The sequence below is a fragment of the Sorex fumeus genome, unplaced genomic scaffold, assembly GCF_029834395.1.
Source record: "Sorex fumeus unplaced genomic scaffold, SorFum_2.1 ptg000086l, whole genome shotgun sequence".
Classification (NCBI taxonomy): domain Eukaryota; kingdom Metazoa; phylum Chordata; class Mammalia; order Eulipotyphla; family Soricidae; genus Sorex; species Sorex fumeus.
This window is the reverse complement of record NW_026606143.1, coordinates 27,862,883-27,934,971: the sequence shown is the minus strand read 5'-3', so window position 1 is coordinate 27,934,971 and position 72,089 is coordinate 27,862,883. Positions and strand designations below refer to the sequence as shown.

At 42.1% G+C, this 72,089-nt stretch overlaps 2 protein-coding genes across 2 annotated transcripts in view; both read right to left on the bottom strand.

Moving 5' to 3' along the window:
• The window catches only part of LOC130039279 (acyl-coenzyme A thioesterase 9, mitochondrial-like), a 23,823-nt gene extending 21,026 nt beyond the window's left edge, over nt 1–2,797 (bottom strand). Inside the window, exons 1-2 of the mRNA XM_056131125.1 lie at nt 2,760–2,797; nt 370–540 (exon numbers count right to left, since the gene is read on the bottom strand). Of these exons, the coding sequence (XP_055987100.1) occupies nt 370–540; nt 2,760–2,797 (209 nt within the window). The remainder of the gene's footprint in view (nt 1–369; nt 541–2,759) is intronic.
• A 20,266-nt stretch (nt 2,798–23,063) lies between these two features.
• On the bottom strand, nt 23,064–58,224 carry LOC130039314 (acyl-coenzyme A thioesterase 9, mitochondrial-like). Its single transcript, XM_056131165.1, has 16 exons — nt 58,069–58,224; nt 55,763–55,860; nt 53,765–53,791; nt 52,428–52,473; nt 49,617–49,787; nt 49,077–49,114; nt 44,294–44,377; nt 43,730–43,833; nt 39,731–39,804; nt 31,292–31,359; nt 25,426–25,537; nt 24,992–25,082; nt 24,729–24,814; nt 24,212–24,299; nt 23,912–24,062; nt 23,064–23,453 (listed from the first exon to the last, which is right to left on the bottom strand). The coding sequence occupies exons 1-16, from the start codon at nt 58,086–58,088 to the stop codon at nt 23,365–23,367; spliced, it is 1,347 nt and encodes a 448-aa protein (XP_055987140.1). The 5' UTR covers nt 58,089–58,224; the 3' UTR covers nt 23,064–23,364.
• Between the last annotated feature and the right edge of the window lie 13,865 nt (nt 58,225–72,089).

Here is a 72,089-nt window from a genome sequence, read left to right as displayed (position 1 = left end):
AAGATGTGGATCTAGTGGCCAAATGTGTTGCCCTCCATTACTTTCTGGCACCACACTGTCTGCCCCTATCACCTCAGGTGTGGCCCTAGTGGCTGCCAAATACGATAGGCCCAAGAACCACCATTCCTGAGCACATTGTCCTGTGTGGCCCCACAAAAACAGACAGGATCCCGGTCATATCATGTTTCAACACGCATCCTTCACCAGTGTATATTTCCCACCACCAATGAAATCCAATCATGATCAACATTGTGTGTATTTCACTGTGGTTCAATTGAAAAATAAAAATTAAAAAAAGAATAAAAGCCCCAAAATAAAAACAACAACAAGAAGAAGAACAAACAGGAAACAAAAACAGTTCTGGATTACCTCACAGTATTTTCAACAGTCAGATATTTCTCTCGCAGTTCCGGCTGAGTGCCCAAAGGCAGAAGAACTTCGATGTAACTGTCTTTCATTCTCCTAGGAGACAGTTGTTCCTGCGACTCAGCCAAAAATCTACGGAGCAATTTTCTTTCCTCCATTGCTCTCACATGGTCTCTGAGAAGAAAGCAGGCAAGCTTTGTGAAACACAGGAGCAGGGCTATCCTGAAACTCGGAGGCACAAGTCAGTAAGACACCACTATGGGAAGAAAGAGAAGGTCTGTACCTACTGCATTTCTTCACCCACCCCTTCCCACATGGCACCTAGGGAAACTGAGAACTGGCACAAACTTGCACTTGTATATTTAAAACTACACTGAAAAAAATATATGGAAATACCAAATGAATCGTATATTGACCGTCCTCAAAAACTGTATTCAGGGGCATAAGAGAGAGCGCAAAGAGCTGAGCACTTGCTTTGCATGTAGGAGGTTCGGGTTTGACGGGGTCAATCCCAGCATCACATGGTATCCCTAATACCAAGGAGAGAGTATTCAACCTTCAAGTACTGCTGACTTATGTTTTCCCGAAGAGGAAAAAAATATTCAAAAAGAGAATATTCGAAACCAAATTTAAAATACAGAGATGGACAAAAGAATCTCTAGAGACAGGGTACAGACTGGCACACCCACTAAGTTCCACATTTCTCGTGTGTTCCAGCTAGCCCGGGGGCTCTCCCCTCATGCTTGTGTCTCTCTCTCCCTCTCTTCCCCTCCCTTTCTCTCTCACTTTCCCCTACTCCTTCCTTCCCTTCCTGGATCACTCTTTTTTTCTGCCACCAAATTCAAGAAAGAGGAGAGGAGAGGGAAAAAAGTGCATATCAGAAAGAATTACGGAGGGCAGAACAAAAGAGAAAGAAGAAAACATGAAAAGGAGACAGAAAAGAAAGAGAAAATTAAGACAGAAGAGATGGAGAGAGACAAAGGAATAAGGAACTGAAATTCTGAGTTTCCTTAATTCAGAATTCTTTCTAAGCTTCACTTATGAAGTATTGTTAGGAAGGTTTAGCTAACAACAAAAAGGCAACAGAAAAAAGTTAAATGGCTCCAGGTAAAGCCATAATCTGGAAAATTAGATGAGATAAATGACACAAAATCTTTAATGTCAAGACAGTGAGAAGAAACAAAGGAAGCCTTCTTCCCAATCCCTGAAATGTTTTCAAATATATTTATAGAGAGAGTGTGTTTGTTTTTGTTTGGGGCCATACCCAACAGTGCTCAGGGCTCCCTCCTGGCTCTGCACTCAGGAATCTCTCCTGATGGAGCTAAGAAGACCATACGGAGTGCCGGGGATTGCATGCAAAGCAAGTGGCCTTCCCGATCAACTATTGCTCCTATCCCTCAAATCTATTTTTATTAAAATAAAATTGATATGTACTGTATAGGCTTAAGGTATACATCATGTTGATTTATATATTGAATTTTTTCTTTTAAAATATTTTAATTGTGATTTACAATACTGTTAATGATGGCTTCTCATATGCGCATAATACCAATACCAAATCCATCACCAGAGTGCTCCGTCCCACAAGGACCCTAACACCCTTCCCTTTCAACACCCACCCCCACCCTCGCAACTCAAGTCTATGGATCAGCTATACTGTTGGACTGCTTGCGGCCCTGTTTTTGCCTTACTATGTATCTAAGTCCCATATATGAGAGATCATTCTCCATCCCTTTCATTCTAACTGACTTCACTCAGCATGATATCCTCAAATGATATCCATCCATGTTGCTACAAGTTGCATTTTGTTGAAATTCTTTATATAAACAGTTTCAAAGTCACTATACTATAAACCAACAATAGATTTTTTTAAGTATCTATTGATCACCCAGAGTCTTATGATTTATCTCATTTTAACTTCAAAATTGCCTACACCAAGAGGGTCATTATCATCCTATATTACAACAGGGAAATGCTAAAAGAGAAAGAGTCAGAGGGAGACCAGGTGAATTATGCAGGAACAAGAAAAAGGAAGCAGACTGCATGAAATGGAAACCCATAGTTTTGGGTTCAAGTTTCAAGTTTAATACTTACTGTTCAAGCTCCCTGAGTGTCAGTTTAATCATATGCAAAAAGGCATAGAACATAAGCCATCAGCATACCCAAGTTTCGCTGAGAGTCAGTGAGGATGCACTCTGAAAAATCTAAATTACATACTAAGCATGCTATTTTATGATGATCTATGAACTGATGAATTACTGTACTGTCAATCTTCAAGTTAAAAAAATAAACGCATCCACAAACAGATTCCCCCATCTCTACAACATGACTGACCTAAAGGTAACTTACCACTTTAGAAATTAAAAAAAAAGAATGAATCAAAGAATACATACCGCCAGATCAGGGACACTCCTAATATCTCACGCAACATCTCTTGAACTGAAAACAAAGAGATTATTGAATGAAACAAAGATATATGAGAAGTCGATTATGACAAAGAGCTCAGGAACTATAAAAAAGTGACTCAAGCATTCAAAAGCTTTAAAGCACCAAGATTTTTCATTTAATGCCACACAAACAATGCAGGAAAAGGGTCAAGCCTCTGTATCTGCTTCCTAAAAGCATGAAACTATTGTGTTCTAAGCATAGAATGCAGTATCTACAAATTATTGCGATTAAACAGTCAAAACAAAAAAGGAGTCAGCTCTAATTACAGAGACTGGGGCTGTACCAGTGGTAGATTAATTCCTTGATAATGGAGATATCAGGAACAGAATTCCCACCTATTTTATATTTTATTCTTTGGGTTTTTTTTTTACCATACCCTGCAGTGCTCAAGGGTCACTGCAGGTGGTGCTCAAGAAACCATGTGGGGCTGGGAATAGAATCCAGGCCTCCTGCATGCAAGGCACGTGTGCCAGCCCTCTGGATTATCTCCAAGGGTTCATCACAATCTGTCTTGTGAGAAGTGGTGGATCAAATTACTTGGACCAGAGGCCAAGATATGGCTCAATAGTAAAGCACATGCCTTCTATGTGTGAGCTCTGGGTTTAAATCCAAGCACCAAAAAGATGTGGGGAGGGGGGAATTGATGCTAATGTCCAAATATCTAACTCTGAGTCATTATAATTGGCTTCCAGTTATATTTTTCCAATTTTTGGAAAAATTAAGCCAGAAAAAAAATGATAAAGTAGAGCTGAAACTATAGTACAGTGGGTAAAGTGCTTGCCTTGCATGCGGCTGACCTGAGTTTGAGCCCCAGCATCCCATATAATCCCTTGAAACCAGTCAGGAGTGAGACCTGAGTACAGAGACAGGAGTAACCTCTGAGCACCATGGGATGTGGCCCCAAAACAAACACAAACAAAACCACCAAAAAAAAAAACCCAAAAGAAATGATAAAGCTAAGACTTTTAAATCAAAGCAAAGACGCAATTTGATTTTTAATTCATGCCAACTGCAAAGGTGTTTGAACTAATTAGTGGGGAAATATTTAAGTGTTAAGAAAATCAGATACTAATTACCATGTTTCACACATACAGGTGCACATGCTAGAAGGATGAAGGGAAATTAATTAGATGAGCAGTACTAAATCAAAAAAAAATCTACCAAATGTAAATAGTCTGTTGAATTCTAGTGTGTTTTGAACATTTGAAAACTTATACTCCAGTTTTAGGAAATTAACCATGGAAATCCTTGGTCTTTTGATAACTAATCAAGAGCAAACACGGTTAGGTTAACATGCACTTTAACTTTCTGAATAAATGGTTGATTCTGCTATCAAACAATAGAATATATACCATGAATTTTGTGTGAGCTCTAATTACAACCACAGAAAACTGCAAAAAAAACTATTAGTAAATTAATCTTATTTTTGATATTTTTTCTCCTGAGTTCCTTTTACAAAAAAAGAATAGGCAGAATGTACCTGGAAGACTACACAAATCACTAATGCTCACTGAGCATCAAACGATTATTAATGGGTCTTGAGTATAAGAAGAAGTGTGGCTACTGACTACCAAAAAAGAGAGATTTTTAACAGTATACACGTATATGTATTTTTACCTCTGAAATAAGTCACAGTTTTAGTAATAATGAAGAAACTGGCATTCATATTTTACACACCAATTAGTAACTGACATTAACTTCACCTAAACATGGATAAATAGGCTTTCTAACACAATGATGAATTAAAAAGACCACATCTTTTTCCATGCCTTGCCCATCACTACCTCCAAAGTGTAAATTACTTTTATTTTACATTTATTTTCATAGGGTTGTTCACATTCATTGATTACATTCTATATTTCAATACCAATCAAAGTGTAAATTACTTAACTGAAAGAGCTGTCCCTTAAGGAAAATCTAGGTTTTTCACCATATGGGTCTAAGAGCTAACCACACAAGCTTACCTTCATTAATGTAGATGAGTCTCCCTTTTCCTGGAATCCCAGGTCCTTGGATTAGACCCCTGTTGCGAGTTAGCAGCCTCTTGCTCAAGTTACACAGCCTATAAGAAAAAATACGCTTAAAGTAAGTGACATGGTTTCTTCTCCGGCAAGTCCAAAGACCTGTGCCTCCTTCCAGAGTACATGGCTATGCCATGCCCTTAGAATACAATGTCTTGTAGGACCCTGCACTTATTTCTCAAGTACTTGTATATTTAGATATGAAGTTATTTCATAAATCACCTCTCCATCTAGAGTTAACATATCTGGAAAGCAGAGAGCAGACCTGGTAGGTAGTTATTTAGAATAGTAAAAGATGCCAACCAGGTTTATTGAGTTTATTCTTGCTCTTTCTGCTGTATTAGCTTCATAATCAATTGGGCAAACACCTGAGCAAATCAATTAGGAACCTGTATTAAGTTCTTTATTATCTCACCATATTTACTTAAAATTAAGCTAAAAGCCAGGGCTGGAGAGATAGTACAAGGTAAGGCACTTGCCTTACATGTGACCAACCCTGAGTCAATACCCCAGCACCCCATATGGTCCCTAAATACCACTAGGAGGGATCCCTAAGCACAGAACAGAAAATGCAATTTTCATGCCTCAATTTAGAGAATAAGTCAGTTGGCTCTTTTACAAGTTGGACACAAAAAGCCAGTAAGCTGGTCCACCAGTCAGATAAAGCAGTCTTCTCCAGTAGTCTGATTATTCATCTACGAAATCTACCTCTCACTACTGATCCATCTACTGATGGAACCAGCTTGAGGCTCCATACTCCAAAGTTCCACGTGTGTGTGGAACTTGAGTGCAAAGAGGAGCTGCAAACTGACTTTAAAGCTGTCTTCAAATCGTGGAACAAAGTTTCTATGTATTGTTGGGGCTAGAGAGATGCAGGCAGAGAGAGAACGCTTTACAGCTGATAGCAAGATCTGCAGGAAGCACCCCTGACCCAGAAGCAGCCCCCAGAGAAATGACAGGATCAATGTCATCATCACCAAGACTACACCAGGGAGAGAGACTGCAGGAGCTCCTGCTGCGGCATAACTGCAGAAACTGGAACAGTGGTGATCGTCCTGGAAGCCAGGCAGGCAGAGAGAACCTGGGAGCGTGGGAGTGCACAAAAGCTCCAGTCAATGGGGGGGGGGGGAGGCGTTACCCCAACCCGCACACACTGGAGTGGGCGCGAGGCCTGGCCAGAGAGCCCCCAGACGATGGGAAAGAAAGGCATCCTTCCCGTCCACGCGGTCCCCCTCGGCCGCCTGGGCCCCCACCTCCCCAACAGGGCCTGTTGCTCCCTAGAGCTGAAGTCCCACTGAGCACCAGCGGCCTTAAAAGTCACGCAGTCCTGAGAGCCCAAAAGGTAGCGGGGAGTCTGTGCCCACGTTACAACACACCCAAGTCAGTCCAACTGGGTCAAACGCTTACCCCTAAAAACGCTCCTTAAACGAGGGCAAAGTAAAAAGTAAAGTAAAGGCCCTCCCGTTGATCATCGATTTGCTCGAGCGGGCCCAGTAACGTCTCCATTGGAAATTTTGTTGTTACTGTGTCTGGCATATCGAATACATCACGGGGAGCTTGCCAGGCTCTGCCATGCGGGCGAGATACTCTCGGTAGCTTGCCGGGCTCTCCGAGAGGGGTGGAGGAATCGAACTTGAATCAGCCATGCTGGCCAAGCCGGGTTCAATTCCTCTGCCCCTCTCGGAGAGCCTGATTTCATAAAGTCAAATGAGGGCAAAGGTCTGGTAAAATAACGGGAAACTCTTAAATACAAGTTTTCTGACTAGAGCCAGGAGGTTCGTTAAAACCTTCCTTAGTACTACTTCGCTCTGAACGTCCAACTCCTTGCTAGGAGACCCCAACAGCCCGGGTCCCAACGCGAGGAAAGGGGCGTTTCCGTTCCTTCGAGGCGCCACGTAGCCCCGCCTCCCCGCCAGTTAGCAGCCCGGACGGTTTGACAAAACCCTTCCTTCCAGCCCCAGGAAACCTACCCTAGGGCAGCCCGCCTCATGGTGCTAGGCCACCGCGCAGAAACCCAGGAGCGAGGCCACGCGGTGAGGCGAACTTAGGGGACCATGGTAACAGAATCCGCAAAGAGAACGAACGCCCATGACCGGACTTCACGCGCAACAACCACGCTCACGTACCCACAACGCCAGGACGGCCGGGGGCGGGGCTCACCGCCGGGGGCGGGCCTAGCTGGCAGGGGGCGGGGCTCGCTCGTGGAGGCGGGGCTCGCTGGCGGAGGCGGGGCCACGTCTCCTCCCGCAGCCCGTCTCATCTCGTTGGTCCGTAGCTGCTGTCAATCTCCGTGTTTGCCCCCGCCCCTCCAGCAGCTGAGCCGTTGCAGTTAGCTGACTGTGGGACCGGCCTATCCCCGCTCTTATTAACCATGTGCGGCACAGTGCACTGGCCGTGGGGTGCAGCCGAGTCCGCAGAGGTTTCATCCCTCATCGCCCTGCGCTGCAGTCCGCTCGACCTTGGTCCCCGGGCCTCGGCAGCTGGACTTTGGTTCTTGCCCTTAGCTGAAGGTCAGACTCCTTTGCGCAGCTTTCCAAACGCCCGCGCCTGGGCCCCGCCCTCGGGGAAGTCTGAGTTAGTGGGGTGCGGCTTCGCCTGCGGGAGGGCTACAAGGACCCATAAAGATGTCAATAAACAAAGGTTGAGAATCAGTATCCTAAAGAGTACATGAAACGGGACTGGGGCAATAGCACAGCGGGTAGGACGTTTGCCTTGCACGCGGCAGACCCGGGTTCGATTCCCAGCATCCCATATGGTCCCCTGAGCACTGCCAGGGATAATTCCTGAGTGCAGAGCCAGGAGTAACCCCTGTGCATCGCCGGGTGTGACCCAAAAAGCCAGAAAAAAAATGAGTACATAAAACGTCCCTCTATCATTGGAGGCCTTTCCCCTAGCCTTTGAAAGCTGGAGATATCAGCCAGCCCAGACTGAATACCACAGTTAAAGCTGTTTTTACTTATACTTAACACTTTACAGTGAAAACTTGTGCGTTTATGTGCCCTAAAATCATGCTGGCAATTTGAACAATATATGCTTTCAGTTTCAAAGTTGTATTTTGTGCTACTTTGAAATGAAGCCAACAAAAACAGGTGATGCCAGTAGTATTAGTTGACTTGGTTTTGTAAAACACTTATTTTCTTTAGCTGGTTTATCTTTACATGTGCTATTTATGGGATTGTTGGACTGCTTTGTTTTGTAGGTAACTTATTAGAACAATGTGGAGGGCACTACCTATAGCTTCATTTTGATCTTCTCTATCTAGATACAGAAGTCAAACCCAAAGGGAAGAAAGATCCTTAATTTACTCTCTTGTGGCTCTACTGGCTGTCCTCAGGGTTTACTCCTGCCTCTGTGTTCAAGGACCTCTCCTGGCAGGGCACAGGAGCGATACCAGGGATTAAACTGAGATTTGTCTTGGACAATGTGCAAGACAAATACCCTACTTGCTCTAAGATCACTCCAGTCCCCTTTATTCTATTCTTAAATTGTTTTTTCAAAATGGCCACTTCTCCGTTCATTCCAGTGCTTATGGCAAAGCCTGGCAAGCTACCCGTGATGTATTCAATATGCCAAACACAGTAACAAGTCTCACGATGGAGACGTTACTGGGCCCACTCGAGCAAACCGATGAACAACGGGAGGACCATGACCGTGACTATTACCTAGAATTCACACCCCAGGTGTTGCTCAACTTCTTTAACTCTCTCAAGCTGGCCCTAAAAGTTTTTGTAAAACTTCACTAAGGAAACATAAATCTCTGAGACAGAGGTAAAAATATGTAAATACAAGCTCATATGCACACACATAGTAATTGACCTAGGGAGTGAGATTTAATGCCTGAAGCCAAGCCTCCCAGCTGTTGCGATGACTAATAAAGGCTTTTCAGGACTTCTCAGGGGACCTAGGTCTAGGCTGGGAAACTAGACAAAGTGGTCGCAGCTGCTCTATTTCTCAGTGAAGTCTGCAGGCTTCCAGCTAGGACTTATGTAGCAAGTGAGAGAATGGGAGGAAGGCAATCAAGGGGTTGGCTGCTGATGATATGTAAGGAGGCCTATGGAATCATTCGTTCCATCACTAAGAACCCCATGGACACCACACTGCCTGTGGTGCTATCCCCATGTCCGTAGATGCTCTGCATCCCAGACCCAGGCACACTGCAGAGAACTGAAATCAGCTGGTCCTCACCAGTTCAGTCGTCCCCTCCCTACCACGGGTACCACCCTTGCATCTCCTCCCCACAGGACTTCCACGTCCTCCCTCACCACCTCAGGCTCACACACAGATTTGGTGACATTTGGGAGACTACGCAGGTATGAATAAGGCATAGTCTTGGGCCGGGAGAAGCAAACATCCTAAAGGACAGAGGGATGTGAAACAAATCAGTATGATTTAATAATGGTGATGCTAACAGAATATTTAAAGCACCCCTAATACAGCAAGGGGGGATTGTTGCCAGGCAATATGATTTGGACAGATTTTTCTTCATGCGCTTAATAGTTTCCTATTGCTTTGTAACAATTTTCCACCAGGTTGCTGGCTTGAGACATCACAAACTTATCTGACAGTCCTGTGCAGCCTCTACCGGCTATCTGCACTGCTTGGCTTGGGGCCCCTCCAACCCCTTCAAAGTCAGTAAAAGAGTATTTCTCTTGGTCTCTCATGGTCACACCTACCACTGACTCATTCTTGATTGCCAGTGATATCTGTTGTTGGATATTAACCCTAAGTGTTTTAGGCTTCATCAGTGAATTGCCCCTTTACTTCCTCCCAAAGAAGCTTACTGTTGTGAGCATCCCTAATACTCTGAGTTTATTTTTGACCTGTCCTTTGTGTTTTACCTCTCATACTAAGTAGGTCTTAGTTACTTGTAAGTCAAAACTTTATGATAATTCTGGATTTTGTATTTGTAGGAATTACTTGCTTTTTTATTTTAATTTTTTTTATTTCCCCTATCCTTATGCCCCTCTTGGAGAGCCCGGCAAGCTACCAAGAGTATCCACAAGGCAAAGCCTGTCAATATGCCAAACACAGTAACAACGAGTCTCAAAATGGAGATGTTACTGGGCCCGCTTGAGCAAATCGATGAACAATGACAGTGTTTCCCTTATCACTTAATCACTTAACTTCCCGTTAGTCGTCGATTTGCTCGAGCGGGCGCCAGTAACGTCTCCATTTGTCCCTGTCGCGTGCTAGTGTAGCCCAATGGCATCTGTTCGCTCCGGGAACATGAAGGGCCTCAAACCGATCGTTCATGATCTTGACGAAGAAGTCTGACCATCTGGTAGGTGGGCGGCCACACGGTCTTTTGACATCCCGTGGAATCCAATCAGTAACAGCTCTAGTCCAACGGTTGTCTTTAAATCTCATTACGTGACCAGCCCATCTGATTTTCGACACCTTGGCAAATGAGACAGCGTCCCTGATCCTTGATCGTCGACGGATGTCAGAACTCCGGATTCTTTCTCTCATTTGAGTGAAACGTGATATTCCAAGCATAGCTCTTTCTATTCTTCTTTGGGAGACCTGAATGACGTTCTCATCTTGTTTGCGTAGGGCCCAGGTCTCTGAGGCATATGTTAATGCAGGAAGAACAGTGGAATCAAAGAGATGTGCCCGGAGCCGGAGGTTCTTCGTCCTCTTAGCTATTTCTTCGACGTTCTTGAAGGCGTTCCAAGCCGCTCTCTTCCTCCTGCGCAGCTCGGGTGCCAGGTCATTTGTCATGTTGACCTCTCGACCTAGGTAGACATAGCTGTTGCATTCGGAGATGGTTTCCCTTATAGCCTTTTCATATTTTACTATAGAGCAATGTTCTTTGCTTAAATACAGAAAGACCATTAGTGCTATACTCCTAATATTTGGGAGTTGATTGACTCTGAAATATATCTACTCCTGGGCATCCATCGTGATTACTTGACTCAGGCTTTGGTTACTATAGTTTCTAACACCCCAAAAGGAAGGCCCTGCCATGGGACTGGGATGGACCCGGGGCAAGTGTTGAAGCTACCCCAGCATCGAAATGGGACATTTTAGAAAGTATAAATGCATTATCTTGATGCAAGCTGTTATAACTTAAGAGACAGGACCCCCATGGGTAAAGACTAGCTGAACTGATCTGAGAACTTAGTCTGGGATTTACGGTAAAAGCCTTGCTTGCTCTCAGAGCCCAGAGAACTAAGTTTCGGAATCTATATACCTTACTGTGTTTATCCAAATAACTGCAAGTATTAATAAGAAGTAAACTCAATTGTTTAATTTGTACAACTTAAGGGAAAGGAAAAAAAGCAATGTAGATGTCCCTGGGAGACAGGGTGTCTCCTTGAGTTAATCTCCCCCAGAGAATTGACTCTGTCAAAATGTTTTACCTCTGTAAATGATCAGTCACACCTACGTGTAGTCTTATGCCTCTGACCTCTTCACATGTTCTTTAAGTATGCTGGCAGCTCTGCATTAAACAGGCCATTTCACTATGAGTCTGTGGTCCCCCGTCTCTTTGTCTCTCTGCCGGGGAGACCTGGCGAGTACGGGAGGTGGCTCTCGACCACCAAAAGCAGCATCGCGCACCCCCACACTTTGTGAACTCACACCTGTCACTACACTGGACCCAACAATACAATTTAGGATAGTCCCCCTATCTTAAAGAAAGATGATAAGCGACACTAGTTTCATCTGCCGTCTTCATTCCTCTTTCCCATCTAACTTAGATTACTGAAAGCTTACTACACATCTTTGAGAGACCCTCAAATGTCTAGATAAATGTCTATCACAAACACCAAAAGAAATTCGATACTTCAAAGATGGAAATAGATATACACATACTTATTCACCTATTCCACACACTCCTCCCTGTCCACTTAGCAGCAAGAGCCAGGCTGCCTTCTGCCTTCTGAATGCAGTTTCCTCTGAAAGATGGTGACACCTTGACCACAGGACCCCCAAACCCTGGAAGCAGCCATACTTGTAGTTCAATGGAATCTCTGCTGCGTTCAGGAGCAAGCGTGTGAGGTTTGTGGTGAAGAATCTCGTCCTTGCAGAATTCAGGCAGCAGGTAGCACTAGTGAGTCGCTGTGAATTCACAAAGCAGCATGCAGGTGCTGCTGCGACACATGTTCGGTGGCCAAAAGCCACCTCCCATCCTCCACAGGCCTCCCCAGCAGAGAGACAGAGAGATGGGGGACGACAGCCTGATGATGAAAATGGCCCATTTAATGCAGAGCTCTAGTATACTTATAGAACAGCTCAAGGGGTCAGAGGTATAGAACTGCATGTCCATGTGATTTACAGAGGTAAAACATTCCAGCTGATGCAATTCTCTGGGGGAGATAAACTCAAGGAGACACTCTGTCTCCTGGGGATATCTATATTGCTTTTCTCTTTCCTTCTAGTCATATATATAAAACAATTAAGTCAGTTAGTCAAACAATTAATTCTACTTCTTACCAATACTTGCAATCTTTTGGATAAACACAGTAAGAGATAAAGATCCCAGAACTTAGTTTTCTGGGCTCAGAGCAAACAAGGCTTTTATCGTAAATACCAGACTAAGTCCTCAGACCAGCTCAGCTTGTCCTTCCTCATGGGGATCCTGTCTCTTAAGTCATAACAGCTTGCATCAAGATTATGCATTTATGCTTTCAAAATGTCCCATTTCGGTGCCAGGGTAGCTTTGCCATTCGCTACGGGTCCATCCCTGTCCCATGGTGGGACCTCCCTTTTGGGGTGTTAGGAACTGCAGTAACCAAAGCCTGAGTCAAGTAATTATGATGGATGCCCAGGAGTAGATACATTTCAGAGTCAATCAAGTCCTAAGTGTTAGGAGCATAGCATTAATGGTCTTTCTGTGTTTAAGCAAAGAACATTGTTCTATAATAAAATATGAAAAGGCTATAGGGGAAATAGAAAAGCAAGTAATTCACTACAAATACAAAATCCAGAATTACCAGAAAGTTTTGGCTTATAAGTAACCAAGACTGACTTGGGGAACTGTGACAATGAAGTATAAAACACAAAGGAAAGGTCAAAGATAAACTCGGGATTAGGAATGCTCAAAAGAGCACTGTAAGCTTTACTGGAAGGAGGCAAAGGGGCAATTCACTGATGAAGCCTAAAACACTTAAGGTTAATATCCAACAGGTCACTATGGGTGCTGGCAATTGGGAACACTCCTACTTCTACCCCTTAGTTCCTAGACTTGTTCGTTCTTCCTGGCCAGGGAAATAGCTCAAGTAGTAGAGCACATGTGTAGCATGTGTGAGACCCCGAGATAAACCACAATACCAAATGACCTCACAAGCAGCACCAGGAGTGGCCCTACTAAAAACACATCAATTAATAACGATAATAATACTAACCTAAATAATATAATTGCTATTACAACCATAGAATTGTCTCTTCTTCCTATTAGAGGTGTAATATCATTTAAAGTCTCTCATTACATGCTTCATCTGGTTGGCAGAATTTCCAGATGGCCCCACTGATACCTGGTTGGTATCCATGTTCTGTATTTATCTTCCTTTTCACACTACACTACACTTGTTACAGGAATCCTGAAATATCCCAATTATCATTATCTTGGGGAGTTATTAGATAACTGCTAGCTATTGCAGTTTTAAAGCACTATTAAGAGAACACATGTATTACTACAGCAGAAATTTGGTTTTTGATATTTGCAATGGAAGCATTTCGTTGATTCAAAGCATTGCATCATTGCTTCCTTGCAACTCTGTTGTGCTTTCAGCACCTCTATTCTGAGAAATCTATATGCTTCATCAGACTGCTAAAAAGGTTCAAAAAAGCCTCGATCTTATTCTAAAGATGACCTTATTCCATCTGACCAACTTTCTCAAAATTAAAACAGTACAGATCTTCTTTGTTGCAAACCAAAAATAGCTGTGATAAATGGAGGGTCAAAGGAGCTAAAATTGACTGATTATCATGGGAAGTACCTTTCTTCTCCTCTACCCACTTTATTTTTAAATAATACCTGCACATAACAGCTAATAAAATATGTCAGCATTGACCATTCTTAAGTAACACCAAATAGTTGGGGATTCATTTCTTTACCTCTGGATTTTAAAAGGCGAGCAGAATAAACGCTCTCATATGTGGGAAGTAAAGCAGCAGAATAGGAGAATAAAACAAGGCCAAAATAAACAGAATCACAGAACTAGTTATCTAGTATTGAGTCAAGCTTTTTTTTAATTTTGACTCAAACTTTTAAAAAAGCATTTATACCATTTTGCTGCAACTTAGATGGATGGAGGGTGTCAAGATTAGCAAAACAACAGTTGGAGAAGGATAAATACCAGATGTTCTCACTTATGTATGGTGTATAGAGTAGCAAGACAATGGAGGAGAAAGTTTGGGCAAACCTTTGGCCCTGGATTACAGAAAGGAATATGCTAAGGGGAGGGGAGATTGGAAGTCAGAAGGAGAAAATAGAGGCAGATTGATGGTCATATAGGGGCACGGTCAGGGGCCTCAGACACTTGGGTGCTAGAGAGATGAGGTAACTATATACACCAAAACCATAAAAGCAAACACTATTGTAAACATATGAAGCAAACTGTAATGATTTGATCAAAACGATGAGGCTGCTAGGGAGATGAGTGAAAGTGAACCCAGGAATATTGGTGGAGGGACATGACACTGGTGGTGGGTTTGAAGCTGAGTCAAATAAAAGTTTGACTCAATACTGAATAACTAGTCCTTTGATTCTGTTTATTTTGGCCTTCTGTTATTCTCCTACTGTATGACTAACATGCTATTATCAACAGCAGTGTAAATAATGGCTCCTAAATTTTTTTATTAAAATCACGATCACAATCACAATGATCCTGTTGTTCGTCGATTGCCTCGAGCAGGCACCAGTAACATCTCCTTCGTCCTAGCCCTGAGATTCTAAAATGTGCCATATTCAAGGCTCTTTCAGGGTTAGGAGAATGAGACCCATCATTGTTACTGGTATTTGGCATATTGGGTACGCCCAATTTTTATTAAAAATAACTTTCCATTTCTTTGCAAGAAGCAGTAAGTTTTTTGGTTTGTCTTTTTGTTGCTGTTGTTTTATCCCTTGATGATTAGTAAAGGACCCGCTCTGTCTCTTATAACTTTTTTCTTTTTTTTTTCTTTTTGGATCATACCCAGTGATGCATTGCACAGGGGTCACTCCTGTCTCTGCCCTCAGGAATTACCCCTAGCGGTGTTCAGGGAACCATATGGGATGCTGGGAATCGAACCCAGGTCTGCCATTTACAAGGCAAACACCCTCCCCTCTGTGCAGCCCCTCTTACAACTTTTTTAAGCCCAAAGTCAATGAGTCAATGTTGTCTGATACAAGTGTGGCCAAAATAGCCTTTTTGTATTTGGGGGTTTTTTTGCTTGAAATATTGTCTTCCAATTTTTGACTTAAAGTCTGTGTTTGTTCTTACTGTTTAAATGTTAAATCCAAACTTTAAGCAATGAGTTTTTAAATTGATGTTTTTGGTTTTGTTTTGGGTCACACCCAGCGATGCTCAGGGGTTACTCCTGGCTTTGCACTCAGGAATTACTCCTGGTGGAGTCTGGGGGACTAATCCGGGATGCCAGGGATCAAACCCAGGTGGGCCACATTTAAAGCAAACACCCTACCAGCTGCACCATTATTCTAGTCCCTTAAATTTAATTTCTTTTCATTTGGGAGCCATACCCAGTGGTGGTCAGGTCTTACTACTGGCTCTCCCTTCAAGGTTAACTCCTGACAGGCTCAGGGAACTATATGTGGTGCTGGGTATCAATCAGAGGTTGGCAGCGTGTAAGGCAAGTGCCCAACACACTGTATTATCTGACCCTTAATTTTTAAATCAATTTCAGAAATTCATTAAACATAAAAACATGATCCACCATATTAATACATTTAATGCCAAAAAAGAGAAGAGATGAACAAAAATTTCCTCAAAGAAGACATACAGATGGCCAATAAGTATATGAAAAGATGCATTGCATCATGTTACCAGGGAAATACAAATCATAATAACAATGAGATATCACTTCAGCACCAGTGAGACTGGCACCCATCAAATGGAATAAAAACAACCTGTGTGGCATGGATGGGGGATGGGGGAAAGAAACCCTCATTTACTGCTGGTGGGTATGTTGACTGTTTCAATTTTTTTGGAAAACAATATTTCAATTGTTTCAATTTTTTTGGGAAACTGTTTCAACTGTTTCAATTTTTTCAACTGTTTCAATTGTTTCAACTGTTTCAATATTTCAACTGTTTCAATTTTTTGGGAAACTCCTCAAAAAATTAAGATTTTGAGCTCTAACATGACCCAGCAATTCCACTCCTTGGCACCGACCCCAAAGTGCCCCAAAACTCAAATCAGAAAGACATTTGCACTCCTGTATTCATTGCAACACAATACATGATAGCTTAAATCAGGACATAACCCAGTGTTCAGAACAGATGGCTGGATAAACTGTGGTAGGTATACACAGTGAACTACTACTCAGTTATAAGTGTGGAAGTCCAACTGACCCCAGTCCCTTGAGAAAGAGGCAAACTGTCTTTGACCTTAGCAGAACATGAGCTCCTTTGACAGATGGATGCATGTTCATGTGGCCGACAAGCAGGATGTGTGTGCAAGTGAGCTTGGCAGAGAAGTGGGATGTGTGCTTGCCTTGCAGATAGGCAGAAAGAAGGACATGTGCTGGCTTGGCAGAAAAACAAGTTGGATGACGACATGGGGGGATCAATAAAGAGGGTAGACTATTGCTAATATTTTTAGTCCATGTACCAATCAATCAGTTGTTTAACTATTATCTGACTGTGCTGTTTTGATGTCTTTTTTTAACTATTGTTCAACTGTTTTATCTTTGGTTTCTTATTTTGGAGGGTTTCTATATTAATCAATGAATTGTTCACACATTGTCCTTCTAATAGTCCTATTTTGTAATCAATAGATATCTTTGCTAATCATTTATCTTTGGCTTCTGTATCTGGTTTGCTTGCTTGCCTAGTGTGGGAACGGGAGGTGAACAGGCTCCATAAAAGACTCAGGAAGACACTCTGGGCTGCTGCTCTTCTCTTCAGAGAGGGAGAACAGTCGCTGATCAACTATAAGAATTCCTGACTTAAACTTTGCCAAATGTGCCTCACTTCCTCTGCCTTTAACAAGAAGGAAAGACAAAATCATGCAATTTGTTGCTACATGGATAGAACTGGGGGTAATCATCAGACAGATGGAGAGAGAAAGACACAAAGTGATCTCTCATATATGGAATAGAAAAAATCTATAGCACTGTAGCACTGTCCTCCCACAGTTCATTGATTTGCTCCAGCGGGCCCAGTAACGTCTCTGTTGTGAGACTTGTTATTACTGGGTTTGGCATATCGAATACGTCACAGGTAGCTTGACAAGCTTTGCCATGTGGGCGAGATTCTCTTAGTAGCTTGCTGGGCTCTCCAAGAGGGGCAGAGGAATCGAACCTGGGTCGACCTGGGTGGCCACATGCTATCGCTCAGCAGGTAGGGTGTTTGCCTTGCATGCGGCCGACCCGTGTTTGATTCCTCCATCCCTCTCGGAGAGCCCGGCAAGCTACCAAGAGTATCCCACCCGCACGGCAGAGCCTGGCAAGCTCCCCGTGGCGTATTCAATATGCCAAAAACAGTAACAACAAGTCTCACAATGGAGACATTACTAGTGCCCATAAAACAACATTGTAGAGAAATAGCAAAAGGTCAAAAGCAACAGAATCTAAGAACTGGTCTACAAAACTGGGCTTACCATGGCATTGAGGTATGTGTGGGGGTAGGTGGTGCTGGGGAAGAGGGCAGTGAAGGGGACCTTGAGAGAGTGGTGAAAGGAAACATATATGGGTGAGGGATGTGGTATTGGAATGTTGTATCCATGAAACCTTATCACTGACAATGTTATAGAATTTTAAATCGCACAACTAAAATTTTTAAAAAGGTTTCTTTCCTGGTTTTATGTGATTATACAATGTGTTATAGAGGAAGCTACAATTTTCAGACTGGGAGCTGGAGCAGTAGTACAGTGGGTAGGATGCTTGTCTTGAATGAAGCAGACCTGGGTTCAATCCCCAGCACCACATATGGTGCCCCAAGCCCCACCCAGAGTGATCCCTGAGTACAGAGCCCCAAGTAAGCCCTGAGCAGCACCAGGTGTGCCCCCACCCAAAAAAAAAAAAAACAATTTTAGATCAAACTCACTTCAGAACAGATTTTATCACCATTGACAACAGTTTTCAGCTGTAAAAGGAAAATGTGAATGAAAACCCATGTGAATAATAACAGCTTAGTCAAGTTGACCTGGTCCAAAGAAAGTGAGCCCTAGTTCAGGCAGCAGCTTGTTCATTCATAATATGTACTGTAGGATAAGCAGGAACACTCTAGTAACACTTATTGAAAGGGTCCAGGGATGAAGCTAAGTGGTAAAGCACCTGCCTTGCAAGTGTGAGGCTTCAAGGCTTGACCCACCATCTAAGGCAGAGTGAGATTTTCAGTGTCTAAGTACAAGCCCTGTGCATACATACTGTAGCCAAGAGTACAACCCCTGGTACACTGCAACCAAGTTTGCAGCTCCTGGATAAGCAACAACAAAAAAGTTTAACGTGATTAATAAAAGGTATTTCAGGTAATAAATATGCAATTCTGTGTTTCTATTGAAATATGTTTCAGGGACAGAGAGATAGCTCAACAGACTGGGCGCAATTCTGCAAGCAGGAGGCCTAGGTTCTATGCCTGGCACCACAAGGTCCCCTGAGAACCACCAAAAGTGATGCCCAATCACCAAGCCAGGAGAAGCTACAGCTACCGCCAGGTGTGGTACCCCCCAAAATATCATCATCATGATCATGATGTATAATCTTTATATACAATTACCTCATTACCTGAGAACCAAACTTTCAAAGAATTTTATCGCATATTTGTTTAAGACAATATGAATTTTAACCCAATACTTTTAAAAATAAATTCTCTTTCCTTGCTCTATGTTGTTGTGATAACCTGCCTTTATGCCCACAAGACATGTGCACTATCGTGGAGACAGCCCCAGCTCCCAGCTATCTCTCCCCAATGCTTACCTTTTTTTTTTTTACTTTTTGGGTCACAGCTGGTGATTCTCAGTGGTTGCCCCTGGCTGCACGCTCAGGAATTACTCCTGGTAGTGCTCTGGGGACAATATGGGATGCCAGGGATTGAACCCAGGTGAATCACATGCAAAGCAAACGCCCTACCCACTGTATTATCACTCCAGCCCCCATGCTCACCTTTGACAACTTCCATGACACCACTTATCATTCCCTCTCTAAAAAATGACTTGGAAAGGTAGAAGAATGATGGACCTTAGAACCTGAGAACCTGGCTTCCACAGAGTACCACCACTTAAAAGCCTCCATTTACAAATTCTAACCAGCTTGTTGGAGTAGCCTGGCCAGCCACCACCCCAGCTGAAGTGCCAGATATTCCAGCCCCAGACAGACTCCCAGTAAACCTCAAATTGTGTTCAGCTCCCTGAGTGGGTCCAGTCTGTCAGAAATCTTGCCAAACAAGTCCTGCAGCCTCGGCCAGTGAGGCTGGTCAGAGAGAATGAGACAAACATACAAGCGCACACACACAAGGACTGCCCAAGCTTTAGAGTCCCTTGGGCAGCCATTAGTGGTCTCACAGGCTGGCCATTTATTCAATACCATATGGCTCATCGACCTGGGCTTCCAGCACATGAGCCACTGCTTTAGTTTACATAGTCATTAAGTACATCATCCTATAATAAGTACATGAAAATCAGAGGCTGGAGTATTTCACACAGCCCATCAGAGAGAACTCTTAAAATAATAGAGCAAAATAAAGCAATGTGGTGACAGTTTCTATTCAACGTTTGCCCAGGTTGTCCCCTAAGTCTAGAACACCCTAAATAGTTTTATTCTATGCTTTCCCAGCACACAGGTTTGCAGCCAGCAGACAGTTGTCATCTATGTTATTCTTTCCTGCCATTCTATTCTTTCCTGAGTGCATATCTGCAAACCCTTTGCATACTAATACCTAAGCTATTTTACCTAAGGGGATATCCCAACTTTGGGGGTTTTTTGCTAGAGGGATGAATTCCCACACAGGTTAGTACCATATCCAGCAAAAGAACCTCCCTTGGGAGCACAGCCATCCCACAGAATCAGACATTATGCTCAGAAAGGAAAAAAGGTTCCATTGGATAATGGTGCAAGGATCTTGAGACACTGATGGAGGAACTGGTCTAATGACTATGCAACAGTGAAACAAAAATTTCACTGTATTGAAAACTGATACAAGTAAAAATTAATTTAAAATAATGAGTAAATAATAATAAAATGAGTAAATCTGCTCTCTATACAAACTCATACGAAACAAAATTAAATAGCGCACTCCCTGGAGTGTTCTTCAGAGGGAGAAAACTTGAGTTCTTCAGGAATCAAGCTTGTGACTCACTCAAAAGGTAAGGAAAAAATGATATCAAGAGAATACAAGTTGCAAAGCAGATGTGCAAAGCATAATCAGGTTCTATAAGAAACAGAACAACAGCATCACATATGCAAACACAACGCAGCATAAAGAACACTAGAGAAAGAGAACTCTGAATAAACGAATGCTAAAAGAACCATTTCTGTTTCTCATTGATGGCTACCAAAGGCAAAACCAAAGAGTTGATAAAACATGCCTGCAATGAAATTGGGGTATCTAGCACAGACTACTCATTAGAAAATGAAATCCATTCTAACCATACTGGGAAATTCTATGATATACTCTTAGTAGTATTAGTATTTACTAGTTTTCAATAAAAGTTTTTAATTCCTTCATGATAAGGGACAGAACACTAAATATCTAGAACCTGTTATATACCTCCTTCAAATTCATGCCATCTCATCTTCTTAGTGTCCTGTGTAAAAACCTCCAGCTCTGACTTGGGAATGTAGCTCTGTGGAAGAACATATGCCTTCACTCTATGACAGTCTGGGTTCCCTGATACCTAAGAATGAATAAATAAGCAAATAAGCTGTAATAAAAAGACTAAACCTCCATTTCTCACAACGCAAAAACCTTTATTTTATAACAGATTTTGTGTTAAGATTGCAATATTGAAAATGAATCAGACAAGTTATTGAACTAAGAGAACAATAAGCAAATTCCTAAGTTTAATCAGTATAATTCAGACAAAGACAGTTAACAGTCAACAAATGTAATTTTTGGTACCAGAAATGTGGTTCAAGTGATAAAGCACATGCTTATATATGTTGAGGCAAATTCTAGAAAGACCTTCAGGTACAAAAGAACAGGTGAAATGTAAAATTTATCATCTATGCAACAAACAGCGTGTTGTGAGTGTCATAATCAACTCCACTTAATGCAGCTCCACAACTTCCCAGGATCATTACCTTCCACCAGCTATCAGGGGACCCCCATTGGGTTTAATGAAGATGTGCTAAACACTGCAAAATGACAAATGAGGCTCCAAATGGTGCCAGAGCTTTAAGACACAAGTCAGCAGGCCAGTACAGTGCAGTAAGGGCTGGATTTCCAAATAGAATTGCACACCTCTAGGAATTGACTTTGTTCCCATGATTATTTGTGCCAGACACCTGTCATGTCGATGTTGACTGCAGTTTCAATACACAGTTTTGTGCCACAGGTCTTGTCAATGTTTATTGAGTTTCAATACACTCTCAACTGAGATGAATTGTTTAAAAGAAACCTACATGGTTGCAAACCACAACACCCAAAAGGAGAGAGATAACAAAGGGGAACGCCCTGCCACAGAGGCAGGGTGTGGGATGGGGGGGATGGGAGGTGGGAGGGATACTGGGATCCGTGGTGGTGGGAAATGGGCACTGGTGGAGGGATGGGTATTTGATCATTGTATAATTGAAACCCAAGCACAAAATTTGTAAGTCTACAACTGTACCTCATGGTGTCTCACTAATAAAAATTTTAAAAAATTAAAAAATTAAAAAAAAAGAAACCTACATGGTTCTAAAATGACTGAGCTAGACCCCACAAAGGAATATTGCTTCCTCCCTGGCAGCACCTTGCCTGAAGTGGCATTTTCCTTCTGTGTGACCTAGGTTTTGTCCCCTCTGCAATCGATCAACTTCCAGGCCTGGCAAGGAAGGAACTGTGTCATGGCTACGGACTCACAGGAATACCTTTCTTTGGGGTCCTCACTGATGCAGGTTGGTTATGAACTACTTGACTATATTCCCAGAAGCAGCACAATGTACTGACAAGAATATGAGGTGTTGGGGGGCGAGGGGGGGAAGAGAGAGAGAGAGAGGGAGAGAGAGAGTATATAAAAAACTTGCCTTGCATGAGGCCTTGCAGCTGACCCTGTTTCAATCCCTGGTACCACATACGATCTCCTGAGCACTGCCGGGGGCACTCCTGAGCACAGAGCCAAGAACAGTGTCCCAGACCACCACCAGGTGTGGACCACAGAAACAAACACACAAAGAAAAAGGGGGCTGCAAGACCCACACTTCCTGGGTCTGAATCCCGGCACCATGACTTACTGTGGGACCTCGAGAAAGGAACATGAGCTCATGAGCTCACCATGCTTCAGTTTCCTGAGTAATCTAACTCAAGAGGTGGTTAGAGATCAACCTCACATCACCGGTAAAGAAATAAACAAATTAGTACATGCAATGAGATTGGGGCAGTGTCTGCATAGGACATAGTAAATGGTCTATAGGTAGAAGCAGCTGTTATTTGTATTGCTTTGTGTTTGCATCAGATATGTCTTGCCAGGATCCTAGTGGAATGTGCTGAAGAGCCGTCTGGTCAATGTTCAATGAACACATAGTGTCACTTCAGTAAAAATGTTTTTAGAAAATAATGAACAAGCAAGTCATCTTGGGATTCTTCATCTAAAGCTCTGGACCCTTCTTGGTATGACTCTTTTGATGCCATTATTTTTCTGTTCAATCTGTTTACCCCAATGTATCATCTACCATCTGCTAACAACAAAAATTTTAAATACAAGAATACCATAAATAAATACAAATAAAATGTGACAAATTAGGGGGATTTTCAGAACAAAAGGGGGAATTTCAGCAACAATTAGGCCAAAAATGCTGTTCAAGGGATAGGTATATATGTAGGTCAGCAGCAGAGAGCGTAACTCATGTGTGTGAGATGCTGGAATTTATTTCCATTTAACACATAAACACACACACACAGAAATTTCCTCAATACCTTGGCCTAAATGCTGTACACCAAGAGTCCCAAGATGTAACTTGTGCATGAGAAAATAATATATCCAATGATTTACAAATTTACTCTAATTTCTTTAGCAGACAATACACACAATAGCATGTTTACAATGAAAACTTCTTGGGGAGTATTTACTATTTAGTAGCTCTACCAAGTCACTCGTCCTGATTTTCTGATTTCCAAAAAGCTGCACTCATTCTTCTCTATCAAGGATAAGAATAAACCCTAAAGAAAATACATTTCATCGGGTCTTCATCACTGTGGAGCACTGGTCTTCAACAGAGAAGGGTTTTCTTATTGCTCCATAGCGGAAGCCTTTCTTACATTCACAGGCAAAGTCATGGAGCTGAAATGGCGCCGCCCGTCTAAATACAACATGGACTCTGAAACAGAAGAGAGAAAACCCTGGAGAAACTCTCAGACCTTAGAAACATCATCACCAAACAGAAGGCTACCGGGTGACACCGGGGTAGCAATGAGCAAGTAAATCTAGGAGTATATGTGTATGGCTGGGCTAGGGGTGTGAAAGGTGCCAACTGAGCAAGCCTTGAGTCCCACCCCTCCCTCTGGAATACCAATCTTTAACTACCAGAGGACTAGCAATAGCTGCTTGCAACTGGCACCCACCTCAGACAACAGCCAGGGGGACTATACAGCAACAGCTGCAATGAGGGCCACAAGGCATCTTCTCCTACAGAGCTGAAGGATCTCAAAAGCAAAACCTCCTAAATATGCTATTGCAATGACAGGTATCAGTGAGTTTTGCCCAACAACTCAAAGAGAGACACACTTTCTATAGAATTCTGCCCTTCATTAGGGATCAAGAGTCATTGCTGCTTACCTCCATACGTTTTGGGGAAAACCAAGGGCACCTCTTTGTCTGACATGTATGTGAAATGAAAAACATTGGTGGTTGTATGTGTTTGATCATGAAGAGAGGCCACTTCACTGTGAACTCTGACTTGAATGTAATTGCCTTGAGTAAAACAAACCTAAGAGATCATGAACATGGTAGTTAATCAATCACATTAGGAAGAGGAAGGCATACACAAGAGAAAGGGTGGCTTTCTAGCATGAAAACATTTCTCCTGATTCAAATGATAAAAACGAAATTGAGTCTCATCTCTCATCACACACCTACCTGGGAAGAAAGAAACAGCAATGATCCAACTTCAACAGGCTTCTGAAACATGATATCATCCACAGCTACTACAAATGGCTGGGAACCACTAGTGGGAAACACAAAATGGAGTTGAAAAATTCATATCATCTCTAGTTCTGATGAAAACTGACAAAAGTCAAATTCAAGTGACCCAAAAATAAACCTAAATATAGGGGAAATAACCACACCAGCAGGAAATGGTATGAGAAGACAGTGACCAGCCAATGTCAAATTCACTGTATCTTCTTCCTTCCTCACTTAGTTTTCCCAGTAGGTCTTTAATGGACTAACTTACAAGGTCAGAGCAATAGTCTTTAAGGTACTAACTTACATAGTCAGGGTAAGAGGTTTCTAAAATGAAATTCAAGTCCAGCTGCTATAAGAATCTTATTTATTTTAAAATGGAACTTTTTCCTAATGTCTAGATTCATGCAAAATGTTTCAACTCACTGTGATAATAGAAACTGTGTCTCAGACTACCACAAGTCTAACTCACCAGAATTTACATGCAGTAGCCCATCCGAGTTCATAAGCTTTCCTCATAAGAAAACCACCAAAGATACGATTGAAAATGTTCCGCTCCTATTGAACAGAAAATAATGCCTACTAAATAGAAATTTGGAAACACCCTCCCATACAGAACAAAGGAAGTAGTAATGCCACACAAGACAGTTCAATTTCAACATGGGTTGAATCTTTGATGACTATGACAAATGCAAGCTAGTCTTGTTTAACAGCTTGTTCACGAAAGTACAGTACCTGAGGGTGACAGATTTCCAAGCTCTTCAGTTTTGAGTTCTCCATCCATACTGCATTAGGGGGCAAAACTCGACTTTGAAAACTAATGGTCCTATAAGTAGAGTTTTTATAAACATGTTAAATTAATAGTTTTCAGGGGGTGGAGAAATAGTACAGTGTGTTGGTTTGTCCCTTGCTCAGTGCCAACCTGGATTTAATCCCCAGCACTTCTGATGGTCCCCTACACACCACCAGGAGTGATCCTAGAGCATACAGCCAGGAGTATGCCCTGAGCAATTCCAGGTGTGGCCCAAAACACAAATAAGCAAAAAAAGTTTTCATGCTAAAATGTGAAATATTTTTGAACAATTCGCAATATATTCAGGCAAAAGCACTCTTGCACTTGCTAGGTTTTAAATGCTTCCCCAGTCTGGAATCTCAGCGCCCTCACTTACTTTGGATCCAGTGTGCTAAGAAACAGCTCGTGGACAGTTGTCCTCTCCTCAGCACTGGGAGCCATTTTCAGTAATGATGCAGAGGAAAAGGCAACCCTTTTCCCCTTGTTCACTGCAACATGGAAGAAGCAACTACAATCACGAGGTCTTATTATAGCACTGGGGGCAGGAGTTTCCTAACCATGGTGTCTTGGTCCCTAGAGATGTAGTATTTCAAGATTTCTAAAACTTCCTGGAAGGTATAGATTTCCCACCACAAGCTATCCCACAATAGGATGTGGGGTCTACCTAAAATGTCCAGTGATTCTTTGCTTCCAGATGGAAATTACACAGCCTCAAGTGAGATCTCTAAATCTCCTGATCTAGAGTCCAAACCAGCATCTCATTCAGTAAGATGCAGTTCCCACTTAATTAAAAATGAGAAAACAAATTACTTAATATGCATTATCTGAGCAATAAAATTATCAAAATATGAAACAAAATAAGGTATTTTCAATTTTGTAAATAAATAAATTTATCACATATGAAAATCATTCCAAATCAAGTAAATTCTTGGCTGAATTAAGATACCTGATTTATGAGGAACTAATACATCTTTTAAATAATTGCCTCAGTAGTAAAATTAGTGTGCTTTTAAAATTTCATCTCAATTGCTTTTTAAGTTGTATTGGACAAACAAAAGTGAATGGAATTTACCTCTACCTGATGTGCTCTATAAGAGATGCTGAAAAGGAGGCCAAAATTCGAGGTCGGGTGTTTGTCTTGCCTTATATACTGCCCTGAGTCCACCATAAATAATGATCCCTGAGAACAGAGCCAGGAGGAAACCCTGAGCATTGCTGGGTGTGGTCCAAAGACAAAGGAAAGGAAGGATGGAAGGAGAGAGGATGGGGCAGGAAAAAAGTTACTTTACTTGAAAAGACGAATCATCAGAAGAACATTCAATAAATGTAATAAAAAGTATCAGAAAAATAATAGTGACATGAGAAAACAAATAAAAGGGAAAGAAGAAAATGTGAAGACAAGTATATTCCAATGACAATTAGCCCTTACCAGCACTAAAAAAGACTTCAATAAACTATGATACATTCTTCATGGTCATCACAAAACAAAAATGTGGAGTAGAGACATTAAAAGAAAAAATGACTATATGGAGAAAATCAACAGATAAATACATCCAAATGAAAAAATAGAAACAAACTGGAATAAAACAATGGACATCAAACAACTTGAAAACAAAAAGTAGAGTAGTTAGTAAGCAACATATATCAAATAAGGACCCTAAAGGTGTATGGTCCAAACTCACCAATCCAAAAAAACAGGGTAGCTGAATACATAAAAAAATTAAAATCAGGAGCCATCTATACTAATCATACAATGGTCTCATGTAACTCAGAGTAAAGACAGAGCAAGGACTTCCAAGTCTACAGTGAGAGAAAAGGAAAGGAATGATTTTCATATGTGATAAAATACACTTTCAATTAAAGACATAGATATATACTGATCAAGGGGATGATACAGCAGAAAACTATAATAGTCTCAATCTATATGCACACAATGCAGAGGCAACAACCTGTCTAAACAATTATTAATAAACCTCACTGAGAGCAACACAGTAATTGTAGGGGTATTGACATACCACTTGCAACAATATACAGTAATTCAGACAAAGAATTCATTTAGGAATTAATGTCATTAAGTGAAGGAATCAAATATATGGACTTAATAGATATGTATATAAACTTCCATCCTAAAATAAATGAATAAACATTTTCTCAAGTACACATGGAACATTCTCAACAATAGATCAACTGTCTTAACAAATCTGTGACTACTAAAATTATCAAAGATATTTTCCAATCACAATAGTATGAGAATAGAAATTGGGAACAAAAATCAAACAGAAAAACTCCCACCCATGTGTAACTGAAAAACATGCTTCTGAATTACTCTTGGCTGAACAAACATAATAATCAAGAGAAATAAAATAGTACCCAAAGAAAAATAAAGAGAGACCAGTTATCTCTTCTGGACTCAGCAAATGGAGTATTAAGAGGGAAGTTCATTGCTATACCACAGTCCAATATCAATAAACACGACACATCCCAACTGAAAAATCTCACTTTGCACCAGATGGAACTAAAAACAGAGGAAGAAACAGAACCAAAGTGAGCATAAGGAAATGACAAAAATTGCAGAGGTAAGAAAAAGAAATTGTAGCGGGCTAGGGACATAGCTCAAAGGGCTACTGCAATGCTTTGCCCATCAGGAGCCCAGATTTGCTCTCTGACACCATAAGGTCCCTCAAGCAATGCCAGAAACAATCCCAGGGAACTCCCTGAGAGAAGTCCCTGAGCACTGCAGGGTGTGGGCTCAAAATCATCAGAGTCAATATAACTTAAATATAAACCCAAACAATCATACAAAAGAACAATGAAACTACATGCTGGTTCTTTAAAAGGATCAATAAAATAAATATACCTATTGCTAGTGTCATAAAAAGGGAAAGAAAAAGACTCTAGTAAAAGAATCAGAGAGATGGTCATACACCTCAGAAGTAAAGCACTTGCCTTGCATGTGTGAGACTCTCAATTCAATCCCCAGCATCAAAGCCAAACAAACAGAAAACCAAATAAGGATTCAGAGATAGAAGAGGTGAAGTTCCAATGATACTATCACTGTATCACTGTCATCCCGTTGTTCATCGATTTGCTCGGGTGGGCGCCAGTAACGTCTCCATTCGCCCCTGTCACGTGGTAGTGTAGCCCGATGGCATACTGGGGGCTCTTTCAGGGTTGGGGGAATGAGGAACATAATTGTTACTGTTTTTAGCATATCGAGTACACCATGGGTAGCTCGCCAGGCTCTGCGCTGCGGGTGGAATGCTCTCAGTAGCTTGCTGGGCTCTACGAGAGGGATGGAGGCTATTGGGGCAGCATCTAATCACCTTTACAGGTGTTCCCAGTCAGGAATATATATATAACATATATATATATATATTTCTCTCTATGATTTGTTGCCTACTGTCTGAGCCCCATCAAATATGGTGTGGTAATTATGGAAAATGAGTAGGGAGTATATTATGATGTATTGCGCAGCTGGGAAAGTGGCCGCGCAGTCCAGGAATATGTTCACTCATACGTGAGGCTCGGCCCGAGCATGTGAAAGTGGCCTGGAGCATGGCGGTGGTTGGGTTCTGGAGGTCGGCTGCCAGGGCTGGGTCCCTTGGGGCGGGGAGGGCTCTATATAAATATAAAATATTATCAGATACTACTATAATTATATACAAGTAAACTGGACTAACTTTTTGCTTTGGGGTCACCTAGCTATACAGAAGGCTTACTCCTGGCTAAGTGCTCCTCAGGGATCATTCCTGGCAATGCTTGGCAGACAATATATGTGCCAGGTACTGAATCACGTTCAGCCCACATGCAAAGCAAGTGCCTTATCCCCAAACTCTCCCTGGCCCTGACAAGCTTCTTAAGGTCATTATCCCAAATGTGTAACTTAAGGTTGGGATTGAAAAAAAATGTTTAAAAATACACTTAAGATTTATTGTTAGAAAGTTTCTGTTCATTTCATCGCCCCATTTTCTGGTGGGGTTAGATGTTTTCTTCTTGTAGAGTTCAACCAGTGGCTTGTATATCCTTGATATCAACCCCTTCTCAGATGGGTATTGGTTGAATATCATTTCCCATTCTGTAGATTTTCTTTGTATTCTGGTCACTGTTTCTTTTGAGGTACAGAAGCTTCTTAGTTTAAGATAGTCCAATTTGTTTATCTGTTTGGCCAAAAGGCACATGAAAGAATGCTCTTCATCACTAATCATCAGGGAGATGCAGCTCAAAACAACAATGAGATATCATCTCACACTACAGAGACTGGAACACATCCAAAAGAACAAAAGCAACCAGTGCAGGTGTGGATGTGGGGGAAAGGGACTCTCCTTCCCTGCTGATTGGAATGCCGACTGGTTCAGCCCTTTTGAAAAAAAGTATGACTGTTTCTCAAAAAATTAGAAATTGAGCTCCCATTTTACCCAGCAAGACCACTTCTGGGAATATATCCCCATGATGCAAAAAAAGTATAGTAGAAATGACATCTGCACTTGTATGTTCATTGCAGCACTGTTTACTATAGCCAGGATCTGGAAAAAACCTGAGTGCCCGAGAACAGATGACTGACTGGTTAAAGAAACTTTGATACATCTACACAATGGAGTACTATGCAGCTGTTAGAAAAGATGAAATCATGAAATTTACAAACAAGTGGTACTACATGGAAAGTATCATGCTAAGTGAAATGAGTCAGAAAAAGAGGGACAGACATAGAAAGATTGTATTCATATGGGGAACATAAAATAACAAAATAGGAGACTAACACCCAAGAATAGTCAAGATAAGTACCAGGAGGTTTGCTCCATGGCTTGGAGGCTAGCTGCACATGCTGGGGGAATAGGCAGATCAGATAGAGAAGGGAACACCAAGTAAATGGTGTTGGAAGGATCCTTCCAGGAGGGGACATGCATGCTGAAAGTAGACTATAGACCAAACAACATGATTGCCATTCAATACCTCTATTGCAAATCACAACATCCAAAAGGAAAGAGAGAGAACAAAAGGGAATAATGCCCTGCCACAAAGGCAGGGTGGGATGGGGGGATGGCGGGAGGGATACTGGGATCATTGGTGGTAGAGAATGGGCACTGGTGGAGGGATTGGATGGTGATGGTGGAGGGATACAATACTCCATCATTGTATAACTGAAACCCAAGCACAAAAATTTGTAAGTCTACAACTGTACCGCATGGTGTTTCACTAATAAAATTTTTTTTAAAATCTAAGGGAGGGGGAAGGAGAACTGCATCAAAGAAAGAAATAAAGACTTATCATTGGCCAAAAAGAAAGAAAGAAAGGAAGGAAGGAAGGAAGGAAGGAAGGAAGGAAGGAAGGAAGGAAAGATTAGAAACAAATGTTGGCAAGGGTATGCAGATATGGGGACCATGGTACACTGTTACTGGAAATGTAAACTAATAACACCACTGTGTAAAGTAATATGGAGAAACTAAATACATATATATATGTACATATATCGCCCGCACGGCAAAGCCTGGTAAGCTACCTGTGACATATTCGATATGCCAAACACAGTAACAAGTCTCACAATGTTACTGGGCCTGTTCAAGCAAATTGATGAACAATGGGAGAACAATGACAGTGACAGATATATACACACACAATGGAGTACTATACTATTAAAAGATAAAAGGGTACTTTGGGAATAAAATAGACAAGGTAATGGGGCTGGAGAGATAGCACAGCGGGTAGGTGTTTGCCTTGCACGCAGCCGACCTGGGTTCGATTCCCAGTATCCCATATGGTCCCCTGAGCACCGCCAGGAGTAACTCCTGAGTACAGAGCCAGGAGTAACCCCTGTGCATCGCCAGGTGTGACCCAAAAAGCAAAAAAAAAAATAGACAAGGTAATTATGCTAAGTGAAAAAAGTAATGAAAGACAATAATCCAATAGTGCCACTGGTATGTGGAATGTGAATTACTAAAGCAAATAAACTGTCAAGACAACAAAACTTAATGCTTGTTTAACAAAACAAAATGCTTAGATTCAGTGAAATCTATGGTAGGTACCAGGGGGAATGGGTGGAGAACGGAGAAATGAGCAGAGATTTTTTGGCACTGGAAATTTGATGGTGGAGATAGTAACAATTACACACATAGAAAGGTGTGAAGCTAAGCCCTGAAATTTCATAATATTGCAAAGGAATGATAGGTCAACGAAAACATACAAACTAGAAATAAAAAATAAACATTCAATTAATTAAATTAGAAAATCATAAAAAAATTCCATACTTTCTCCTTGTCTAAAGAGCTCTTCTTCCTCTGGGCTTTCAAGAATTAGTGGATTTATAAATGCTGGCCTAAGGAGAAAAAAACACAAAAGAATACAGTATAACTAGTGCCATTACCTAATACAACTGGAAATAAACAATTACCTACATTTTAAAGTCTTTGCTATTTGTTTTGGCTATCACTTGCTGATTGCTTTGCTAAAGAACTCCAGAACAATTAGGAGAGGCTCTAGTTATGGATTTATCTAAACACTACAAATTTCACATTTTCAAAAACAGAATGCCAGCTGCCATAAGGCTTCATCTGATTTTAACCATGCAGAAACATCAAAAATATGTTGTAACACATTCTACAAGACAACCTGACTATATGCTTCAAAAATGTCTGTTATGAGGTGGTGGCAGGGATGCTGGGACACTTGTAGATACTTTAGAGCAATGTCCTTTATGTATAGACAGAGAAAAACAGTTAATACTATGCTTTTGTAACTTGGAGTTTGACTCCGAATAACATTTACTCCTGGCCATCTGTCATATTTACTTGATTTAGCCTCAGTTGCCCTTAGTTCCTAGTGCCCAAAGCAGAGTCCCAACGAAGGAAATTGATGGACCCAGGACAAGATGTAAGCTACCCTGACATCGAAATGAGACAGGACAAGTACCATAATACTTAACTATAAGTTAAGAGCACAGTCATGGACAAATTCTGTCATGATCCAAAGAAAAACAAATGGATAAGGACCCTGCTGGAATTAGGAAGAACTAACCTGGCCTGAGGACTGTAATTTGGTATCTGTAGAGAGATGTCCCCAGGAGTGCCACCCTATAAGTTTAATGTATCTCTTATTGTGTCCATACAAAATGACTAATATTATTAAGAAGTAGAATTAGGATGAATGTTTAATGGTTATTGGACTAAGGAAAGGAAAAATGCACCCCTAGATGGTATTTCGCCCTTAGGCAGAATGCCTTGCTGGGTGAGAATTTGTTCTAGAAGTTTCCCCTGAGGGAAGGACTTTATATGATCCATTGATTGTATAACCACACCTACATGTAATTGCTACCCCAATACCTCATGATTTTGGGCTATAACTAAGGCTGTAAGAGTGGGCATGAGGAGGAGAAATATGAAAGTGGGTGAGACTGGAAGGAGACGGGGGAGACAAGATTGGAATAAACTGTAACTGATCACCAAACAGCCAGGCCCAGGCCCACGTTTCCTCCTTCATCCACCCATTGCCATCGGCCGTCAGGGGTGAGGGAAGTAGCCCCAGACCACCATACACATATGGCAGGAGAGAGAGCTCACACCACTTTATTTATTGAATAAACAATGCAGGAGAATTATCTTATTCTGAGGAAGCTGCTTGGTGAACTACTAATGGCTGATATGTGCATACATGCGTATTGACAGAAGATGAGAGAGTAAGGCAAATGTGTTTCAATGTTGACCATTCAATTTAGCTGAAGGGTAATAAGAGTTTAGTAAATTATTCTTTCCACTTTCTGAAGGCAACAATTTTTCAAAAGGAAAAAGGAGAATGGATCATTGTGGCAGAATCCTAAGTTGTGAAGAAACAACACTGGAAACGAGGAATAGAAATAGTAGCTTGATGGGGGTATGGTACTGCCAGCAGGTCAACCTGTACCTGCAGAGCTAGTGCATCAGCAGCCTGATGGTGCCTTCAGGCTTCCTAATACCCCAAAATTGCTGCTGTGCCTTTGGCTGAACCAACAACTTGGGACCAAGTTCACCAAGAAATTAAACAGCCAAAAGTTAGGTATATGGGAGCCATGCCCACAAACCACTTCCAGCTCAGCTATACAAGCTTATTTATTGACCTTATTTCAGATACCCAAAAATAAATCTTGAAAGAGATCAAAAGTTGCAGATAATCTCAGACAAGCAGAGACACTTGTAGCTGCTTGCTCCCATAATCCAAAATCGCTGACATGCCCCTGGCCTGATTCCACCATCTCAGGATAGATCTCACCAAGCCATAATCTGCTGAAAATTCTGGTATGCGGGTTTTGTGACTGAAATCTCCAGGTTTTCGTGGAGTTGGGATGGTCTACCTCCCCCCACCTCCCTGTACTACCGGAAGCCTACCCAGTCACATTCACACCCCAAAGCGGCCACCCGGTTGAAAAGCTACTCCACCCTTACCATTTCGATAAAAATACCAAATGACCTGAAAAAACACCATGACCTCTTAGCACTTATACTGCAAACCATCATGCACAAAAGGAAAAGGAGAGAGCGAGAGCAAAAAGGAAAATGCCTCCCATAGAGGGAATCTGTGGGTGGGGTGGAGACATTGGGAGATGGTGGTAGGGAAAAAGGGGGCATTGGTGGTTAGAAATTTACACTGGTGGACAGATGGGTGCTGGATCATTGTATGACTGAAATGCAATTATGAACGGCTGTGTAATGGTCAATGGTCTATCTCATGGATATTCAATTAAAATTTTTTTAAAGTAATGTGGAGTTTTTGCCCAATTCAATCAACTTAATCAATGGCTGAATAAATAGCAGAAATCCTACATCTAAAAAAAGAGAAATAGTAGCTTAGAAAACCAGAATGTGTCAGCTGGGGGGGGGGACATTAAGTAAGACCCACAGTAATAGGCACAGAGTCCCAGGCCAGCTGCTAAGAGCAGCAGATGAGTGAGGGCTGCTGGAGAGGGAGCAGATGGATGGATTCTTCCCCCAGATCAGAATCACAAAAGGGTTCTCTAATCTTAGCTGAATTTTCCAAGTTAAGATGCAGCACAAGAGACCTTGCTGCCAGATGCCTGCCTCGAGTTTCTAATACAAATCAGGCTTCCCATAGGCCCGAGACTCTGTCTGGGCCAACAGCAAAGCTGTACCAGTCTCTCTCCATACCCATAGACAATTTGTTCCTCTCAGTTTGAAAGTCCTGTGTGTGACTTTGGTTAAGAACCAAGATTTCAAGCTAAGAACACGATAAAGCACAAACTTAAAGGACGTGAAGTCTGTGCACTTCAATTTGACAGGGAGCTCAAGATACAAACTCATAGGAAGGTTGTTGGTTTCCTTAACATACATCCTAATTCTGTTCACGGAAAGGCCTAGATTTTAGGACGAGGAACAATGTACAGGTGTAATACCCAGATTTGGGTCTCTACTAAATATCTCTAAACACCACTAAAATGATCCCTTGGAGAAATGGCCGATTCCAGGCCTTGAGCAGGAAACCTATAGGAGGAGCCCAAGATATCTTATTGCAGCAGAGAGAGAAGAAATGTCAAAAGAGTTTATCACAGGAGCCAGCTTAAAGCAGCATCTCGGACCAAAGATGGCAAACTTGAAGCATGCAGAAGAACAATGGCTACATATACTAGGTGCACTTCCCACATTACAATCCACGAGTTCACAGCTTTTTTTTCAAAAACCGAAAGAAACAGAAAAACCATCCCATCACTAATTAATAAATTCATCACCCGAAATATCTAAGTAAAGGGCAATCAAACACCAATCCTGACTTACATTTGCAGGATTGAGGGGGCGCTCTGGGGGCCTCCCAAGTGGTGCTCAGGACAACTGGTGATTCTTAGCCAACTGGACTGCACAGTTAATGTTAGGGTTGAGGATACAGTGCTTCTCAGGCTTTGTGGAGCTTGAAATAGCCTCAAAGTGTTTGTTTGGGAATTCACCATGGCCAGTGTACATCCTAATCTCTGTGCTATCTCCCTGGCCCTAGATTCCAACTTATATTTAACAAATCTAATGGCCCTACTTAGCAAGAAAAAGTGCTTCTTTACAAAATTTATATAGGGGGCAGAGAGATAGAACAGCATTTAGGGTGCTTGCCGTGCATACGGCATACCGGCTTCAATCCCTGACATCCTGTATGGTCCTCTGTGCCCTGCTGGAAGCAACACCTGTGTACAGAGACAAGAGTAAACCCTGAGCACAGCCGAGTATTGTCCAAAAGAAAATAAACAAACTAAAATCAACTGCAAATAAATGTGATGGATGGGGGCTGGAGAGATGGCACAGCGGGTAGGGCGTTTGCCTTGCACGCGGCCGACCGGGTTCAATTCCCAGCATCCCATATGGTCCCCTGAGCACTGCCAGGGGTAACTCCTGAGTGCAGAGCCAGGAGTAACCCCTGTGCATCGCCGGGTGTGACCCAAAAAGCAAAAAAAAAAAAAATAAAATAAAATAAATGTGATGAATGGCAGAATTCTGTTTGTCTGCCTGTTTGGAATAACACAATTTAGGAAGTTTTGAACTCGCCAATGAAAATAATTAAGCAATTGTCAGCATTGACAAGTGCTAGAGAATGATGATGGGAAAATTCTCAAGTGTACTATAGAAACTCTATTGCTGATCCTGAGAGGATAAAAGGTAAAGGTAAAGGCCCTCCCGTTGATCATCGATTTGCTCGAGCGGGCCCAGTAACGTCTCCATTGGAGACTTTGTTGTTACTGTGTTTGGCATATCGAATACTCTCGGTAGCTTGCCGGGCTCTCCGAGAGGGGCGGAGGAATCGAACTCGGGTCGGCCATGTTGACCGCTTGTAAGGCGAACGCCCTACCGCTGTGCTATGGCTCCAGATCCTGAGAGGATAAATGGAACTAGACAATGAGAAGGTTACATGGTCACTAGAACCCACGCATCATTCTGGGAGACAATCTATATGCCCCGATAGCATGTAACACTGATTATAATATGACACATATGTAGCATTACCCATATGTACTCTTGCCTAATAGGTTGAACTTGAATCTAATCAATTTTGCAGCTTCAGAAATTTATGTGGTCAGAGAATCATCCACAAAACCATCATGAGGAGGCTGAAATGATATACAGCAGGTAGGGGGCACTTTCCTTGCACACAAGCCCCACCAGGAGTGATCCCTGAGTACAGAGCCAGGAGTCCTGAACACTGCTGAGTGTGGCCCCAAAACAACATTGTGAGGTAACAAGGAGGCAAATCTAGAAAATAGGACACTACAGAGAACCTATCTAGTCTTTCAATGGGTCAAGGAAACGAAGGAGGCAGTGTAGCACTGTAGCACTGTCCTCCCATTGTTCATCGATTTGCTCAAGTGGGCCCAGTAACGTCTCCATTGTGAGACTTCTGTTACTGTGCTTAGCATATCAAATACGTCATGAGTAGCTTGCCAGCCTTTGCCGTGCGGGCGAGATACTCTCGGTAGCTTGCCAGGCTCTCCAAGAGGGGCGGAAGAATCGAACATGGCTCGGACAGGTTGGCCACATGCAAGGCAAACGCCCTACCGCTGTGCTATAGCTCCAGCCCAAACACTGTCCTCCTGTTGTTCATAGATTTGCTCAAGCGAGCCCAGTAACATCTCCATTTTGAGACTTGTTGTTACTGTGTTTGGCATATTGAATACGTCACAGGTAGCTTGCCAGGCTTTGCCGTGCAGGTGAGATACTCTCACTACCTTGCCAGGCTCTCCAAGAATGTGGAGGAATCGAACCCGGCTCAGCCAGGTTGGCTTCATGCAAGGCAAATGCCCTACCACTGTGCTATCGCTCCATCCCAAGGCGGCAGTGTGGACACAACAATTCTGTACCAAACATGACTTAAGAGACCACATTACTCTGTACATTCACTAAATGCTAATCAACGATACGCTTTAATGAGAGCCATATAGCCTGTGAATTATATCTCAACAAAGTTGTTGAGATACAACAAAACATATCCAAACTTCAGAGACATAGAAATGTAATGCGATACAGGGATCTTGTTTGAATTCTGACTTGAACTTATTCAAAAGATATCTGGAGGGGCTGGAGCAATAGCACAGGTAGGGTGTTTGCCTTGCATGCCTTGCATGCAACTGACCTGGGTTCGATTCCCACCACCCCATGTGGTCCCCTGAGCACCGCAAACATTTTTATGAAAAACTCATATAAGCTGAGTATATGAATATATTATGGAGTCTTTTATTTTGTGCATGACAGTGGTACTATAATTCTTTAAGAAAATGTACTAATTTTAAAGAAATGAGTATCTGAGCTAAGTGTAAGACTCTACCAGTTTGTGGACATGGCCATGAAACAGATATCTCAGGACCTTAGGAAACCTTTACTCCCTGTTACAAACAAAAAAGAACTGACTTTCTGACCATATCTACAGGTGATATATCATTATATTTGGAGTTTATTTTAAGTGATTATAAAAGTAAATATAACAACCACATGAAGTAAATATTGAAAAGATGTGAAACCATCAAGTCTAGTTAATGTAAATACGGAGATTTATGACAATCCTTTTCGGATTCATGTATGATTTTTATTTATTTTGGAGACAGTACCAGGGCCACACACATCAAGGTAGAAGAACTATTGCTGAGCTATATTCCCAGCCCATACCTTTGAATTTTTTAAATAAAGGGGCAAGGGTAAGGGGGCTTGAGTACATCATTTGTGTAGAGGTATAGTATATGTATATACCCAATCAGAGAGTCAACAACAAGTATGAAACCCAAACTATAACAACCACACTTAAAAATGTGCCTGTCAAGGGGCCAAGATAGGGGTGGGAGGGAACTTGAGAACATCAGGGGAGATAAATTAACACTGCTGGAGGGATTGGTGTTGGAATACTACATCTCTGAAACTCTACTATGAACATTTTGCAAATAGTAGTATATTAATAAAAAGTTTTAAACAAGTGGCTTTTGCAAACCATAACACCCAAAGAGAGTAAGAGATGGAATGTGCCTGCCACAGAGGCAGGGAGTGGGAAGGGGTAGGGGTGGCAGGAGGGATACTGGGAACATTGGTGGTGGAGAATGGGCACTGGTGGAAGGATGGGTACTCAATCATTCATTGTATGACTGAAACGTAATCACGCAAGTTTGTAAGTCTGTAACTGTATCTCATGGTGATTCATTAAAATAAAAAAAGAAGGAAAAAAAGATAAAATGTCTGCAAGTAGCACTGGGGTGTTCAAGTTTAAATTATTGTCTGAGAGTCACACCCATGTCTCACCACCACTGCCATGTAAGCTCATCAACTGGCCTGTACCTGACACTCATAATTAAATCTCAAAAGAGATGAAACAGCCAAGAAAATTTTTTGAATACATGAGTCCCAGCTGAGACCTCCAGGGCAATCTCCGGAAGAGGAGTTCCCACCCTGCAGAAGCCCCAGCAGCCACACTCACACCTCAATAGCTGCACCATGCCTATGGCCGCACTCCACTGCCTCATAACTGAGCTCCACAGAGATGTCAAACTGCTAAAAATTTCAGGTATAACAAGATTGTTTTGGCTGAAAACTCCAGGCCTTCTTGGAACTGGATGGGCAACCTCCTCACACCTTCCTGTACTCCCAGAAGCAGTCACACCCATGCTCCCCCTCCCCACCATGCAAGCTCACTGTCCAGTTAAATATTCTGGATTTTCTGGACATCACCAAATTCTACAATACTAACATCCCAGTAGGAGCACACCAGATTGGATGGGAATGTAAGGTAGATGCCAACTAAGCTCGACTAACAAAAACATTAAAACAGAAGGATTAACTAGCAATAACAATTTAGTAGACCCTCAGGCAGGGACTTAATGTCCCCATGGTGAGATACAACAGTTTTCACAAATTTTCTTTTACTGAAGTTATTTTTTAATCATTCTATTAGCCATTTAGTGGTAATAAGCACTACAAAATAAATGTTTGCGGACCTGCTTGGGGGGCAGGCTTCACAGGTGGGTGGGAAAATGGAGACAATGGTGGAAGGAAGGTGACAGTGGTGGTGGGATTGTTGTTGGAATATTAAATGCCTGTAAAAATAATCATGAACCACAGTTGTTTAAATGAAGAGGGAAAAATAATAAAAATAATTATCTGAATTATGGGCTGGAGCGATAGCACAGTGGGCAGGGTGTTTGCCTTGCACATGGCTGACCTGGGTTTGATTCCTCCACCCCTCTTGGAGAGCCCAGCAAGCTACCAAGAGTATCTCACCCACATGGCAAAGCCTGGCAAGCTCCTCGTGATGTATTCAATATGCCAAACACAGTAACAACAAGTCTCACAATTTGTTGTGAGATGTTACTGGTGCCCGCTCGAGCAAATCGATGAACATCGGGAGTGCAGTGCAGTGCACCTGAATAATAATTAACATTTGAATAAAAGTAAGAAAGAATTTTTACTCCTCTAAAAAAGAATTATAAAAGGACTAAGCAGATATCTCAAAGGTATGAAGCATATGTCTTTTTGAGTAAGACCCTGAGTTTTATCCCTGTAACTTCCTAATATCCTCCCCCCTATAGCACCACTAGATATGACCCTTCAAGGCCCAGCACCAATGGGTCCAAGCACCTAAACATTAGCTATGATATTACGAGGTCAAGTATCACCAAGTAACCCTTGGGATCCTGAGCATGGATGGAAAAGCTCCACCACCCAAAATAATTCAGCTAAAATAGCAATTACCCTTTGTTGTCAGAATCACGAGCCACCATTACAAATGTTGCTTCCAAAACAGGCAAAAACTGATTGTCATGAAACTGAAAAGAAAAAGAAAGTGCACATGTTAAAAGACCGTTGACTAAAAGCCTACTATAAATTTAACCAAATGCTATTATGCATGCTTTGAGAAAGGTTAATATTAGAAAAAGAAAAGTTCATTCTTTTATTCCTGTGGTATAGGAAATCTACTCCAGGGCCTCATGCATGCTAAGAATGCACTTTACAAGAGCCACACCCAGAAGCACCATATGCTGAGAGTCCTATGCTTATCCAGGCACAGAACAAAGCTGTGGAGTAACAGCCTGTGATATAGCAGAGGAGACTCGCAAATAGAGCACATGTGAGAAGAGCTGGCAAGGGCACAAATGATCATCTTTGGAGCCCTGTACAAACGGGACCCAAGGAGAGGGTCACAAGGGATTTCTACATTGTCATCATTCTTGAGGGGGGTGTACATGCCCCCAGTTCTCAAGATCAGGAGCCTGACAGGAGATAGGCCACAACAACGTGGTGCTGCTCATGCCTCACAGTTCTGGGGTTCATGAGGATCACACCTGGTGGTGTTCACTGGCCTTGCAAGGCACGAACACCAACTCTGAATTATCTCTATGGTCTCTGCCTCATAACCACTTAATGCCCTGCAGAATGATCGAATCTGGTTGTCCAGAAACTCTGAGCATGTTCACAAAGACTGGCAGATAGGAAGACGAGGAGATCTACTTCTGTTCACACAGCCATTGGCAATTGCAAGAAGCTTTAGTGTGCCAACTACCAGCACTTGTTTGAGTTTCTCCTGCTGAGCACATGACCGCCCCAGAAAGGTAATAGGAAGACAAATTCTATGGATTAAGATCAAGATTTACCATGCACAGGCTTTGAGATTCTGAGATCTTTCTTTAAACACTACAGGCTGGTCCTTCTAGGATAGTACTATGACAACCTGAGAATGTATTAGGGTTCCCCTTCAACAAACCTCCCCCTGAGTTCTTGTTCCTACTGCCTGCTCAGGCTCTTAGCACCTGCCCCCTTGGCTTTCTCCCAGCATCCTAACAAAGCCACTGGCGCTGTATATGAAGCCTTCAACAGTATATGCCAGATTCCTCTTCAGCTGTTCATCAAAAACTCTTCACATACCTATACTCTAACCACAATGCCAACAGTGCCCCTGAAGAAAAATATAGCATGGTCTTCAGTATACTCCCATATACTCTATTATCATAGAGTATACTCTATCATAAACATCTGGTGGAACCTACCAAACAGAGCTGGGGGGATGGCTGGAGTCACTCTCAGTGATAGCCAGCCCTGATGCACAGGCCAGGTTGTCCACAGCAACGCAGTGCTATCAGGGCCCAGAAATACTGGGAGCACCCAGGACCACATCTGGTGATGCTCAGTCAGGGGGAGTCACGCAGTGCTGAGAATCAAACTTGGGACCTTGTGCATATAACATATGAATACCAGTCCTGGAAGTTGTCTCCTTGGGCCTGTAATTATTTATTTATGTGACTTCTACCCATGATACTGTGACCACCTATCGAACCAAGACAATTTTTCCCGTTAGCATACAAAATTAATTGTCAGTGAGCAAATAAGTCAGGTAAGAAAATAACACAGTTAGATGCAAATCCAAATGGATAGGACGTCCTGAGTTTTTCTCACTGCCATATAGCTAGTACACAATAATGCGTGCTCAGTAAAAAAAGATGGCTAAGAGAACATTAATGAACAGATGCCAGGAAGTATGTCTAGGTGACTCACACCCGGATGCAGTTGTTGAAGAGCAGAGACTCCCTGGAAGAGAAAAGACAGGTTTGTATGCTGCTCTTTGAAGCACAGGTGCTGGGAGAGAGGGTCAGAGAAAGGCTGCTGAGGAAGGAGCTCTGGAGAAGGAAAAGATACCATGAGCTGGGAGGAAGGGGAAGAACTCAAGCAAGAAAGAACCTGAAAGCATAGAAGGAATTTGGGTACAGAGAGGCAGAACACAGGGATTAGGGCAATGGAAAAAGCAGGAGGAATGACAACCTTCCATTCAGGAATGAAAGATATCACTTCATATACAAGCCATTATCGACATGGCCAATGAGAAATGTACAACTAAAACAGTAAATGTTTATACTTGTCTGACAATGAATTTCATTCCTTTCTCCCCACATTAGTTCCTGGATTTTAACATATATGCCCAATATTTAAATTGACAAGAATTCCAAGAAAGCAGGTCCAATACCAGGACCATGCAATTCTAAATGTGGCAGGCTAGGAATCAACTGTGTAGATCCAAAAAGAATGTGGACAAGTCACAGAAACATGACCCAAAACAGTATTTTTGGAAAGTATTACTGTGACTGGAGATGTGGCGCAACTACAATGCAACTGCATTACATGTGCAAGGTCCTGGTCTAATCCCTAGCACCACAGGGTGTCCTGAGGATGGCGGCGTGACATATGGACCATCATGCATTTTGACAATGGCCCTGGTTGCCCAAAAGCACAAAGATTGCCTCTGAGCCACCAAGCAATGCCAGTTATACACCCCCCCAACAATGAAAACAAGTTTTACTTTCAGTTACAGCAAGATGGGAGTCCAAAGATAATAATTGAAGTTGCTAGCCTATAATTGTTCCCCTCTTATAGACTGCTGCTGTAGACTTTTGCCAGAAGGTAAAAAGCTTCATAATTTTATAACAAAATAGTATGTAAAAAAAAACTAACATAGGTCATTCTAAAACACTTTTCCCAATAAAATTTGGAACAGATTCAGAATTATTTCATTTTTGTGCTATGATTTCACTGAGCTATATTTTCTTGTCAAATTTCATTAGTTAAGAAAATAATGGCCATTCTAAGTTTTGCTCATTAGAGCCACTGTTCTCAATTTCTGAGAGAGGTCTAAGTGAATGTTAGGGGTTGAAAATGTCCCCCCCAAAAATTTTCTGAAGTCTGAAGCCTTGTGAGCTGCAAATATGAGTATTTGAAAAGAGGGTCACAGCAGGCATGACCAGAGGGCAGGCGGTCCTACAAGAGTGTAAGGAACCTTGAAGACGGTGTGACTGGTGTCCTGAGAAAAGGAGAAGCAACACAAAGACATGGTCACATGAGGGAGAAAGCCATGTGACAACACAGGGAGAGACTCAAGTGACAACACAGGGAGAGACTGAAGTGCTCCAGCATCAAGTCAAGGAACGCCAAGGGCAGCCAGAAAACCACCAGAAGCTAGAAAGAAGCAAGGAATAATCCTCTCCATGGCTTCCAAGGCATGTGGTCCTGCAAGACCTTGATCTTGGACTTCTTGTCATCAAACCATGGATAGCTTGGGGCTCTTGTTCCAGCGACCACGATGCAGTTCTAACTTGCAGCAGCCCAATGGAACTGTAAGTGACCAATCCCCAATCCCATTCATACCTAGCATACTTCGACTTTTCATGAAAGTCTTAGGCAAAACCAGAAACAAGCACCTTAGTATGTATGTATATATACATATATATATATATATTCAAAACATAAACATCAAATAAAGGAGTTGCCCTGAAGGAGTTTATCAATAATCTCACATCGATGAGATGGATTTCATTTTGGTGCAAATGTTTGGGCCGCACATGGGGTTTTCTGGGATCATGCAGCGACACCAGGATTGAACTCTTGACCGTACAGTTATCAGAAGGCTGCTGAAGGGACTGATTCAGCTCCAGGTCCTTTTCCACCAGAAATTTCAAAGATCTGAGCTATCAGAATGGTCTAAGAGCCTTTGGATGGCACCAGGGTTTTGAACTTGTAGCCCCATATTTGTCTGGAACTTCCTTTAAACCACTGAGCCAACTTCCTGGCCCCACTTTAATTTTCCATTGCACTTCTACAAGCAGAGGACTGTATGCCTGCCTATAGTAGGCAGGTAATTATATTGTTCCTTCACTGTGAACAAGCTGGGTGTACACCTGACAAGTGGTCACTCTGGCATATACTCACCTGAAACATCCGCATCTTCACTTCCATGGATGTCTTACCGACCCAGCTAACGTGGCCAGTAAGCTTGATGTCCTGCTCTGGGCTTAAGCTCTTCTTACGCATATCTGCCAGAACAGAAAATGAAACTGCATCTAAACAATCCCAAAATTAATTCTGTACTCGAAGCGCACAACCTCATTTACATTTATGGCACACTCCATATATAACTGTCTTGAAAAATGCATTTTGCCATACAAAACAAATGCACCTATATCTTGAAGAAAGGCACTCAAGGCAAAGAAAATATAAATATGAAACTATGCAAACTCACACAATGAATGTTATAATTTTTTGGTAAACAGTATTAAATATATTATACATTCATATATACACAAAAATTTCCATAAGAAAAATATTTTTTCTAATCTCAATCATAAATTGCAAATAATAAGAATTTAAAACATGCATGAAAAATAATACTGCCTGGAGACTAGTGATGTAGTTTAGCAGTAAAGTATTTTGCTGCTTGTTTGTAACCCTGGATTAGATCCCCAACATTGCTACATAAATAATGACATTGCTTACCAATTTTGTCCACCAGGGCTGTGACTATTGATAAAGGGGACATCTTAGCTGCTTCAATTTTGGTATGTGTGTAGCAAACAAGAACTAAAAGAAAACAGAAGAAGGGAAAGGAAAGGAAAAGTAAAATGTTTCTTATACTGAAAATGTATTCCCTGAAATCCACAGAAAGTTATAACTCCTGTTTTAAAAATCCAATTCTACCTGCAATGAGTTTCAATCATTATTTATCCTAGGAAAACTGACTTCTACACATGTAAGTAATTTAAAATGATTCTTTATATCACTATCCACTATTTCAGACTTGAGCAGGAAGCCAAACCCACAAGGTCGGGTCCCTAAGTGGCTTGTCACGACTTCACAGAGACTCAATACCTAAATTAAAAAAAAAGAACCCCATCCACCTCTGATTGCCAAAGCTCTTCAGAAAAGAGAAGCTAATCACAAGAAACAAATCAGTTAGCTCCTTTCTACCTCACTCTCTTCTAATCATGGAGAAATTATTGTGTTCAAAGTTAGCCCTCCTTTACCCAAAAACTTCAGTTCTCGCTTCCACATTTTCAGACCTTATGTGTGCCAAATATAGTTCTTTTTTGTTGTTGTTTTCGGTTTTGGGGTCACACTCATTATTGCTAGGGGATTACTCCTGGCTCTGTGCTCAGAAGTCACTCGTGGCAGTGCTCAGAGGACCATATGTGGTACAAAGGATAGAATCTGGCTCAGATCCATGGAAGGCAAGCCTCCTACTTACAGTACTTTTGCTTTGGCCCTAGTTTTCATTTTTTGTTACATGGACTTACTTAAGTCGTACTTCTGTGTTTAGTGGCCTCACTGCTTCTCCCACAGTCCTGTTATCTGCACCATCAGCACTCAGGACAGGGGAACACTCACAAAATATCTGCTGAATGACAAAAGATCCTCTATTCACACACCTGCTAAAGGACAGACTGCAGTTGGAACCAGAGCAATACAATCCATTCAAAAGCCTATCTGGTACACAGAGGTCTTATCAGTCTGACTGATGGCGATATTAGTGAAAATGGAGACCCAAGGGTAGATTTCACGGGATCAGAATAAACTCAGGTTCTAGCTGCCATTCACTGAAAAAGAGAACACTTCAGTGACTAAAAGATGGGATTTTTTTCACCATAGCACACTGTGAAAATGAAGATGCCCACTAGCCAGGACAAAAACCAGCCTTCAGATCAGAATCACACATGAGAAACTAGTAGTTTCCTAAGTAAGCCATAAGCTTCCCGAGTAATCCAGAGACTGATAGCAACTGATACACTGGGAGTAGATGCAAGGACTTAGAGAGAATGTGTAGGTAACAACCAAAGGGGCAGAGACCCAAGGGTGAACTGAGCTGTCTGGGATGAAGAAAGAGGAACTGAAAAATGAGACCAAAAGGAGCAGTCAGAGAGGCAGGAGGAAATGGTGCCAAAGCCCAAGGGTATTCTCTACAAAATCACCAGCTGCAAAGGATTAGGGTGTTACCGGGTGTTACCCATTCACTGAGAACCACCCTTATCTCAGGTGCTGAGGAAGCCAGTGGTGAGCTTTGCAGGTGCCTTTTCAGTCGCATAGAGAAGCCAGAACATAGCAGGGAAGTGCCAAGCCAGGTCCAGGGACAATGAAAGCAAATCAGTTTGTCCAGTTCTTTCCAGAATTGTAGATTGGAAGTGAGAGAGAAAAACAGTTTGAGGAGAATAAAAGACAATGGGATTTTACCTACAGCTGAGTTTAGGATAAAATAGCCATAACTATAAATTGAAGGGAAATAAGTTGAGAAGAGTTGAGAAATGAAAGAGAAGGCATAGTTGATAAGACAAACTCCTTGAAGAAGCAGAAGGAACAGAACCAAGTGCAAAATAAAGGGACTGACTATTAACAGACGTGATGAGGGGGAAATGGAGCAGTGGCAGGGTGCTTGTAATTAAGGGACAACTAAGCAAACCAATGTCCAGTGAGTGTGTAGAAACACGCAATATTTTTGAGAAATGTATTGAGGCAACAAGAGTCCTAACAGTGTTATTTTTAATGGTTTAGGCATAAATGTCACCGTAGCACACCCACATCAAAGGGCCAATATCCCTCCACCACTGCCTTCTGGTCCCTTCTCATCCATCCCTCCCCATTTACCACACCCCTCTCAATTTGGTAATCCCTGCTGTTTGCAGAATCTCAGGATTTTTCTGCATTGGCCACCTATGCCTTTGCACTGTTTCTCCTCGATATAGAAGTTTCTTTAAAGACCATTTTATTTTAACCATGTTTATTTAATCTGGAGGGAAAGTTGTGGGGTATGGGCCTAAACAATGGGTTTAGAGAGCATCTTGAACCCCTTTCCCAACAGTTCTATTCAAAGCTCAACAGGTAGGAGCAAGATAGAGAGCTAGGTAGGGGGAAGAGAATGCGCAGAAAGACAGGCCAATACCAGGGAGCATGATACAGCGTGAGTTCAATGAGGAGGGTGAACGCAGATGAGCCCTCTATGGAGTAGAACCCCAGGCATGGCTCTGATGAAACTAGAGCATCGCCAACTCCACTGGGTGAAGAAGCATCTCATTGCCAGGCTGCAGAATTTAACTGTCTGACCTAGTTGGCCGAATATTGCCTGACATGGCGCCTAGACCCCCGGCACAGTTTGGAGGAATCTCGGCACACCAAAAAAAACGAAACAAAATAAAACAACATAAAGCAAAAAAAATAGGGCTCTTTAAAGACGTGGCTGGTTTCAAAGAGTAAGAGTGACATAAAAATTATAGGTTAAAAAACAACAACAGGGGCTGGAGCAATAGCACAGCGGGTAGGGCCTTTGCCTTGCACGCGGCCGACCTGGGTTCGATTCCCAGCATCCCATATGGTCCCCTGAGCACCGCCAGGAGTAACACCTGAGTGCAGAGCCAGGAGTAACCCCTGTGCATCGCCAGGTGTGACCCAAAAAGCAAAAAAAAAAACCCAAAAAAAAACACAACAACAACAACAAAAACTATAGGAACACATTTTTAAAAGCTCCACAGGAGCCAACTAAAATATCTATGACAGTTCTGGGACAATTAAAGCATCAAAATAAATGGTAGTAACATATTATGACACCATGGATCAAACAGAATTTCTGAGTGCACACCAATTGAAAGTAAGTAAGCAGGGGCTGGAGCAATAGCACAGCAGGTAGGGCGTTTGCCTTGCACGCAGCCGACCTAGGTTTGATTCCCAGCATCCCACATGGTCCCCCGAGCACCGCCAGGAGTAAATCCTGAGTGCATGAACCAGGAGTAACTCCTGTGCATCACCGGGTGTTACCCAAAAAGCAAAGAAAAAAAGTAACTAAGCAGGCAATATAATTCAGTGCTAGAGCAAATACCTCACATGTATGACCTGGGTTTCATACATACTACCACAAAAATAAAATTAATAAACAGAAAATCTGATAAAGAATGGAATATTTCACTGAGTTTCAAAATACCTCCCCTGAAGTACTGCAAAGGAGAGAAACTTTATAGTGGAAAAGTATTGCAGACACTGCCTTCTCCTGAATGTCACAATATCACAGTGAATCTCACAGCAACTTAACAAACTAAACTTACAAACCACTTGCCAGCATTCAGTAAGAACACAGTATCCCTTCTCTGGCTTTCCTGAAAAAGATACATGTCCTGAATCTAATCATGGAGAAGCATCGAACATACCCAAGGTGAAGGAATTCCACAAACAAACCAAACCTAGTCTATAGTGTTGAATAGTGTCAAGATCTAAAAGCTAAGCAAAGACTGAGGAATATTCCTGTCAGGAAATCTTCACACAATGTGACAAGAACTCCATTATTCTGCTAGGAAAGAACACTGGCAACAGTTGAACAGAGTCTGAGGATTAGCATTTCGACACACCAGTGTTATTTCCCTCATTTTGATGGTTGTATTGATATTACGTAGAATGTCCTTATTTATAGGAGAGCTCTATGAAAATAGTGAGGGTGACATGCATCATTTCAACAACGTAATCTATCGTTATTCAGTCTTCCCTAAAATATGGGGAAATGGTTATTTTCTTCTATTTGCATCTTTCCTACTAGACTTTTACAAGTACTACTCAGGGGGCTGGAGCGATAGCACAGCAGGTAGCACGTTTATGTTGCACGTGGCTGACCCGGGTTCGATTCCCAGCATCCCATATTGTCCCCCTTAGCATCACCAGGAGTAATTCCTGTGCAGAGAGTCAAGAGTACCCCTGTGCATCTCCAGGTGTGACCCAAAAAGCAAAAAAAAAAAATAAGTACTGATCAGCAATGGGTACACTGATGATGAGTATGTTATTAGAATATGTACACAGGAAACTATCATTAACAATAACATAAATCACAATACTTCAGTCAATTTAAATAATAATAATTAATAAAAGTATTAATCAGATTGTAACTCCTTTCTATAAGAATCTACATTTTCAGGAATAAATTGTAACAATTAAGAAGCAGACACCCATCTTTTTCTGCCCTTCTCAATACAGAGCCAGAAATAAGCACCACCAGGTATGGCTCAAAAACAAAAGAAAACAAAAGAATAAAGGCTCTTGGACCAGAGAAGTCATTTTAATGAAAGTGGAATGCCCTGAGATCAATCTGCAGTACTGTGTGCTCCCTTTCCCAGCACTGCTGGATGGAGCTCAGGACCTCTGGCACCACCAGTTGTGGGCCTAGAAAATAAAAATAATAAAGGCCCGTTCTGGCCACAGAATTCATTTAATAGCCATAATTATCTAGTTTGGAATATTAAAATAATACCAATACCTCCTAAGCTGTCAAGGTCCTCAAGAATTCTGCCAAATCTGTGAAGTAAAGAGAACTATGATTAAATGAAAATCACGACCTCCACTAAAGAATAAGTGACACACACTGAAGTGATGAAAACATTCTCGTGTTGATAGTTGTGCAACTCTCCACATAGACTAAAAACCATGGAAAGGTAAAGGTAAAGGTAAAGGCCCTCCTGTCGATCGTCGATTTGCTCGAGCGGGCCCAGTAACGTCTCCATTGGAGACTTTGTTGTTACTGTGTTTGGCATATCGAATACGTCATGGGTGGCTTGCCAGGCTCTGCCGTGTGGGCGAGATACTCTCGGTAGCTGACCGGGTTCTCCGAGAGGGGCGGAGGAATCGAACTCGGGTCGGCCATGTTTGCCGCTTGTAAGGTGAACGCCCTACCCGCTGTGCTATCGCTCCAGCCCATGGAAGTGCACTTTAATTAGGAGAACATTATGGTATGTGAACTACATCATAGGTCATAATGAGGAAAAGAACAAATGAAGTAAGTAAAATGATGCTGGATTACCTCACGGTGTTTTTAACAGTCAGATATTTCTCCCGCAAGTCAGGCTGAGTGCCCAAAGGCAGGAGAACTTCGATGTAACTGTCTTTCATTCTCCTAGGTGGCAGTTGTTCCTGTGACTCAGCTAAAAAACTACGGAGTAATTTTCTTTCCTCCATTGCTCTCACGTGGTCTCTGAGAAGAAAGCAGGCAAGCTTTGTGAAACACAGGAGCAGGGCTATCCTGAACCTCAGCACAAGCCAGTAAGACACCTCTATCGGAGGAAAGAGGTTTGTACCCACTTCATCTCCCCTCCGTTCCCTGCCTTAAAAGGAGACAGACATGACTATGGTATTCTAGATCAGGGGAAACTAAAGAATCCTAACTACCAATTCATTATGCAATCTTAATTCTTAATTCATTTGTTGTTGTTTTGGGGGATCATACCCAGTGGTACTCAGGGCTTAATCCCAGTTCAGTGCTCAAGGGTGACTCCCGTCAGGGCACAGGGACCATGAATCAAACCTGGTTGGCTGCATGTAAAGCAAGCACCTTGCCCGGTATACTATATCTCAGCCCCTTAATATACAATCTTTTAATGCATCTTGACTTTTTTTCAGGAGGCTGACCAAGCAGCACTTGGGGTATATGGGGTCCACTCCCAGCAATACTCAGCCAGCTGCCAGTCAAATCCGTAGTGCTGGAGGCAATAAGGCCTCTTAAGTAGTACTTGGGGAACCATGCAGTGCAGGGAATTGAACCTGGGGCCTACACATGGCAGGGCATATGCTCCAGCCCTTTTAGCTATCTCCCTAGCCATGAGCCATGATGGTTTTTAAAGTTATAAAAGATATCTGGAGAAATATCTAGAGAATTTTGAACATGAATGAGCATTATACTATTAGGAGATTACTACCAATTTCATCATGTAATAAAATTGCTGAAGGTGACTAGAGAGATGATCCAAAGGGCTAGAGCATTGGCTTTGCATGCAAGAACAACATATTGGATCCCCAGAACCATCTGATACTCTGAGCATTTCACTGAGTGTACCTCCTCCCCCCTCAAAAAAAAAAAAGAATGACTTGGCTAGTTCGCTGGACATACACAAATAGTTTTGTTACATAGTAGGATTTATTTATTGAGGTATCAAGATACCTATTATTTAATTATAAATAGTTTAGCTGACATATATGTTTTTATAGGGGGTGGACAGTGCTGGTGATCAAACCAAAGGACACCATAGATGAGAGGCAAGTGCTTTACAACTGAGCCACATCTCTAGTCCTTCCAATATGCTTTTATTGGCAACTCAGGCAAGATGTTAAGAAGTATCAGTCAAGGGAGATGGTAGAGCAAGTAAGATGCTTGCCTTGCATGCAGCTGACCTGGGTTCAAAGTCCCCTGAGCACCACCAGGAGTGATCCTTGAGCACAGAATCAAAAGTAAGCCCTGAGCACTAGGACTATGCCCCCCTCATAAAGCATGACATCTGACATTCAATGCATTAACATTCATTCTTTCTTCTTTTCATTAAATTAATTTTTTTAAATTTCATTCTTACTGAGATATAATCAATACAAAACCATGTAAACTAAAGGTATATATCATGCTCACTTGATCCCATTATACATATGCTGCAAATTCTTCATATACAGAGGTAAAAAAATCTTTAGAGGACTGGAAAGATAGCCCAACAGGATGGAGCTCATGCTTTCCATTTAGGAGGCCTGGATAAGATTCCCAGCAGGGGCTGGAGCAATAGCACAGCGGGTAGGACATTTCATTGCATGTGACCGACCCGGGTTCGATACCCAGCATCCTATATGGTCCCCTGAGCACCACTAGGAGTAATTCCTGAGTGCATGAGCCAGGAGTAACCCCTGTGCATTGCCGGGTGTGACTCAAAAAGAAAAAAAATGATTCCCACCATTGCATGGTTTCCTAAGCACCAGGAATAACACCTGATCACAGAGCTAAAAGAAGCCCCCAAACACCACTAGATGTGATCCAAAAAACAAAAGGCATTAGACTATTTTTTATCAACATAGATTACTATTATAGCTATTAATCACTCCAAGTTTTTGGTTTTTTTCTCATTTTAACTTCAGAATTTTCATACCAAGAGGGATATTAATTTATCTTATTTTACATCAGGGAAACACTGAAAAGGAAAACTCTAAGAGAGACCAGATTAATTACGTAGTGACAAGCAAGAAAGGGAGTGGCCTGAGTAAAACAGAAATCCAGGGTCTTGGGTTCAAGTCTCAAGCTCTAATACTTAATTGTTCAATCTCCTTAGGTGTCAGTTTCATCAAACATATAAAGAGTATAGAAACATAAGTCATCGGCATACCTTAGGTTTCACTGAAAGTCAGTGAGGTAATCTATCAGGGTGCACTCTGAAAAATCTAAATTACATACTAAGGTAAAAGGTAAAGGCCCTCCCGTTGATCGTCGATTTGCTCGAGCGGGCCCAGTAACGTCTCCATTGGAGACTTTGTTGTTACTGTGTCTGGCATATCGAATACTCTCAGTAGCTTGCCGGGCTCTCCGAGAGGGGCGGAGGAATCGAACTCGGGTCGACCATGTTGGCCGCTTGTAAGGCAAACGCCCTACCCGCTGTGCTATCGCTCCAGCCCTTAGCCATGTCATTTTATAGCATGGTATATATCAGTTCAATGAGTGAACTGATAAACTTGTATTACTGATTTTCTTCAAATTAAAAACATCAACCCATTCATAAACAGTCCCCCACATCTCTACAACATGACTGACCTAAATACAGCCTAGTACTTTAGGGATGGAAAAATGAATGAATCAAAGAGTGCATACTGATAGTTAGTGGACACTCCTACTATCTCCCGCAACTTAGCACGAACTGGAAAAAAAAAAAAGAAACAAAGAGGTTATTTCATGAGACAAAAAATATGAGAACTGGATAATGCAAACAGTTCAAGAACTATGAAAGCAAGTCATGCACTCAAAAGCTTTAAAGCCCCATGATTTTACAGTTAACGTCACGCAAACAGCTCAGGAAAACTATCGGGCCTCTGATTCCTGAAAGCACAACATTAACTATTGCCCAGTACAGAAAAGAAGGCACATGTCCATCATTGGTGTTTATATAAACAAAAGGATACTAATAATTCATTGAATGGGGTTGTATTAGTAACTGCAGATGAGGGGATTCCTTCATGATGGAGACATCAAGTATATCCCCATTTCCCTTTCCTTTGTGACTGCAGTAACTGCATTGATAGAGGAAGCACACAAGCATCTGGCAGTAAGTTCACACACCAGTTACCATGCTTGTACACTCAACTATGTGCTCACTGGGGGTTGCACACTTTAGCTGCAATGATTGCACACATGCTTGCTGGCGCTGGGACAGTGTCACACTCCTTTTGTTGTGATTTTTTGGAAAATTCTGGTTGTAGTACTTGCCACACATCGGCTGTTGGGCTCACATATGTACTTGCTGGGAGTCACATGATGTCCATGATGCTCACTTTATCTTTTAATTTCGATGCTCACTGAGGGCTGTAACTTTAGTTGCAATGTACATACACACGTGCACGTGCGAGACAGTACACCCACCCACCCACACACACTCACATACACACACTCGATAGTGGTGAGCCTGAATATTGTTGTAACTGTAGGAAGGGGCCCAAACAGCAAAACTGCTAAGATTATATTTGGCACATAGTATGGCTGACACTGGGGATCAAGCTCACTTGGGATCACGTTGTTAGACAAAGTTCTTTATGCCAAGCAGCCATGCCCTGGACTTCATGATGGAGATATCATGAGCGGAATCCCTACTTAAGAGTCTTTCATTTTTAACACCAGGCCAAAGATTAAATCCTAATGCAAGGTGTGTGCTCAGCCACTGAGTCACATCCCTAACTCCCACATATATTCTTACAAGAAGTGATAAATCAAATGACTTAGCTCAGGGACTAATAACTAATCTCTGAATCACACATTAGTGGACTTGTATTTATACTCTTTGAACTGTTACAAAAGTTTAAACCAGAAAAACGAACAAGAGACTTAAATCAAGGAAAGGCAAAGAGTGTAATTGAATTTTGGTTCATGCCCACTGCCCAAAGGTATAAGAATTAATTAGTACAAAAATAAGTGCCTAAAAAGTAGATAATAATTACCATTATTCACGTGTATAGTTGTACATCCTATATTGGATAAAGAGAAAATGAATTAGATAAACAATAGTGATTTTAAAAATCTACATAATGCCATATAATCTGTTAACTTCCTACGGGTATTTTAGCATTTAAAAATACATATTCCAGTTTTAGAAAATTAACTATAGCAGCTCATGGTCCTTTAACAACCCATCAAAAGCAAATATGATTAGATTAACACGCATTTTAACTTTCAATGCAAAAGGTTGATTATTTCATCAAGTATTCTATATATACAAAAATAGTAATTTATAAGAATAAAATTGCAAAAAATACTAGTAAGATAATCTTATTTCTGATTTTGTTCTTCCTGAGTTCCTTCAATAAGAGAATGCACGGGAAGTTTCCCAAACAGTATACAGACTACTAATGCTCACTAACATAAAAATGATTACTAGTATAGTGAGTGTAGGAGGAGTAGGTATTAAAATCCAAAAGGAGAATACAATTTTGTTTGTAGTAGTGGAGACTGAACCCAGGCCTTCACACACAAGGCTAGTGCTCTCGAGCATCATTCTTCAACTTATTCCACCTGCAGACTGGCACCAGTCTATGGTGAGGTTAAAGACCACAGTTCTGGGGCTAGAGCGATAGCACAGCAGGTAGGGCGCTTGCCTTGCATGCGGCCGACCTGGGTTCGATTCCCAGCATCCCATATGGTCCCCTGAGCACCGCCAGGAGTAATTCCTGAGTGCATGAGCCAGGAGTAACCCCTGAGCATCGCCGGATGTGACCCAAAAAGAAAAAAAAAACACAGTTCTAAACTGTACTCTGAGTTCAGTAGGAAAAATAGATTGGTTTTTTCCATGTGCTGGGTACTAACACAGGGCCTCAAACATCTAAGCAACTGATTTAACACGAAGTCAAGTCCCTAACCCTCAGATGTAGGCCCAGGTCCTCAAGAGGTTTTGGTTTTACTTTCTTTGTAAGTATGATTCATTCTTTTCAATTTTTAAAGTTGAGGTACTGTTGTTTTACACCAGCGTTTTTCAACCTTTTTTCTGACCCTGGACCCTTGCAAACTTGTTTCCTTCCCATGGCTCCTCTGTCCCACCATTTGATTCCCTAAATTTGGATTGTGACCCCTCCCCATTTATATGATTTTCATGTGTGGGCCCTAACAGGGCCATATGTTCCCTTTTGAGAAAGGCTACTCTAGAGTAGAAGTTTTTGTTGTTTTTGTACTGGGGACACGCCCAGCAGTGCTCAGGGCTTATTCCTGTCTTTGTGCTCAGACAACACACCTGGCAGGCTTGGGGTGAGGAACAAGTGGGGTTGGGAATCTATCCCGGGTAATCTACAAGAAAGGCAAATGCCCTACCCACTGTACTATTGCTCTGGAACCAAGAATAGAATTTTAAATAATATATATACATATATATTTACTTGGACCTTTAAAAATAAATAATCTAAATTAAAATGAATAAACAAAGGCATCCATATTTTAGACATATAGTAATGGAAATTACCTTCAACTGAGCATAGATAAACAGGGAGTCTCTAACAAAACTATAGACTGGGAACATTTAATTGCAATGGAAAGACCCAACTTTTACCTTTCCCTTCATTACCTAAACATACAGGAAATGGTATTTGAAAAAGTGAAAAAGCACATGCCTACTATGGGGCAAACCCTGTTCAATTCCTGGACGACATGAACATGGTCCCTTACTGCACCCTGGAGATCAGCACCACCAGGGTGGCCCAAGTAATCCTGGCACTGCAGGACTCAAGCAGTATCACATCCTCAGGCCTTGCACTGAACGACCAGCCCAGTTGGCAGAGAACCGCCAGTGGGCACTCCAGGCATCCTAAGCACTGTTCTGGAGGTTCGCAAAATTCATACATAAATAAATGTATGAAACATCTATCATTAGCATGACCCATTTGCCCTAAACTATCCATCTACATGTCTCTACAAACAAAATAGGTCCTAAAGAGTAAAACACTCAAGCTTGCCATTATGAGTGTAGATGAATCTCTGTTTCTCCAGATTCGGAGATCTTTGAGTCAGTCCTCTTCCAGGAGTGAGGAGCCCCTTCCTGGAGTTACAAAATCTACGAAACAAAACAAAATACACTTAGAGTGAGGTTCCACGGCTTACCTGGCAAGCCCAAAGACCTGTGTCTCCTTCCAGAGTATTAGGTAAAGGTAAAGGTAAAGGCCCTCCCGTTGATCGTCGATTTGCTCGAGCGGGCCCAGTAACGTCTCCATTGGAGACTTTGTTGTTACTGTGTCTGGCACATGGAATACTCTCGGTAGCTTGCCGGGCTCTCCAAGAGGGGCGGAGGAATCGAACTCGGGTCGGCCATGTTGGCCGCGTGTAAGGCGAACGCCCTACCCGCTGTGCTATCGCTCCAGCCCAGAGTATTATTTGCAAAAAATAAAAGATACCAACTGAGTTTAATGAATTTACTCTTGATCTGTTTTATTAGCTTCAGAATCCCAGAATCAACTGGGTCAACAAACAACTGAGCAAATAAATTAGGGGCATGTATTATGCTCTTTATTATTAGGTAAAAGGTAAAGGTAAAGGCCCTCCCGTTGATCATCGATTTGCTCGAGCGGGCCCAGTAACGTCTCCATTGGAGACTTTGTTGTTACACCATGGTTACTTAAAATTAAGCTAAAAGCGGGGGCTGGAGGAATGGTACGGGGATTGGCACTTTCCTTACATGTGGCCAACCCTGGTTTAATTCCAAGTGCCACTAGGAGGGATCCGTGAGCAAAGAACCAAGAGTGAGCCCCGAGCATCACTGGACGTGACACCACTCCCCAATAAAAATGACCAAATATAAGTTAAAACCAAGTATGAATTAATTGAATTTGAAGATATATTTAACCTTTTCCAGATTCAAAGGGAATTCTGAAGAATCAAGAGGCAGGTTGGGAAACTCAGGCAGGTCATTATCAATGCACCTTTCCAAGGAAAGGAGCCAAGCAAGTCAAAGAAGTCACCAGGTGGGGACAGAAGTCACGCGGTGGCCCTGGCTCTGTTCTGGGTCTCAAGTTGAGGGGGTGGGTTTCCAGTGCAAGAACAGACAATGCAATTCATGCCTCAATTTAGAGAATAAGTCAGTCGGCTCTTTATCAAGTTGGACAACAAAATGCTATTAAGCGTGCCCACCAGTCAGATAAAGCAGTCTTCTCCTGTAGTCTGTATTATATATCTACAAACTCTTTCCCTCACCAGCTACTGATGGAACCGGCTTGAGGCTCCATACTCCAAAGGACCACGTGTGTGTGGAACTTGAGTGCAAAGAAAGAGGAGCTGCAAACTGACTTTAAAGCTGTCTTCAAATCGTGAAGCAAAGTTTCTATGTATTGTTGGGGCTAGAGAGATGCAGGCAGAGAGAGAACGCTTTACAGCTGATAGCAAGATCTGCAGGAAGCACCCCTGACCCAGAAGCAGCCCCCAGAGAAATGACAGGATCAATGTCATCATCACCAAGACTACACCAGGGAGAGAGAGTGCAGGAGCTCCTGCAGCGGCATAACTGCAGAAACTGGAACAGGGGTGATCGTCCTGGAAGCCAGGCAGACAGAGAGAACGTGGGAGCGTGGGAGTGCACAAAAGCTCCAGTCAATGGGGGGGGGGAGGCGTTACCCCAACCCGCACACACTGGAGGCCTGGCCAGGGAGCCCCCAGACGATGGGAACGAAAGGCATCCTTCCCGTCCATGCGGTCCCCCTCGGCCGCCTGGGCCCCCACCTCCCCAACAGGGCCTATTGCTCCCTAGAGCTGAAGTCCCACTGAGCACCAGTGGCATTAAAAGTCACGCAGTCCTGAGAGCCCAAAAGGTAGCGGGGAGTCTGTGCCCACGTTACAACACACCCAAGTCAGTCCAACTGGGTCAAACGCTTACCCCTAAAAACGCTCCTTAAACGAGGGCAAAGGGCTGGTAAAAAATGGGGTAACTTGAAATACACGCTGACTAACGGACAACCCCAAAAGCGGTTTACAGGCACAGTTCTGGTGAGCAAGCAGAAAGGAATTTCGGGGAACACCCAGCTTCCTCGCTTAGAGTGCGGCTTCGTAGCGATCAGAAAATTGTGCCCGAAGACTCTAAAGTAAGGCGCTCGGGGCCCCACCCTAGGCCTGAGAGCCCGAATCCCGCTTGCTGCACCCCACTCTTTTCTGCGGCCCCAAATCTTAGTCCCGCCTCCCCCAACCCCTCCTTCCGTCCCGGCCCCCTAGCAGCAGGGACCCAACGAGGGCGGCCACTCTCAGCCCGCCCGCGCCCCACCGGGCCCCATCTACCTACCGCAGCACCGTCCGCCTCATCGTGCTCAGTCCGCCAGGAGCTTTCCGAGCACAAACTCCTGGGCCCCGCTCAGCGGCTGACTGGAGGAAGCTGAGTCCCGGCCCTAGCGGGAACCCGGCGTCCGAGCTCAGCCCCGGCGGCCGCACCCACGTTCCCTCCCTACCCGGACAGCTGGGGGCGGGGCCTCAACGCCGGGGGCGGGGCTTTCTCCCGGCGGCTAGACCGCGTTCCCGTCCCCACCCCTCCTCATCTCATTGGCCCGTAGCTGCTGTCAATCTCCGGGGGTCGGCCCGCCCGCGGCAGCTGAACCGGGTGGTTCGCTGACCGCTGCACCCACCCACCCCCGCTCTTATTAGCCATGTGCGGCACACCGCATCGGCCGTGGGGTGCAGCCGAGTCCACAGAGGTTACCTCCCTCAACTCCCTGAGCTGCAGTTCGCGCGACCTTGGCCCCCCGGGCCTCGGCAGCTGGACTTTGGTTCTTGCCCTTAGCTGAAGGTCAGACTCCTCCGGGCAGCTTTCCAAACGCCCGCGCCTGGGCCCCGCCCTCGGGGAAGTCTGAGTTAGTGGGGTGCGGCTTCGCCTGCGGGAGGGCTACAAGGACCCATAAAGATGTCAATAAACAGAGACTGTGAGTCACCGACCTAAAGAGTGCATAAAACGTCCCTCTTTCATTCGAGGCATGTCCCCTAACCTTTGAAAGTTGGAGATCTTGGCCAGCCCAGAGTCAGTACCACTGTAACGAGGATTTTGCTTTATGATCTTATTTTGATGTCATTCAACACATTTTTCTTTTCTCAAAGAATTGATCTCGTTGTCCACTTCTGATCTGTTTGTAGTGCTCCAGACTTTATTTTTTTATGCTGGAGATCCTCCAAGTGGCAAAATTCCTATCCTTAGAGTGCCCACCTTATAAGCATAAGTAATAAGTTAGCAAGGCAGTTAACAAGGTGGGAAAAAAAATCTCAAGAAGAAATAAAGTAGTGAAGGAAGGTTTTCAGAATATGCAAGTCTTGCTTTGTCATTGAACATAGGAATTTTCTAGGGTTAGGATCTAGTTTTCTTTTTCTGATACCTTATGATTGTAAATATTTGTCGATGTAAATTAAGCTGCCTTTTAAATCACTTCATAAAGTACAAGTGAAAACGGTCATTTTTTTTCTTTTTAATTAAAAAAAATTTTTTTTTGGTTTTGGAGCCACACACAAAAGTGGCTGCGCACAGGGATCGCTCCTGATGGAGATCAGGGAACCATATTAAAAAGCAAAATTTCAGGGCTGAAGTGATAGCACAGCAGGTAGGGCGTTTGCCTTGCACGTGGCCGATCCAGGTTCGATTCCCAGAATCCCATATGGTCCCCTGAGCACCGCCAGGGATAATTCCTGAGTGCAGAGCCAGGAGTGACCCCTGTGCATCGCCAGGTGTGACCCAAAAAGCAAAAAAAAAAAAAAAAAAAAGCAAAATTTAATACAAGTCTCCTAACCTTCTTCATCTGGTCATAGTCAACTTTTCTCCCACTTATCCATTTTCTCTGACAAATTCAGGTTCTCAAGCTCTGATTCTTATTTCCATCTATGTTCTTCCTGACCCAGACCCACTTTCCACATTTTTAATACTATCTTGTATGGGATAAATAAAGCCTCTATTAAGATCCCCTTCACCGAAGCCACAGAACAAGTCAACCCTGACATTCTTCAGCCCACAGAAACCAACAGTATCTTCCCCGTACAATTACATTTGCACCATGATGCATTGCCGCCCCTCTCGGAGAGCCCGGCAAGCTACCGAGAGTATTCAATATGCCAGACACAGTAACAACAAAGTCTCCAATGGAGACGTTACTGGGCCCGCTCGAGCAAATCGACGATCAACGGGAGGGCCTTTACCTTTACCTCGAGCATTGCCATAGACCAGAACATAGTTGTGAGATATGTAACTACCTTGGCAAAAGTCTATGCTTCTATTTCACAGAAATTTACAGTGAAGATCTATATATTTTATAGACCCTAAAGTCATGCTAGCTATTTGAATTGACAAAACAAGCTTCTAGGTGTAAATTGTATTTTGTGCTTCTTGAAAATGGAGCCAAACAAAAACAGGTGTTGTCATTATTCTAATTGACTTGATCTCCAGAAACACTGATTTTTCTTTGCTGTTTTATTTTTGCATGTGTAGTCTATGGGGTTGTCAGACTGCTTTGTTTTGTAGAGGCAACTTATTAGAGCATAGAACATGACCTATGGCTTCTGCCTGACTTCCTGTAATGAAATACAGAAATCAAGCCCAGAGAGAGGAAAGATCCTTATTTTACACTCTGTGAGAAGGGACACACCCAGCTGTGTTTAGGGCTTACTCCTGACTGCACTCAAACATCACCTTTGGCAGGACCTGAGGGATCTTACAGAGTGCCAGAGATCTAACCAGCGTCAACCACATGTAAAGCAAGCACCCTACCTGCTGCTATCTCTCTGGCCCATTTTACTCCGACAATGTCTCTTCAAAATAGCCTTTTCTTCCTTGATTCAAGCGCTTACTATTATTAACAATTCACTCCTCAAATGTTGTTCAGCTTCTTTAACTCCCTTACCATGGCTCCGACAGTTTTTGTAAAATTTCCCTAAGGAACACTCATATGCATACACACTCATGCACATACATACACACACACAGGCTGGAAAACTAAAGAAACTCCATTACCCATACAAAGTGGTCACAGCTGCTCCTTTCCCGAACCCTCCACCCCATGACTTCCAGCCTGGGACTTGAAGGGCCAAGAAACACATGAGTGGCAAGTGACAGAATGGGAGAGAGGGAATTAGCAAGGTGCTCACTGTTGATGACACACAAGGAGGCTCCATTTCTGTGAATCGTTCCATCATCAAGAGCCCCACAGAGACGACAATGGTTGTGGTTCACCATGCCCATAGATGCTCTGCATCCCAGACCCAGTCACACTGCAGAGAACTGAAGTCAGCTGGTCCAGCCCCACCCCCCCAGTTCTTAGTCTTCCCCTCCATAATGCTGGTGCCACCCTTGAATCTCCCCCCCCCCCCGCCCCCACTGCCTCCACTCCACTTCTGCCCTCACCACTTCTCTCAGACTCACAATTTGGTGACATTTGGGAGACTAAGAATGCGGGGATGCATAAGGCAATCAATGGTCATGGGTCAAGATAAGCAAGCATCCAAAAGGACAGAGGAGTGTGAAACAAATCAGAATTATTTAGCAACCTTGACACTAATGGAAGAATATTCAAAGTACCCCTAATACAGCAAGGGGGAATTTTTGCTAGGCAATGTGATTTGGACAGATTTTTGGACAGATTTTTCCTCGTGTATTTATTAGTTTCCTGTTGCTTCATAACAAATTGCCATCATGTTGCTGGCTCGAAACATCACAAGCATATTACCTGACAGTGTTGTAGAGCAAAAGTCTGTCCTGGAGGTATCATCAGTGCTTGTTCTTTCCTGGTTGCTATAAGAAACTCTTTGCAGCTTCTAAAAGCCAACTACACAGCGTGGCTTGAGGCCTCATGCAACCTCTTTGAAGCCAGTAAAAGAACATTTTTTCTGGGAGCTGGAGCAATAGCACAGCGGGTAGGGCATTTGCCTTGCACACGGCCAACCCAGGTTCGATTTCCAGCATCCCATGTGGTCCCCTGAGCACCGCCAGGGGTAATTCCTGAGTGCAGAGCCAGGAGTAACATCTGTGCAACACCAGGTGTGACCCAAAAAGCAAAAGAAAAAAAAAGAACATTTTTCTCAATCTGTTTTTCATGCTGTTTTTCCATAGTGACATTCTTTCATTTTTCTTTGGGAAGGCACCCCCAGCTGTGCTCAGGGCTTACTCCTGGCAGTGCTCAGAGGCTCCCAGGGTTGTACTCAACAGTGCTCAGGTTGCCATATAGAACTTGGGATCAAACTCAGAACCTCACAGATACCTAGCATGGGCTCTGTCACTTTAGCCACATCTGAGTCCCTATCTTCAATTCTTTAAAAATTTTAATAGAGCCAATATAGCACTTGGGCTGGACTGATAGCACAGCAGGTAGGGCGTTTGCCTTGCATGCGGCCGACCTGGGTTCAATTCCTCCGTCCCTCTCGGAGAACCTAGCAAGCTACCGAGAGTATTCGCCCACACAGGGCCTTACAAGCTCCCTGTGGCGTATTCGATATGCCAAAAATAGTAACAAGTCTCACAATGGAGACGTTGCTGGTGCCCGCTCGAGCAAATCGATGAACAACAGGAGGACTGTGCTACAGTGCTACAATGCTACATATATGTCTCTTGGGTGTGGTCTTCCAGATATGAAGCTATAAAATCAAAGATGGAAAGTTCCTGGTCTCCAGGATCTCACTGTCCAGACAGGGAAACAAAAGCAGAAATGTAACCAAATGCATAGTGCTAAAACTGCCCCAACGACCAATATCACAAGATCTCAGAGGAAGAGGCAAACAATGCATTCTGCGAGGAGGAAATGTTAGAATCTTTGTTTTGTCTGTGTTTGTTTTGGGGGGCACACCTTTCAGTGCTGGGGATTCCAGTTTGGTATTTAGGGGTTGCTCTGGTGGTGCTTAGGGGGCCATGTGGTACTAGGGATGGAACCTGGGTTTCCTGTGTGTAAGTTATGTGCACTAGCCTTTTGGAGCTACCTCCTCAACCCTAGTGGAAGAATCTTGATGGAAAATGGTAGCGGCATAGAAAACCCAAAGAGGAGGTGATATTTGAGAATTCTTCCCTTAGAGAAAAAGAGACCAAATTATCAAAACTAAAATTTTCCAGTTTCATAATTAAACATTTTGTAAAGAGGCTATGAAAGTTTGCCAAAGAGTAAGTATTGGGAACCCCGGGATTTAGTACCTCCTTTCATGAATATTACCACTAATTTGATACTCAGCATGATCCTACATCCCTGGGTTTGATCCTCAGCACCACAAATGCAATCTCTGGCATGAAACAGTGTGTGATCACTGTATACTATAACCCCAACAACCAAAAAAAAAAAAAGAATAGTTTTTATCTTTTTTTTCTTTTTTGGTCACACCTGGCTTTGCACAGGGGTTACTCCTGGCTCATGCACTCAGGAATTAATTACTCCTGGCGGTGCTCAAGGGACCATATGGGATGCTGGGAATCAAACCCAGGTTGGCCACGTGCAAGGCAAACGCCCTACCCGCTGTGGTATCACTCCAGCCCCAATAGTTTTTATCTTTTTGTCTCATACTATGACACACACCTGGCTAATTATTTTTTAAAATTAAAAAAAAGCCGTGTTCTCCAACCTTTCTGTACCACTGAACCAGCACCTGCTCTGTATAATGGTCCAGCAGTTATAACCAAGGTGATAGACCAGTGGTTTTCAACCTTTCTACACCTATGAACTGAAATGGACTGATAATCAGTAGTTGGAAGAACACTGATTTTAAAAAGACTTTGATGGCTGGAGTGATTGTACAGTAGATAGGGCTTTGCTTTGCATCCAGCTGACCCGGGTTCAAGCTCCAGAATCCTGGGCACAAAGTCAGGAGTAGCCCCTGAGCATCTCCAAATGTGGCCCAAAAAATTAAAATAAGAAAGACTTTGATAAGGATAAAACATAAAACCAAAAGGATGCACATTACAGACCATATTCACAGTCTATCCTTTCCATTTAAAATGTGGGTTCTGGGGCTGGAGAGATGGCACAGCAGGTAGGGCGTTTGCCTTGCATGCGGCCGACCCGGGTTCGATTCCCAGCATCCCATATGGTCCCCTGAGCACCGCCAGGAGTTAACTCCTGAGTGCAGAACCAGGTGTAACTCCTGTGCATTGCCGGGTGTGACCCAAAAAGCAAAAATAAATAAATAAATAAATAAAATGTGGGTTCTTCACACTTAAAAAGTATGACTATCTATTGAATGAGATAATGTAATCTTTCATAAACGTTAACCCACAGCAAGCTAAATTTAATCAATTCAATCCACACATTACTCTGCTTTGAGTTTTTTTTTAATTAAAAGTAACTTCTTTCTCCATAAAGGATTGTTTTTACTTCCTTCTCTAACTCTACTCCTGGGGTGTCTCTTATGAGAGTATGGTTAACAAAAGAGAGATTCTGTAGGAAAAGACTCAACAAGTCCTTGTAGCATTATCATGCACAAGAGAACATGGAGAAAAGCCTGGTTTTTATTTTTATTTTTGGTAGCTCTGAAGGAAGACCAAAAAAAAGGACTTCTTTTTCATTTTTTTTGTTTTATGGGTCACACCCAGTGATTCTCAGCAGTTACTCCTGGCTCTGCACTCAGGAATTACTTATGGAGGTGCTAGGGGGACCATATGGGATCCCGGGGATCGAACCTGAGTTGGCCACGTGCAGGACAAATGCCCTACGTGCTGTACTATCATTCCAGCCCCTAAAAGTACTTCTTTTTTCTTTCTTTTCTTCCTTTTTCTACTTACTTGAAGGGTTCAAGCCCTAGGAAATACTCAGTCCTTCTCTACCTCTTATCTTGACCCTTCCAGATGGAACTGAATGACTGATGACTGATGCAACCATCTGAAAATTCAAGAGGGGAAGATAGCAAAAGGCTAGGTTTTCCCTTATAGGCTGGGAAAAGACAAGTTCCTGCTTTATTCTGGTGTCTCATGCAGAGGCTAGATAAACATTTTGGTCATGTTGCTTTGTTATCTGCATTATTTTCTCTTACTAGCAAAAAAAAATCACCCTAGCATTTCAACAAAACTTTCTTTTTTGTACATCATATTCATCTTCTGGCCCAGTGAGCTACCGAGAGTATCTTGCCCGCACGGCAAAGCCTGGAAAGCTACCCGGGACGTATATGATATGCCAAACACAGTAACAATTGTCACAATGGAGACATTACTGGGCCCGAGCAAATCAACAAACAATGGGAGGACAGTGACAGTGATTCATCTTCTGAAAAAGAAAGAAAGAAAAGTCCCTCCATCAAGAGTGGCTTATCTCCCACTGCCTAAGGTAAATGGTTTTTCACTTTTTGCTACCTTGCTTCCACACAATAGTCAACCAGAACCAGACATTTAGGAAGTGTATGAGATTTCATTGAGGAAATTCAGAAAAGAGAGCTGGTAGAACTAGAAAAACCAGAATCTTGAAGGTCCTGTCTTATTTTTGGTTTTAGCTTCTATACCTACCAGGGAGCCTCATACACTGGAATTATATAATAATATGGAGAGACCAAATGAGTAAATATCACTATTAATAACTATCCTAAGGACTTTTCTAAAGGTGTCTAATGTGAAAATACATAATAATTATTTTTGGGGCCAGGAATATAGCTCAATGTGATAGATCACATACCTACCATGTGCAAGACTGTGTGTTCAATTTTCAGCACCACATGGTCCCCAATTATTGCTATATGTAGTCTCGGTGGTCACTAAGCTCCACTGGGATCAAGCACTGAACATCAGGCTTGCACTACCATCACTGTGAGTGGCCCTCGGACCCTCGAACACTGCTGGGTGGAGACCCCAATTCAAATATATATGGATATAAATACATACATTTGATGAGCAAGCAAGAGATTAGTAACAAGGAAACCATTATTTATTCAGCGCTTTCTGCTCTTTTATCTTTTTTGATCTTCACAACCGTAAGAGATAGGTATCCCCATTGCTCTCATTTTATATTAGAGACAAATATATTAGAAACGAATCAGAGATTAAAGACATTTAGTAACTCTCCCAAATGTCAACATGGCTAGCAAGCTATAGCTAGCGAACAGTTCTCAAATCCCTAACTGCAAACATGCAGTGAGTTGTGTCCTTCTCCACCAGAGGGCATAGTCTTACACGCCACATTCCGTCCCCCCACTCAGCACCCCCAAATGATAATGCTGGTAGATCTGGGGAAGTAAGCACAGGATATTGGCTATATACAACCGACATGACTGCTGGAATTAGTGGGTTTTGCAGAGTCAGGGCAAACAAACTGGAAAAGGAGAAATCACCTAGAAGCTTAAGGCTTCAAACCATAATCCTGAAGTTCCCCATTTGATGTACATAGTCAACGTTTCCCAGGTTTCAGACTATTCTCCTTTTCTGGCTTGTCTGGCCATGTTGAAAACTGTATTTTACAGTTACTTTTATTTTAGTCAATTATAAAATAATGATACATGGGTCTAGGTTTATTGATGGGGTATCTTCAAATAGTTTCCTAACAATGAAAATTTGTAACTTTAGAAATTTCCTTTCGGATTATTAATTTTACTAAACTAAGAATCTTTTTATATGGCCAGTGTGTAAAAAAGTAAATTGTCTATACTTTTTCCCGCTGTATTTTGGTAAAAATAGATTCAGAATGTATTACTATCTCATTGGATACTTTCAGGTAAATCTGAATCTGTCTCACTTATTGGCTGAATCCTTATATGTATATAACGTTCTTGTCATGTGGTCCTATCCATCAGTAACATAAAACAAGCATAAAAATCAAAATGTTAAGAATGTAAGCTGGTACTGAGGCTACAGAGCCCTTATTAACTGCATCAAGGCAAATCATTTCTACTGGCCTCTTTTTAGAATACTAACATGATGATTCAGTATGGTCAAAAGTCAACATCAGAAGTCAGGCTAAAAAAACGAAGTCAGGCTAAGGGATTGGATAAATAACTTAAAGAGCTGGAGTGGGTCTGGAGCAATAGTACAGCAGGTAGTACTATCTTCACTTTATAAATCCCATAATACATTATTATGATGAATTTTAAACAGCTATCTTTTAAAAACATTTAAAAATCTTTTCTACTTACATATGCATTGTTTAATGTATGCTTCATTCTTTTGGTGCATAATTTTTAATGTATGTGCACCACTCTGAAAGCTGAGAATTACAGAATTGTAAGTTGTATTTCACTGGTATAGATTGCTGAAAGTAAAGGAGAAGTGATTAATCACTGTCTATAGGTCTTTATATGATTATTGTTTTTAAGATTATTCAGAGACTAGGTATTAAGAAAAAGTTTGGAAAATTGTTCTGTCTGTTTTCCTAAACAATATAACTGTAACTTTTCTTTGTCGTGACTAAAAAAACCTGTTAAAAGGAGAGGAAACAAAAGTTATATGAATTAACATGACATTTTCAACAGTTTTCCTATTTTAATCTTTTCCATTAATGTGTTTCTTTTAAAATATTTTAAATTTTAATTGAATCACCATGAATTACAAAGTTACAAAGCTATTCATGATTTAGTTTTATGAGTACAATATTCCAACACTAATCTCTTCACCAGTGTCTTCCCTCCCCCATTGTCCCCAAGTTTCCCTTCTGCCTGCTCCCCCATCCTGCCTCTATGGCAGGCACTTTAAAAAACTTTAGCTGTGATTTATAATTAAATGTTAATCAGGTCACAGATGAAGTCCAATTCTAAAGTGTGACTGGGTTGTAAATAATTTATCCTGTGTGATGGCTCTATTTTGGATCTTGCCCTTGAGATGTCTGGTCAGGAGATAAAATGTTCTATGTAGAGTGCAATAAGAATTATAATGCTGATTATGTAGGTCTTATGAGATCTGATCCAATGACCATTGTAGCAGGTCTTATTTGCTGGTAAACATGAAATGAATTCTTTATGTTTATTATTCATGAGAAAGATCAAAGTAACATGACAAAGTTCAATGAAAAAGAAAATATACTATATAAGGGCAGCATAAAAACAGGTTTAAGGGCCAGAGAGATAGTAGAGGAAATAAGATGCTTTTTTTGCCTGCAGCCAACCCCAGTTCAATCCCTGGCGCCGCATAAGGTCCCCCAAGCATCGTCAGGAGTCATTCCTGAGAACAGAACCTGGAAGGGATAACTTCTGAGCACCAGAACTTGTGCCTCCCACTTCAATACAAACATTTTTAAGGGACAATTTCTTTCTTCCTCATTAAACCATTCAATTATCCTTCCTAATTCAAAATATATTATATAGCTTGTATTACCAGATGTCCAGAAAGGAATAAATGATTAGAACTTACTTACTCTATTGAAAGCACTCTACAAAGAACCTCATAACAGCACTTCATTTTTAACAACCCCAGGAGGAGGAAACTATTATAATTAACATCATTTTACAGGCAAATACACCAAGAACACTGTCCAAAACAGGCAGAGTCTCCTGCCCCCCACCTGGCTGTCCTCACTGGGGCCCCTTGGAGGGGGCGGGTTGAGTTTCCCGCCCCGTCCCGAGCAGAGTCCCAGCAGTCGAAGACCTCCAGAACCAGCCACAGCCATGCTGAGACCACTCTCCACACGTTCGGACGAGCTTCACGCATGAATGAACCGGCAGTGGAACCCAGAAATGTGGGACCGGGGCTGAGATCTCCGAGCCTGCTCAGATCGCGACTGGGCCTCCTCCACCCAAATCCCCCATTTTCCAATAAGTAGGCATTACACCCACCAACTGCCCCCAGCACTGTTATCCCATCAATGGCCAAGACCCAGAGACTATAAAACCCAGCTCCCGGAAGTGTGCGGCCTCTTATTATCTAGTCCTTACTCTTGGAGAAGCTGGAAGGCTACCAAGAGTATCCTCCCCGCACGGCAGAGTCTGGCAAACTCCCCATGGCATATTCGATATGCTAAAACCCAGTAACAGTGATGGCTCTTATTCCCCTAACCCTGAAAGAGCCTCGAATGTGGCACTTTCTAGAATCTCAGGGCTAGGACGAAGGAGACGTTACTGGTGCCTGCTCGAGGAAATCGATGAACAATAGGACGACAGTAATACAGTGATACAGTCCAAAATAACATAGTTGGTGACTATGAGATTTGCATTTATGTGTGCCTGACCTCAAAAATCCCTCATTTTTCTCCTACACAAATGTAATAAGTTCCACCTTCCAAAAAGCTCATGTAGAATCAACTCCCCTTTTACTTATGCCAACATACTAATGCTCTCTTAAGTCACTTGTCTGGATAGTAATACACACTCTAGGTGTCAGATGATGAGTATGTTTTCTACCCTTTAGGGAAGAACAGAAATGAGGAACTACTGACCATTTGCTGTGTAAGGAGGCACCACTTACCTCAGAAAGAATAATAGTACTGTGATGGTTCAGTTACACTGGATAGATGTTCTGAGAGCCATTTTCCACGAGAAGAAAGTCCTGTGGCTTCTGGAATTCTCTTCTATAAGGGGTCTAGGTAGAGGCAACTTCCTGAAAACTCAGACTGACAGAGACCTTAGAACAAGCTGACCATTTACTCCTTTCAGGCGATATGGAGTACCTGACACCAGAGTTCTACTTACCAGCTGTTCTTGAAGCAATGGGCAGGTGTGCAAGGTAAAAGAAGAAGACATATGAAGAAGTTGGGGAGAATGGATCTGTCAAGACTAAAGATTCTTAGTAATCTTGTAATATTTCAAGTATTTACAGTTTTACTCCAAAGTACAAGTTGCCACGTTACAGTACTTGATATACCGTCTGCTTTTATATTTACCTTTTTTTTGCTAGAAGATATATGAGGGCCATAATCACAGAGTAGTATAGTTTAAGCTTTTTGGCCAGAGAGATGCCCTTACCTTACATGCAGGTAATTTGGGTCTAAATCAGTAGACCTCAACTATAATTCTAAGTCTGATACTTCCTAAATGTGTGACTTCAACAAAGAACTTTGACCCTTCTGGGTTTGGTTTTCTTAGCTGTTAGGTGAGGAGTTTAGACCAGAAAATGACTAACATTCTTTGCATTCTATGATAACAGAACTCTTAACCATAGAGGTGATAGTTGGGGTACTTTTGGCAGATTCTTGGGGGAAGAGAGTCATCTTCCAGATTACTTTTATTTTTTAATTCCAGCCAGCTTTATTTAAATGGCTGATTTTATTCACAATTTCTCCTTAAGCTCTGGAATATAATTACCTTATTCTTTTTAGTATAACAAAAATATCATTTTAATATAATCTGTATGCAAAAACAAGACACAAATAAAAAATAAGTAATGGTACATTGTAATTAAGACTAAATGAAATTCTATCTGTAAAATGCCAAGCACAGCAAATTACTCACAGTAGGCATGAAAAAACACCAGGGTGCATATCTCCTTTCTTCTTCTGCCGTAGCACCCTCCTATAATTAATCTTTTAGGAAGACCTTAAAATCTTTTGTTCCTGGGCCTTCTTTTGATCTTCATGTACTCTTCTCATACCTCCATCATCTTCCCCCCAGAATGACTCACTGTCATATCCTCTACCTCCAGAATGAGTTCTCAAGTAATAACTTCTGTTGTCTCCCACAGTATATGCCCACCACCTATGCACAGCAAGGCCAGAACATGGTTCTGTTCCCTGCTCCTCAGGTCAAACAGAGGCTGCTTGGGTGGCGTTTACTCCCTTGCATTTCCTTCTTTGAAGTATCCTCTATTTCCCTGGATCACTGTTAACATTTAATTACCAGTTTATGAACCATATGAAGATTGGTAGGCTGGATTCTGAACTTTAACATCTATTGTATGTACCCAGGGGCCACAGGGAAAAGAGGGGGTGTCCAATTTTGACTTTGTGCACTAACAGGCAATTATTCCCTATGATCTTATTGAGTAATCTCCATACTCAGTATCAAAGAGCTGATACTTTAGGAGGCCAAAAGATGCCTGATTGCACTCTTCAGATTTCCTAAGTATTTATGAGAAGCTATAGCTTTGATCCTTGAGCTGAGTGGTGGGCATTAGTCTTTTCTTTGGACATAGCTTCTAAAAGGGAGGAGAGAGTTGATTGGTGGAGGGAGGATACGCTGAATGCACTTCAATTCTAACTGTTCTTGTACTTTTTTCCCAGAAGGATAGAGCCCTTCCAACCACGAGGAACATATTGAATTCTGTTCATAGAGAGCAAGAACCATAATGTATTTATTTCACCGTGACCCAAATACAATGTTTGATCTTAATAAGGGCTTGTTGAATACTAAATAAGAAGCAGGCATTTACTTCCTTTTAAAAGCAGATAGACTATAGGGCGGCCTCTTGCCTTGCCTCCTTCTGAGATTCCTTTGTGTGATCCCCTCCCTTTGAATAACCTGTAACTTGATTCTAACCAACAGACTATGGTAAAGATGATATATTACTTCCATAGTTACCTTGGATAAGACTCTATATTGACTGAAAACCAAAGCAAAGCATAATCAAATTTTAAAGTATTATGGAACTGTGTCAAGCTTTAAAACGGATGCATATCAAAGGAAACAATGCACAGCGTGAAAAAACAGTCTACTAAATTAAAGAAAATGTTTTCAAATAAGATATCTGATAAGGTGTCAATATTTAGAATATAGAAAGAACAGTTCAACAAAAACAAAAGTCAAATAACCTGATTTTAAAGTGAGAAAAGGACTTAAATATACATTTTTCCAAAGAAGACATATAAATGTCAAACAAGCAAATAAAAATATGTTCAACACCATTAATTTATCAGAAAATTACAAAAGAAAATCAAAATAAGATATTGCCTCACATGTATTAGGTCATTATTTTTTAAAAAACAGAAAATATTAAAGTCTGGTATATATGTAGTGGAAGGAAATTCTGTGCATTGTTGGTGAGAATTTAAAATGGTGCAGACACTATATAAAATAGTATAGATATCTCAAAGATTAAAAATATAACATGTGATCTAGTAATCCCATTCAGAATATACGCCAAAAAGAACTGAAATTGGAATCTTGAAGACATATTTGCAAATCTACTTTCATTGCACTATTATTCAGAATATTCAAAAGGTAAAAGAAACCTATTTTTACATCAATGTATATAAGAACAGAGAAATATAGTATATACTACAATAGTATTCAGTCCTAAATATGAAAATTTTGTCATAGGCTACAACATAGACCTTTTTTATTAAAAACGTGTATTTAGACACCATGATTGACAAGAGTGCTAATGTTTTAAGCATGCAGTGTTGTCTAGGGTACCAACATCCCTCCACCACTGTCTCTAGAACCCCTCTCATAACCTACTCTCAAACTTACCAGAGTCAATTATTTTGTTTGTTTTGTGGTGCTCGTGCTTACTCCTGACTCTGT

Coding starts and splice junctions, on each gene's coding strand:
- LOC130039314 (XM_056131165.1), bottom strand. CDS start 58,088: ATGAGGCGGACGGTGCTGCG. Junction 39,805..43,729: donor TGAAGATGCGGATGTTTCAG/GTGAGTATATGC, acceptor TTTTCTTTTCAG/TTTCATGACAATCAGTTTTT. Junction 25,538..31,291: donor GCTCTTTAGACAAGGAGAAA/GTATGGAATTTT, acceptor TCCATGTTGCAG/TGAACAAGGGGAAAAGGGTT.